General features: G+C 32.0%; 7 protein-coding genes, 1 long non-coding RNA gene and 1 other non-coding gene across 12 annotated transcripts; 2 read left to right on the forward strand and 7 right to left on the reverse strand.

Moving 5' to 3' along the window:
- Positions 1-4,389: 4,389 nt before the first annotated feature.
- On the reverse strand, positions 4,390-5,792 carry LOC112698962 (uncharacterized). The gene has a single exon (XM_025751674.2). It carries the CDS (start codon positions 5,419-5,421, stop codon positions 4,531-4,533), a length of 891 nt encoding a protein of 296 aa, XP_025607459.1. The 5' UTR covers positions 5,422-5,792; the 3' UTR covers positions 4,390-4,530.
- A 44-nt stretch (positions 5,793-5,836) lies between these two features.
- On the reverse strand, positions 5,837-8,914 carry LOC112698978 (uncharacterized). The gene is made up of 2 exons (XR_011864355.1): positions 8,218-8,914; positions 5,837-6,181 (listed from the first exon to the last, which is right to left on the reverse strand). It is a non-coding gene; the product is annotated as an uncharacterized protein (transcript).
- Positions 8,915-10,235: 1,321 nt separating this feature from the next.
- LOC112699024 (RING-H2 finger protein ATL13) lies at positions 10,236-12,131 on the reverse strand. The gene has a single exon (XM_025751679.3). It carries the CDS (start codon positions 11,948-11,950, stop codon positions 10,403-10,405), a length of 1,548 nt encoding a protein of 515 aa, XP_025607464.1. The 5' UTR covers positions 11,951-12,131; the 3' UTR covers positions 10,236-10,402.
- A 4,608-nt stretch (positions 12,132-16,739) lies between these two features.
- Positions 16,740-21,265, forward strand: LOC112699040 (E3 ubiquitin-protein ligase XBAT32). 3 transcript variants are annotated; one of them, XM_025751680.3, is made up of 12 exons: positions 16,740-17,264; positions 17,430-17,629; positions 17,736-18,005; positions 18,095-18,154; positions 18,264-18,335; positions 18,450-18,619; positions 18,711-18,871; positions 19,147-19,205; positions 19,334-19,380; positions 19,881-20,021; positions 20,211-20,299; positions 20,458-21,265. In XM_025751680.3, the coding sequence occupies exons 3-12, from the start codon at positions 17,811-17,813 to the stop codon at positions 21,027-21,029; spliced, it is 1,566 nt and encodes a 521-aa protein (XP_025607465.1). In that variant the 5' UTR covers positions 16,740-17,264; positions 17,430-17,629; positions 17,736-17,810; the 3' UTR covers positions 21,030-21,265. The 3 variants fall into 3 exon arrangements, with proteins under 3 accessions (XP_025607465.1, XP_029143270.1, XP_029143271.1); XM_029287437.2 differs by having other exon boundaries at positions 16,892-17,211; XM_029287438.2 differs by lacking the exon at positions 17,430-17,629 and having other exon boundaries at positions 17,139-17,264.
- A 12,542-nt stretch (positions 21,266-33,807) lies between these two features.
- LOC112777613 (uncharacterized) lies at positions 33,808-34,281 on the reverse strand. The gene is made up of 3 exons (XR_003190530.2): positions 34,205-34,281; positions 34,023-34,121; positions 33,808-33,897 (listed from the first exon to the last, which is right to left on the reverse strand). It is a non-coding gene; the product is annotated as an uncharacterized lncRNA (long non-coding RNA).
- An 8,951-nt stretch (positions 34,282-43,232) lies between these two features.
- LOC112699093 (GCN5-related N-acetyltransferase 7, chloroplastic) lies at positions 43,233-45,131 on the forward strand. The gene is made up of 5 exons (XM_025751684.2): positions 43,233-43,621; positions 43,770-43,931; positions 44,174-44,269; positions 44,359-44,479; positions 44,777-45,131. The coding sequence occupies exons 1-5, from the start codon at positions 43,307-43,309 to the stop codon at positions 44,938-44,940; spliced, it is 858 nt and encodes a 285-aa protein (XP_025607469.1). The 5' UTR covers positions 43,233-43,306; the 3' UTR covers positions 44,941-45,131.
- On the reverse strand, positions 45,091-48,312 carry LOC112699067 (mannosyltransferase APTG1). 2 transcript variants are annotated; one of them, XM_025751682.3, is made up of 9 exons: positions 48,006-48,312; positions 47,796-47,913; positions 47,304-47,408; positions 46,885-47,168; positions 46,373-46,654; positions 46,079-46,280; positions 45,825-45,976; positions 45,572-45,734; positions 45,091-45,469 (listed from the first exon to the last, which is right to left on the reverse strand). In XM_025751682.3, exons 1-9 carry the CDS (start codon positions 48,089-48,091, stop codon positions 45,386-45,388), a joined length of 1,476 nt encoding a protein of 491 aa, XP_025607467.1. In that variant the 5' UTR covers positions 48,092-48,312; the 3' UTR covers positions 45,091-45,385. The 2 variants fall into 2 exon arrangements, with proteins under 2 accessions (XP_025607467.1, XP_025607468.1); XM_025751683.3 differs by having other exon boundaries at positions 47,836-47,913; positions 48,006-48,304.
- Positions 48,313-49,624: 1,312 nt separating this feature from the next.
- LOC112699109 (uncharacterized) lies at positions 49,625-52,358 on the reverse strand. Its single transcript, XM_025751686.3, has 8 exons — positions 52,022-52,358; positions 51,852-51,926; positions 51,702-51,770; positions 50,943-51,339; positions 50,348-50,533; positions 50,216-50,265; positions 49,930-49,978; positions 49,625-49,842 (listed from the first exon to the last, which is right to left on the reverse strand). The coding sequence occupies exons 1-8, from the start codon at positions 52,199-52,201 to the stop codon at positions 49,631-49,633; spliced, it is 1,218 nt and encodes a 405-aa protein (XP_025607471.1). The 5' UTR covers positions 52,202-52,358; the 3' UTR covers positions 49,625-49,630.
- A 16,313-nt stretch (positions 52,359-68,671) lies between these two features.
- On the reverse strand, positions 68,672-69,612 carry LOC112699125 (transcription factor IBH1-like 1). Its single transcript, XM_025751687.3, has 2 exons — positions 69,472-69,612; positions 68,672-69,396 (listed from the first exon to the last, which is right to left on the reverse strand). The coding sequence occupies exon 2, from the start codon at positions 69,393-69,395 to the stop codon at positions 68,886-68,888; it is 510 nt and encodes a 169-aa protein (XP_025607472.1). The 5' UTR covers position 69,396; positions 69,472-69,612; the 3' UTR covers positions 68,672-68,885.
- Positions 69,613-72,089: the final 2,477 nt, after the last annotated feature.

Consider the following 72,089-nt stretch of genomic DNA (forward strand, 5'->3'; position numbering starts at 1 on the left):
TTGTATCTCTTTGTTGCTCTTTATTTTAGTTATATATTCATTGATTTCTCTATATTGATGCTCTTTTTATTTGAAATATCGTGACGATTTAGAGTGTATGTTGTGACTCATGTGATATTCGTTAATTTGGTATATCTTTTTAGATGGTTTATGTTATAATGTGTTTAAAGAGTTGACTTAAAATTATAATATGATATATAAATTTATAATATAATTTATAGTATACTAAAATATTAAGACATTATCATAATAAATATTTTTTTATTTGTCCGTTAGATTCAACTATATAGGATCTTGAAAATTATGCAAGTAATCAATTATTTTTTCATATAATTATTGTATTGATCATTTACATTAGTGAGACTATTTTCAATATTAATATTTATAAATATACTATTATTTATATAATTGATTAAATCATTTTATTTGTTTAAATTTAATTCTATTAAATTAATTATTTAAGATGCCATCGCTATTTCTATTTTTAAAGACTTTTTTAATATTATTTAATAAATCTAATAACATAATAACAATTGAAAAAAGTAAGATGGTACAAAATTACAATGACGATGATAAAGTTATGTTGATAATATATACTTGGTATTACTAACAACTATGTTAGTAATTACTTAAAATAAATAACAAAATAAGTTATAGGATATTATTTTATTTAAATTATTAATAATTAAAAGAATAAAAAGTCAGTAATTATATTTAAAATAGACATTAAATTTAATTTTATGATACTAATTTATTTGAGTTGTTAATAAAATTTATAATTTTTGGATTTATATCTACTCAACTTATATATTTTATTTTATTTTACTTTAACAAAAAATTGAGACGTGTATTTTTTATTATTTATTTAGAAAGTATAGCGAAATGAGTTATATCAATTATAATTAATTATCGATAATTGATATCAATAAATTGATTGTATTAATTTATAAGATGAATAATGTGTAATAAATGTTGTGAAATTAATTATAATAAATTAATAATTAATAAATAAAAACTAAAAGGGACTTTTTTTATTACTTTTTAATGAATATACATTTTTATAATTTTACTTTTTTTTATCTCTTCCTTTCACAGTTGTTTCTTTTAATTTATTGAACTAAATCAATTATATTAATTATTTATATTAACTAATTAAGTACTTTTCAATGAGTTATTATAATTGTACTTTTAGACTATAGGTTAAAAATATTATAAAAAATCTTTTATAAAAGTTGTTGAAAAATAAATATTTTTGAAATGTGTCCTTAAGATACAAATTAACTAAATTATTTTTCAATTTAATGTGTTTGATTCATTCAATTGTATTAATTATAACTAATCAATTATGTAATTTTATTTGTTTAGGATAAATATTTCATTATTTAATATTTTATTTGATTCATTAAATTATATTAATCATAAATTAAAATATTTAATTTAATTAGAGTAAATATCAAATTATTTTAAATTTTATTTGATTCATTAAACCAAATTAATTATAACTAATTTATTATTTAATATGATCAAGATAAATATTAAATTATTTAATAAATAATATATAAAGCAATGAAATAAATGAACTCAATTAATTCAAATTATTATCTTATTATTTTATATATCCCTTTTCTCCTTCTCTATTTTATACTTCAGGTAAAATATTTGTAATTTTTTATTTTTATTTTTTTTATCTTAATTTTGTTAATATTTTTCTATGATTTTGTTTTATATTAATTCTTTTTTTATTTATTTTTATTAATAATTTTTAAGGGTATTATTATTTTATTTAAAGATAATTTATATTTTTTGTAATATTTTTATAAAAGTTGATTAATAGGTTTTTTTAATATTTTTTTTGAATTTTTTTTAATAAGATCGTATTTTGATTTTTCTCTTTCATCCTTTGTATTAATTAATTATATTAATCTTCTATTACAATACATTTTTTATCTACTCTACACATTATCTTTTTTATCTTCTTTAAATTTTTTTAATTGCTCTTTTTACTTTATTTTTAATTGTTTATTTTACTTTTACTTCTCATATATAGGTTTATTATAATTCATCACAGGTTCTTTTTTAATTTAAGTAATTTTTTAGGTTATATATTACCATTGATGCTTTTATTTTGTTTAGTGTATTTTTTTAGTCTGTATTTAATATAATAATCTGTAAATATATATTCTATTATGTAAAAATTAAATTTCTGCATTTAATGATAAAACTGTCGTAACATGTTTCTAATGTTGTTTTTCAATTTATTTCTTTTAACTCATTAAATTTACTTTATTATAATAAATTAATTATATCAACTAATTGATTTGGTTAATTATTTAAATATCATACAATTTATTATAATTTTTATCAATCAATTAATTATAATTCAAATTAAATGATTATTTTGTTACGAAATTATTATTTTCTAATCTATTTATGGGTAATACGTATATTAATTATAATCATAAATTAAGTTATTTTACATTAAATGACTTGTATAATGGTTATCTCATTTATTTTCATAAATGTTGAATTAAATAAGTCATTATTACTTTTGATTTAGAATTAAATGAGAATAAAACCAGAGATACTATTTTATTTGGTCTTTCGGGTTTAATGGGTGTCACACTCAAATATAAATAGTGACTTCCAGATTTTAGTCTCTAACACATCAAAGTCATCTCCGTAACTATTTTTCCATAAAAGGAATTTCGACTCAACTCTATCAGGGATACAAAAAGTTTTCAAAAAATAAAGGAATGGTGTGAATTTGTATGAATTCTAAATGTTCGAACTTATGATGTTTCAGTTTGTTGTTACGAGAATGACTCTAATCTATACGTGTCTAAAGACTAGAATAGATTAAATATTATTTAAGTAATTTATTTCTAATATTGGTATTTGATTAAATTAGTTTTAGAGAAATTTAAATTATTGACTCAATTTATATATTACGACTATTCTTTTTTAATATATTATTTTTACATTTTTTTAATATAAAATTTCTTTTTTTTTTCTGATTTTTAAGTTTATTTTCTTTCTTGGATATATGTATCATCTTTTTTTCTCATTTTATATATCAGATTAGTAATGTAATTATTAAGAAAAATATATTTAAAAATATTAAAATATCACTATTTAAAAAAAAAAGAAAGATACGTGAAAAAAAAATGAAAAATTAAAACATTACTATTAGAAAAAACTGTTAATATGCGTATGAATGGAGCTGGAATTGAGGAATATATATATACATATAAAAAAAATTATTGCATGATTGTAGAATAAAAAAAATCATATATATATAAAACGAAATAATTATAACAAAAAATAATTAATATATGTGATTTAAATGTTTTTAATAACCAATAACATAAAATTTAATAAAATATAATTTCCATATTTTTTTATTTATGTATATGTATAGAATAATTTATGTATATGTATATATTAAGAAAAACAACCGTAATATATATATATATATATATATATATATATATATATATATATATATAATTATTTAACAAAATTAATATATAAGGTTATGAAAAGTTCTATCCAAATTTGACAAGAACAAAACGACTTACATAGAAATGGTTCTCATGGATAATAAGGTAAGTTGATTATTTTTCATGATTCTTTCAAGTGATGTTAGGTCTATTTTATAAATATTTTTTATTCATATTTTAATGTTTAATAACCGGTAACATAGAGTTTAATAAAATATAATTCATATACTTTTTTATTTATGTATATGTATAGAATTATATATATATATATATATATATATATATATATATATATATAATTATTTAACAAAATTAATATATAAGGTTATGAAAAGTCTTATCCAAATTTGACAAGAACAAAGACGACATTTGTCATTATTCTTTCAAGTGATGCTAAGTCCAATTTATGAATATTTTTTGTTCATATTTTAATTTTATTTGATAAGTAAACTTTTGCACGCGAATCAAAGACAGTATGATTTTATAGATTTATAAGTGCTAATAGCCTTTATATTTAATTTTTTATAGTGTAATAATAACCAATATATTTATTGATAGATTTAACTATTACTATATTATTTATGATCATATTTAGTATATATGTCTAATTTATTGAAAAAAATAAATTATTAAAACTGATTAATAACTATTTTAGAGTTAATCCAATTAACACTAAATTAAAAAAAAAAAACAAATAATACATAACATGTTACTTTTTTATTAATTAAATTATTATAATTTAAATTAATTTAAAAAAATAATTTAAAATTATAATTTCAATCTTTTCACGTGCATGACACGGATAATTATATTTATTTTTTTTAATTATACTTTACATGTTAAGACACTTTCTTCTCTTAAACATAACACTAACTATTTCAAACTATCATTCCAGAAGTCAACATTATATTGGCTAATCAAAAGATAGCCATTCTTAGCCATCAATATCTTGACCACGAGAGACTTGGCCTTAATACATATGCTTAGATATACAAATAATAAGAACCAAAATTACATGAGATGAAGAGAATCAAAGGGAAACAAGTTGGAGATGTTGATCAGGATTATGATCAGGTAAGGGTTCCTTAATTGGGTGGCGTTTTCTACAGTGAGAGTAAAACGCCGTCATGATCGCATAACTCCAAATCACCACAAATGCGTACGAAACTATCACTATCGCTTTTTCCTTAATTCCCGTTTCACCCTCCGCCGCCACCGCGTCCACCTTCCACCGGATCAGCCCCGAAACCGCCACGAACATCCCCGACAGCAACCACGCACACACCCTCCTCCCCGCCATGATGCCGTGCCCAATCCGAATCGCGTCCCATCCAAATCTCTCCTCCGCCACGGACACCACCAGCCCCAGGCTCAGCACCGCCATCAGGTAAATCTGCAGGAACGAGGCCATGGCCGGCACGAGGAACGATAGGGCAGTGGAGGGGGCGGCGAGGGCGGCGAGAAAGTGAGGGAAGGGGGAGAAGAGGAAGAGGAGGGCGTAGACGACGATGGAGGTGAGGAGGGGCCGGTGGAAGGAGTGGAAGGAGGCGATGGCGGCGGAGCGGAGGGTGGGGGAGGGGAGGAGGGAGGAGTGGACGGCGAAGAGGGAGGCGAAGAGGGAGAGGAGGTAGGAGGGGAAGGAGAAGAGGAGCTTGAGGCGGAGGAGAGAGAGAGCGTTTTGGCGGGACTCCTCGAAGACGTGGCGTGCCTCGAAGCGGGTGGGCACGTGGCGCCCCAGTGACTCCAGGCGGTGGATGTGGGCGGCGAGGTCGTGTGTTGTCCTTGCTTCGTACAGCGTCAGCGCCGACAGAGGGACGCTGGTCGCTGCCATTATGGTTGCGAACACCAATTTGTTGCACCCTATTGTCTTTATTGATTCCCACACCATCTTCAATGGACACAACACCCACTCCGCTCCCATGCCTCTCACTCACTTAGATCGCCCAAGATTAGATTCCTTTCCTTTTCTCTCTTTCTACTATTTTAATGCGCCATAGATGGGATTTGGAGCTGCGTTTTTCGAAATTAATTTATTCGTTGTAAAGTCTAGGTGCCAAAGACAGACATGTTTTCTTAACTCGCTTCTTTTTACCGAATGTTTCTTGGTAAGTAAATGAGTAAATGACACTTCTCTAGATGCTAGTCAACCATAAGTCGCGAATTGTCACCAGATACAAGTTTAGATAATGACTTGTAGCCATACATCGCAAAAATAAAAAAAAACGACAATCAAGTACAACCTTTATATTTTATCAGCGAAGATAACTTACAATAAGGAATGCGACGACTTTTATTTAATGACGTATTACGTATAATATTAACAATAAGATCCAACGACGTCAAATACCTTTGATGAAATCATATGCAATAGATAGGAAGGTGCTACTCATCCCGTGTAGAGATGAATGCCAAAATACACTAATACACAAGGAATCCGAGGGCCAAAAAGTAAATTAGCAGCTTTACACTTTAAAGGGGATAATAAAGATATACATTACATGCCCCTGTGGAGTCAAGCACATCCATAAATCAGGAATATTCTGTGGGATTTTTTCTGGGGTACATCTTCACTGTTAACAACTTGGCTGTTAAGACTCAGTAGATCCATCTTAATTTAATCCCATGTTTACAAAGCTGCCAAATCAGAGACGACACTCTTACTTGAAGTAGCACCCTGCACCCTATTTGCCCCGTATTAATCATTAATTAATTAATTAATATTTTCAAGAGAAATATATTCTAAATTCATGAAATTTAACTTCCTAACACTAATCAAAATATAAACAATTGAAGAGTTTCAGTTAAACATATAACCGATGCTCAATGTAGTATCGTGTTCCTCCTTCCATAAAATAACTGAAACGTTTCAATTATGACATATAAATACTCAGTTTTCTGCCGCAAAATATTTACAAATACAAATGAAACTTCCCAGAACCCTTAATGGCTGCAGTGTAAATTGGCCACCTATGTTCGACCAAACACATCTAATAAATCAATCAAGAGAGAAATGAATTCACATATTCTTTATTTGGAAATATTTAGACTGATCCGTTACTGCCTTAAAAGATAATGAAGCAGGAAGACACTCGAACCACCTTTTCATGCCAATTAATTACTCAATATGCACCTGCCACCTTCAATTCCGCCAGAGGAGTAATACAAGGCCCATACTCGATATCGTTGCATGATCCTCGGTTGTGTTTTCCCTATGATGATAAGATTTGCCATTGTTGCCATAATCATGAACCCATCACATGCCTCATCCACTGCCCCAAAAAAAAAAAAAAAAATCTAACCAACAAAGTTTCATTAGGTGATTCCATTCCGACTTGTGACTTTTAGTGGCCAAATGATAGAAACCTCTCATCAACAAAACTCAAGTGGGCATCCATCAATACCCGTCCATGACTCAGACAATCTATCAAATTAGTAGCAGATAAGAACTAGAAGCAACAGAGCGGTTAATGCGCATAACACCAGGCAAAACTTTATAGACATTGTGCGGCAGTGAGTATGGAGAACAAGAACCATTGGGCTGTGTTTGTTTGTTGAGATATGGACACTAATAGTTAGATACGGTGGTGCACGTCTACCGTTTGTTTGTTGAGAGTTGAGACAGAGATTTGGATGGACACAGTGGCACACATATACACACAAAATACATGTATTTAGTGTTTCTCTTTAAAGCTGAGACACGGAGATACAATGCATAGGACACAAAATTTGACCTTTTTATCTCTAATTATTTTTTAAATTACCAATGCATAAGTCACAGATGGTAAAATTGACATCTGGTTTATACATGTGTCTTGTACATTATTACCAAGCACATTATGAAAATTGTGTATCTTTATGTCTATGTATCTTTGTGTATTTATGTATGTGTCTATGTGTCTCAAAGACACTAACCAAACGCAGCCTAGGAGAATGCAAACATTAAGGTTACAACATTCTTGATTGGATTGACAAACTCTACGAAGGAAAACAGGATACTTGACTTGACTCGGTTGAATTTCAGCGGGAAGACAGATTTTCAATGAATTAATTCATTGCATCTTATTTCTATTGCTCTAGTTATGTCTTATGCTAACAAGGGAGAAAGAACACAACAAATTAATCACTTGAGGAAGCTAAGAATATACCACCAAAAAACACCGGTATACTACAACTATCAATTCTTCCTAGATTTGACAACTGAATTCAGTATAACCAACCCCTGAAAGATCACAGTTCAAATATAATTCCCTTGCAAGTTAGAATCTCCGTCTTTGCAGGTTTAAAGCAATTAGAGTAAGGGCAACAGCAAATGTAGTAGCTATCTCTACATATAGTTAATTTGCAAGTTTGGTATTCCTCGTATATTGGTTTTGGTGTCAACCCTCTCAACAACCACTCCCAACAGATCAAATGGAAAAATACGGAGACTAGTCCAAGTATTGAACGACAAAACACCAGAGACTTGCACAACACATGCTGCAAATCACAGGTTCGGGGTTGTTTTTATCAGATTAAGAAGGAAATCAATTTGCCAATTTTCCATTTCACCAAACAACACAAGACGCGTAAAAGATAACACCGCCGGAATTCATATACGAATACTGTACAATATACATGAGGGAAAAAGAAAAAAATATATTAAAAAAAAAGCTAATTTAACCTTACATAGTTCCCAATAGGAGGGATGAGAAAAAGAAAAAAAAAAAGGAAAACTTACAAAACTATGAAGTGGGAAGAGCGTTGGAGTCAGCTGTAGCACAGGTCCATAATTGGCGAGCGTGATCGTCTCTTTTTACAGCGGCATTTAATCGAACAGGTGTCCGGCATGTGGGGCAAGCGGCGACCTTGACGAGCCACGTGTCGACGCACCTCCGATGAAAGACGTGGCCGCAACCGGCGAGGTTCCTGCACCACTGGCCGTTGCGGAAGCCGTCGAGGCAGACGACGCAGCGGGAATCGGGGGTGGGGTATGGGGATCCTCTGGAGACGCGGAAGTGGGGGAGCTTGCTGAGGTGGCGCGGGGATAGGACGTCGGAAGGGGAAGGGTGGAGGGAGGAGGAGGAGTCGGGGCGGGAGCGGAGGCGGTGGAGGGCGCCGCCGATGACGAAGAGGTGAAGGAGGATGAAAGCGGCGAAGCCAATGAAGAGGAAGAAGAGGGCGGTAAGGAGAAGCATGATGATTGGTTTGAGGAAGAAGGATAAGATATTAGGGTTGGGTTTGGGTAGGGAATCACGCTGAGGAGGCATGGTTGATGTTTCAATGTGAGAAGAGAAGCGAAAGAGAAGATGAATGAATGAATGAACGAACGAATGCAGAGAGAAAACAGAGTCAGAGATAAGAGAGAAAACAAAGGAGACGAAAAACTGTATTCTAAAATTCTAAATCAAGCTGCGGTAGCACATTGGTTACGCTTCTTCCTGCTCTCCCTCCTGTTTCTCTTATTCTTCCTGTTAATATGTCGGTCAAACTTTTTTTTGGGTCCAAAATTGAAATGGACTGGAGTCTGAATTTTTTTTCTTATAAAGGAAATGGGCTTCGGCTCACATAACCAAAAAGAGAATGCTTCTAGAATTTTCGTGTATTTTATTATTCAGTCCAATAGGTTTTTAATCTCTTAGTTTTTATTTAATAATTATTGAAGCTCCATATAATTATACTAATTTATAATATATTCTCCTCACATTATATTTAATCAAAAAATAAATCCGATGCTTTGGCGGCCAGTGGGCACTGTTAGTGGCACTAATATTACACGAGTAAGTACAATGTTATTTATTATATGTCCAACAGAAGCATTTGATGTGACTTGTGAGACATGGGAATGGCTGGTCCAACTCAAGTTTAATGGCGCCATCCCCCCTTCTTACTGCAAATAACGCTGCCGCACATGAATAGTACGATCAACATAAATACCCCTTTGTATAATAAGACCAAGGTTGATCAATCACATGCACCAATAGCATTACCATAGAAGCGAATTAGTTTAGATTATGATAATAGATGGAAATTTGGGAGCAAAAAAAATTATGGTGTCCATACGTGTCAATAGTATTAAAGAGAGAGGTAGATGGGTTAGGTGCATAAAATTAGAGCAGAGATAGCGGCATCCAACCGTTCCCGTGAGGTTATTAAACAGTGAACCCTTTGAGTAATGACTATGCCTTAAATGCATGCATCCACCACTCCCTCTAGCTTTCAATTTGAATTTGAATTCACATTTACAACCATTGCTAGTAAGTAGTATTATTATCATCATAACTCATATTGCATTAATTACATACAGATAAAAAGGGATACATTCATTTATCGCTTTCTTCAACTTCACATTTTCTCTACGTCTTTTTCTCATATACATCAACACACTCTTTTTACTTTTACCGCTACTACTCATACTTACTAGTACTTATTACTACCAAGACTAAATTCAATAAACTGAATTTTGATACAGTTGGCACCATGTTAAGTGGCACTTCAATGTTTGACTTTTCATTGAAAATGGTTCTCTGTCCTAACAACACAATTCATCCAAAAAAGGCATTTTTCTAAGTTTGAGTCTATTTCTTAAATTACAAAGACAACAACCAAAGGAAATCTACAAATGTTTGAAGAATTATGTGACCGTTCAACAATGAAATTAATCTATGTAGAGAATTTAAAAAAAGAATGGGACTTAAAATTGTTTTCCTCCCCCCCTTCACCACCTTATGTTGTTTGTTCAATGGTACAGAAAGAAACTTTATGCAGAAATACTATATTCAGATCTAACAACTCATTACACTTTTTCTTGGTTTGTTTCTTTTCTTTTGTTTTTTTAACCTTCAATTTCTCTTGCATCCTTCCACCACCAATGTTCTACTTTAACAAAATCTAGATTCCACAATTGTAAAAGCAAATACAAAAAGCTAGATGCTGGAATCAGAAGAAGAGTGAACAACCTTGTTCTGTCTTCCAGTGAGCCAAAGCAAAGTCCTTCTGGCAAATGAAGGAGCTCTAGCTTGAAAATCAATACTATTGCAGCTTTGGCTTTCTTCATCAAACCCATATTCACTTCCTCCATTCTCCCATTTAGCAATATCCATCTCTGAAATAGTACTACTTGTATCAAATTTCACATTCTTATTAGCCTTCATCTCTTCTGAAGAACCAACAGCGTTCTTCTGTGGTGCCGGAAACCGGAATGAAACAGCTCTTCTGGACGAATCTCCAGCTGCATTTTGCTTCTCCTCCTTCTTCCCTCTCAGCCAAATCTTTGATATAGAGAAGCTTTCTATTCTGCCCCTTCCAATTGCAGCCCCATTACAATTAGTGTTACTACTTTCAGCACCACCAAAATCCTCAATTTTAGAGGCATCAAAGCATGCAAATCTGAAATCCCTTCTGGACTCAGAGTCATATTCTGACATTGCAGGCCTGTGCCCTGGTGTCAAAGGCAAAGAACTCTTCTTTTTACTATTTGACTGTTTCTTCTTCATTGGGGTTCTTATTGGTACCTGTAGTGAAGAACTCTCATCCATAACATAAGCAAATGACCCCATTGAGAAGCACCTCCTTCCATCCACATTGTTGTTGCTGCTACTGCTTCCTTCTCCACCACCACCACCATCAACATTCCTAAACTTGCCCAGCTTCACAGTCACCACTTTCTCTACACCATTTGCATCAATATTAAGAACTTTGTTGCTGTCACCTGAAGAAGTCAACTCACCTGATTTGTTTTGAAAATCAATCCTTGTTGATGATCCAAATTCACAGGAATTCGATGTTATGACAGAGCTTGTTCTTGCAACAGCTGCAGCAGCAGTATCTCTTTCGGGAGCAATAATCTCCCTAGAACTCTCACTCCCAGATTCGAGGACAAGAACAATGGGGGAACACGTGTTGCTGGTGTTGTTAGCAGAGAAATCAGGGAGCAAGCTAGCTCTACAGAGAGGACAAGTAGAATGAGACAAAAGCCATGTGTCAATGCACTCCATGTGAAAAGCATGGCTACATTTGGGCAACAATCTAAGCTTGTCCTCCGGTTCAAACTCACACAAACAAACGGCACAGTCAAAAGGGTTCTTCAAGCCTATGATGGCTTTGTAGTGGAACACAGGGAGCGTGTCTATGAAGGACTGATCAACACCAGCATCATGGAGATGGAAGAGTTGCTGCAATTGGCCTTGAAGAGCAGTGCCATTGTCAAAATCATCAGGGTCTCTACTCTGAGGCCTCCATAGGAACCTAACAAGTAGGTGAAGCAAACCAGAAACGAAGAAAACAATGGCGAGGATGATGATGATGAGGAGTATGCTTGGACTAACCTTCAAGGCCTTATCGTTGAAGCTGAAACTGTCAGATCGAATAACAGAGGGAGTTCGAAGGGAAGGTGGTGGTGGTGGTGGGTTTGGGTGAGGAAGAAAAAAAGATGGTTCTTGTGATGGAGACAGAAAGCTGTCTCCTTTAGCCATGTTTGTTTTTGGGTCAGAGAGAAATTAGCAAAGCTTGAAACTTTTTTCCAAGTGGAAGAGAAAAGAGAGGAAAATGAAAGTGAAGAAGCTCATGTGGTGTTTTATTTTGGTTCCAAAAAGTGGCATAAGGAGCAAGGCACCATATAAGGTTATAGAACTGGTTTTTCTTGTTGATGCTGATGGGGACAAGTGTGAATTGTCTTTTTTTATTTTTTACCCTAAAAGTCAAAAAGGGTTTTTTCTTTCTACTACTCCAAGCCAATATCTTATCTAGTAATAAAGGTCAGAAGAAACAGCAAGTAATGATTTGCGAGTCTTCATAAATAATTAATGACTGATGAGGCGTTAACCTGTCATTGTGCAAAATTTAATGTGATTTGATTACACTTTTCAGCCTTCAAATCAGTCACACATTTCACTCTCTTCATAGAATGCACTTTCTTCACTTATTACTTACTCCTATCACAAAATACTTGGTTAATATTTTCAATCTAACTTTTTATCATTGGAATCTTAATATTAATCCAACAAAAATACTTTAAAGTTTCCATCCAACGTAACGAAATGCAAGTCATGGTTGTTGAGTTGACTTGAAGAAGGAGCCTATCCATGGTAGCATCAACCCCAATGCCCAATTAATATATCATCTAAATAGTGCTAATTAATTAATGAATGTCAGAAGAAAATACAGTGATCTTATAAATTTGGTCTGATTTGGTAATGTGAACAATGAATCACATACACAGATACATGTGAACCCTCCTTAATTTTTGGCATATTATTTTGCTCGTTTCCCAACAATTTAATGTACGTTTGTTAAATCATCCTGATCACATTCTCTTCGTTTCTTCTATTCCGCTTCCAATCTGAATATTAAAGCTTAGTTTGAATAAAACAAAGCATAATTGGTGTAAATAAATCACTGTTTCTTTATATATAGAGAGGCACGAGACGATCACATATAAAAATATATAGAGGAAGATTGCATAGGAAACAGTAAACTATAGGTGAACAAATTAAATCAATTACATAACTACCTATACCTCTGGATTCCATAGCCTCGTAAATCACCACCATTTTTATTACTATTTAGTATTTACTAATTGCCCTCTACTTTTCTATAAAAGAATATTTTTAAATTTACTTATTTATAAATTTTGACAATTTTTTTTAATTTTCTAATATTATATTTCATAACTCGTGTTGAGATATAATATTAAAAAATTGTCAAAATTTATAAAAAAGTAAATTTAGTTCTTCATAAAGTGAATGCAACATATATATTGTGTATGAATCTACATATTAATATTGGTATGTCCTTAGACGTACGTATAACTCTCATTGTGTTTGTGTATTATAATAATTAATATTAAAACGCAACTAATGTCATCTTGTATTGGTATGTCCTTTAGAAAGTTTATTATAAACAAATTAAAAATAAAAAGGCATAATCAACCTAATGTCAAAACTATATTATTAACAGGGCTGGTGGTCGTAGTTGTCATTAGTCAACTTTTTTTTTTTTCTTGTTGTATTAATTAATTTGAACAAGATCGTCATAAAGCGCCTTAATTGGTTTAACCAATGAATTGAATATAAATATTACTATAATATGGATCAAAATTAAAAGTGTATGGTGAATTGGTGATAGAGTGTTGAAACTTGAAAGCCACTTGGGGCGAGTGAGTGGTACGGTACTAGCTGTTTTATTCTAGGGATGGTGCATGAATGTTTGTTAGTAGAAATTAAACTTGTCATTGAACCTGCTTGAAGGTTCTTCATCAAATTTAATAAAAGTTGGAAACACCAATAAGAGAATTTAATTTGGAATTGGGTCTCGGTGAGAACTTAATAGATAGAGCTTGGCGTCAATGTCCATATCTCATATATATATGGTCCCTCTCTTTACATATATAATTAAGCTGTCTTCAATATTAACCAATTATATCAATTTTCAATTCAATTAAAACATATTACAATTAACTGCACGTATTTATATTTAGGAAAGTCAGTCTACCTAGTTGAATAAACCAAATTGATGCTTTTTTTTCTTATTGATGTATTTTATTCTATAAGATTCCAAATGAATGCTTGTATTATTAGTAGTGGCATTGTGTATGTCTTTGTTCAAAATCAAATATGAAAAAAGTGGTCTACTAATATGCTCACATAGTAATTGAAGTTAAAAATATGAAAATAAAAATTGATTTACGAGCAAAAATATTCAAAATCTTCTACTACGTGTTTGTCTCCATATATATGAATGATAATCAAATCTTATACGTACTCTTCTTAATGGGCGTTTGCAGTTTTTCTAATTTTAGCAGTGTATATATATACATCATTGATCATCCAATTTGTATTCATCTTTCACGTTATGATAACTTTACCCAAGCACCTGGTGTAGTTTATATTAATGTCCGACTAGTTTTTTGGAGTAAAGTTTGACATTTAAAGGTTGGTTTGTTTCTATGTGTTTGGAATCATCCTAACGTAAGTTCAAATAAATAAACAAAATATATATATGTTTTGTGTTTTAACGACAAACCGGCCATCGGAAACGATAAAAACATAGTTTTCAATGTTGGTCTAACAAATGAAATAACGTTGTCACTTCTGTTTAAATGTTTGACCATTCATAACAGGAAAAGCAAAATTAACAAACAACTTATACTTTTACTTTTAAATTTGAATCTATATATGCATTGATCACAGAAGCTAGATCTAAGGCTTCATAAGAAAACAGGCTTTTAACAGTGTTTTGTTAATTTGTGTATGGATCTTGAGGATGTATGTTACGTTGGCATGGAAAATATAAAACACCGTTTTTTATACTGCATCATATGTCGGATTATGGAATTAATATATCAAAGTTAAGTAGAAAAAACTTTGGAGATGCATGGTTGTTGGACACTTGGAGCAACAAACTTATAATTAACTACTTCTTTGTCCTATGTTGTAATTGTCAAATTGAAGCAGTTGTCACAGTTGGTAACAACAAAAGAAAAAAAGAAAACAAAATGTCAAAAGAAAGGAGCATGGAGAGGCACGAGCTCCAGGCATAATAATAAATTAAAAATAATGATATAAATAAAGTTATGGATCGTATGGAGAAGAAATGAGGTGGCTTAAAAAATAGGAATGCCATGCATGCGCATGTGGTGCCAGATTTGTTTATTACATGGGAAGTCAACCCCCTTTGGTGTCACACATCTCTTTAACCATTGAAAAATCATTTCAAATAAATAAGTTGAATATTTAAATGAAGACATTTTTTGTGAAAATAATTATTAGATAATTTTATAGGTTGAATTTCAATATCTTAATAATTATTTTTATATGAGTAATTATCAATAAATATGCTTGTTTTGATATTTACAGGAAATAACAAAAGCCCATAGCCCATATTGCAAAATTCAGTTTCCATGTGTGTAGGCTGGCCCATTATTTTCTCAATGAAGTGTTCCAAAATTTGGGCCTACGTCTAAAGTTACCCCTTATTGGGCCCAATTTTGAGCCGATAATTGGAAGAAGAAGCTCCTCTTTTGATATGTTGGGCCAAGTCCAAAATCAATACTACAGAAACCCCCAAATAGCCCAAAATAAACGTTGACAAAGTGCAAATCACTAAAAAGAAAAAAAATGAGTACCACTACAGTAGATTATTATATCTATGATCTATCTGAATACTGAAATCAAATACCAAAAATAGTATAAATACATATGTTATTTAATTTATTTTTAATGTATATTTTATACTAGTAACTAATTTTAATGTAGAAATAATATGTTTGTATATTTATATATGAATCTGTATTCAGATAAATTTATAATAGTTTGAATCATGCAGTTGTCCAAAACAATAAAAATCTATTTTAGAGTTGGAAAAAAGAAAGAAAAAAACATAGTGGTATGAGTTCACTATTGCTCCTGTGTCATTGTCATGGTTTAATGGTTGATTGGTTTCAATTGTTTTTTGACTTTTTTCACGCAATGGATGATAATGGAGGTCGCAATCATTTTGTTTCTTTCAAGTTCCTATCATGTGGAGGCTCTCTCTCTCAATCCCTATGCAACAAATTTACATGCTTCCCTCTAAGCTGTACTCACTAATCATTGGATGCTGTTGACCAAATGTGTCTAAACAAAATGCCCAACCGTGTTTTTCTTTTCCTAAATTAACCACCTTTGAAGTTTTCGATAAATTGAAAACAATGTTATCACTATTTTTTATTTCTTTATAATTTTAATAATTTTTAAACGAGAAAAAGAGGAGTATGCTGACATTTTGGACAACATGAAAGGGTAACGTGTTCCCTTCTTTTATTAATTTAATCTTCTATTAACCGTATATGTAAAATTAAGATAACAATATCGTTTTCCATTGACCTATGGATCTGTTTTGGTAAGATTGGGTTAGAGAGTAGAGACAAACAGAAGGCATGGCATAGCAGAGAATTAAGGACAGCCTTTTGCTTCGTTTTTCTCTCAGTTATCATTGTTGGCATGACACTATTATCATAATTCATTACACCCCTTAACAACAATGCCAATTTAATATTACTGCAATAATAATAATTATAATAAAATAAAGATAATTAATTTGAGTTAGTTAAATAGTCATTTTATTCGATTATCAAAAATTTAAATTTTATCTTGTGAATATAATAATTTATTAAATAATAACAGCTACAGACCCTTAAATAAATATTAGATCCGAATAAATCATTGCAAAGGAAGATGGGGAATGGTAGATAGTAGATAGAGGGAAGGAGAGGAGTTAGTTAGCAAGATTGGGGGGAGTGTGAGTGAGAAAAGGGAATGGAACTACACAACTACCAAGTTGACTCATTAATAATGCCCAATCATGGCGACACGCATTTTCTCTCACACCTGTCAATCCATTTGGATATTTTATTATTTTTAGCTAATTACCACTTTAAGCAAACAAAAAACTAGAAGGGAAAAAATCTCGCTCCCCATTCCCCAATTCTCGTTCAAAAATGTTGCTTTCAGTTTCTACACTTTGATGGAGGAGGTTTGATCATCATTTCTTCTGATCATTCCTCTCTCTCTCCCAATTCCCTTTCTGGGTTTTGATCCTTTAAACGAAAAGTTACCACCTTGGCCTTCTGGGATTATTTTTTTTATTCTTTTATTTTTTTATTTTTTTGCCGGGGGAGGAGGCAAGCTGCTTGCTTATTGCTCCAAATTTCATCATTCTTTAAATTCAAAGGAATATATTCCGAAACTGGTACCAGGTTCGTGAGATCGGATTGGTAAATTTCAAATAGGATAAAAATTCTTCCCAAAGGTACAAACTTGTTTTTTCCCTTTTGGGGGTTCCCTTCCAAAATAATTTTGTAATTTTTGTTGGGTTTCTCGAAGTTCACGACGTGTTGAACCAATGTATGAATAAATAACAATTGATTATTTTCTTTTAATATTCATTTGAGTCACCAATTCACTGTTTCCGCAGGCTTCACGGTTTGTGGACAAAACTACTCTGAACTGTTTTCAACTCCTCCTTTTGGTGTTGAGATTTCTGTACTTGCCAAAAAAAAAAATTCTCTCTCTCTGCCCCTCTCTTTCTCATGAATCATAGGATTGTAGGCATTGACAGTTTCAACTAATTCCTTCGGACGTTTATGAAATTTTGGCAGAGTTGTCATTTGTTTGGTAAGAACAATGAACCTTTGACACAGACAAAGAAGATCTCTTATTATATCGGATTGATTAAGGTATTGATGATTTTCATGTCCCCGGCTGTGTTTGTTTTGTGTAGGAGAGAAAATCTTTCCAAGGAAAACCCCTGCTTTCTCAAATCCGTGAAAAGTGTTGACTTTGGTTTGTGGGGGACATGAAATTTCTGAGCTTGGTGGGGAATTCTTTAGGGTGTTCTGCTTCCGGGGAGAGATTGGTTTCTGCAGCAAGAGATGGCGATGTTCAAGAGGCCAAGGCCTTGTTGGAATATAATCCCCGCCTTGCAAGGTATTCCACTTTCGGAGTTCGCAATTCCCCCTTGCATTATTCTGCAGCTCATGGCCACCATGAGGTACTTAATCTATTCTATTCATTCAATAATTATGTCTTGCAATTCTTCTTTTAGGATACTATGCACTGATTTTTTCTGCATTGATGTAGATAGTATATCTCTTGCTTGAGTCTGGAGTTGATATCAATCTTAGGAACTATCGCGGTCAGGTACATGAAAAATCACAATTCAATCTAGTGCATACTTTGTGTTATGAGTAGTATTATATTTCTTCTATTGAAAGATCAATTTCTTTTGCTCACATTATATGGTTAACAGACTGCATTGATGCAAGCTTGTCAATATGGTCACTGGGAGGTAGTTCAGACCTTGATTCTTTTTAAAGCCAATGTATGATCCTTTCTACCATCCATTTTTTTTTTCTTTTTTAATATTTGATTTACAATGAGTTAGAACTTAAGTTGAATTCAGATGTGAGAAAATGGTTATTAAATTGGACTGCAGATTCATAAAGCAGACTATCTAAACGGAGGTACCGCGCTCCACTTGGCTGCCTTGAATGGTCATACCAGATGCATTCGGCTCCTCCTCGCGGATTATATACCAAGCATCTCTGACTTTTGGAAATTATTGAAGTCAGATGATTGCAAGTTGACCTCAGAATTTGATCACAGGTACCTACCTTTTCCCCGATTCCTCTTGCAGTCATGCGTTATAAACTGTTGCACCGTGGTTGATTTTGTGTTTAAATTGTTGTATACAAAGTGGTCTTCGTGAGGTAGTTAACAGAACTTCTGATGGAGGCATCACTGCTCTGCATATGGCAGCATTGAATGGGCATGTTGAAAGTGTGCATTTACTCTTAGAATTGGGAGCTTCTGTCTCTGAGGTTACCGTGGAAGATGGAACTACGATTGACTTAATTGGTAATTTTTTAAGTTTTCTAATTAATGTGATAAAGTGATTTCAAATCTTTGCTTGGGAAAGTCAGCAACTCAGAACAGTGGATTAAATTTTCTAGTACTACTTGTTGTTGATTTTTTCTATATTCCTGCTTCACTCATCTTTGTTTCTAAAATTCAATCAGGTTATTAACCCTGATATTCCTAATTCTGCTATAGTAATGTAGCCTAAAAGATGTTTAGAAAGTTGTACGATATATTGGTTTTGCCACCATTAACTTTTGTCTCCTTACTATCAGGTTCTGGGAGCACTCCCCTCCATTATGCTGCATGTGGTGGAAATGCACAATGCTGTCAAGTGTGTTTCTGTTTCCTTTTAATTGAAAGATTTCTAGTAAAAATATGATATTTCTTTTTAACTTCATTTGTGACGTCAAATTGAAGTTCAATTGCCTTCTTAATTTGTGTATTATTTGTTTATTTCAGCTTCTGATTGCCAAAGGTGCTAATCTGAATGCTCAAAATGCAAATGGGTATTCATCAGCAAGTCTCTTGTTACTTTTGATGTTCAATGAATTTATCTTACTCCTGTCCTTTATCTTCTAACTTATTATGAAAATCATTAGGGATAACAAGTTAAATTGCTAGATCACCTTGCTTTTGACCAGAAATTTATCTTTAACTTATTATGATGTTACTGAATCCAGAGGATCAGAGTTTCTGAGTTTTCAGATGGTCTTTTTTGTAAACTTGTGCTTCAAGTAATTAGTATTAGTCTTGTCTAGCTCTGCTGTGTTGTATGGTAGTACTTGAAATATGTTCATTCCGTATATCAGTATAGTTTAAATGCAGCCATCATCAATTCATCATCATGGTGTTATCTATATGATTTGGATTTGCTAGTGCCTGCTCTTTTTTAAATTAGTGTTACACTTTGTGTCTTGTATTATCAAGAATCCTTTGATCTCTTCTGATAATTGTAATAAAAATCAGTTGAACCTGTCTCTGATTTCTTCTGCCAATTGTTTGATAGATGGACCCCCTTGATGGTTGCTCGTTCATGGAATAGAAATTGGCTTGAGGACATCTTAAAAGAACCTCCATCAGAAAACTTAGAAGTTCTTCCTTCTCCTTATCTCTCTCTTCCACTTATGAGTATTGTCAAAATTGCTAGGTATGTGTTCATAGAACTATCCTAACTAACCTTGGGAGATTCAAACATTAGTATTGAGAATACAGCAGAAGTTTAAGATTGAATTTTATCCACTTGATTGGGTTAAGCTACTTATCTATGCCTCAAACTTTGTATATTCTATGGCTTACCAATACTAATCTACCTTTCTTTGGTGTTTATGCATAACAGAGAATGTGGATGGAAGACAAATGAATTAGCACCATGTCTAGATCCATGTTCGGTTTGTCTAGAAAGGAAGTGTATGGTCGCTGTAGAAGGTATTCTCCTCTCATATTGAAATGACAAATAAAACATTTGCTTCTTTATTTAGTATAATAAATAAATAAATGCTTGAAACGTTGTAAAGCATGTAACATCAAAAGCCATAGCTATGATGTAATAGGAGAGATTCTCAAAATATGCTATGTTATGGTAGGTTGTGATCATGAGTTCTGCACACAATGTGCCTTGTATCTGTGTTCCACAAATTCAACAACTTCAACAAGCACAAATCAAGGTCCACCAGGTTCAATTGCTTGTCCCCTATGCCGGCACGGCATAGTCTCCTTCGTCAAGCTTCCAGACACCAGGCCTCTACCAAAGCAAACCATACCAAGAACAGCAAACTTGTCCTTAACATTCTGCACCTGCTCTAGCGACGTTCTTGATGATCCAACCGACATGACTACCCCATTTTGCTTACCGTCTTCATCATCTACGCCTTCCTTGTCGTCGTCATCACGGGCCTCCAAGACTTCTCCGGGAAATCTTCGCTCCCTCGGCGGCCAGAAGTTCTCCTCATTCAGCTCATTCAGATTCAACACCGGCCTCTGTCTTGGAGCGGACGTGAGCCCTTCATTGGTTCCTTGCACAACAAGCAGGGACCTGAGGAACCATTTGGGCAGGTGTTCTGGTTCTGGTTTCAGAAGATCAGCTTCTCAAAGGGAGAGAAGGAAGTCATGGTTTTGTTCACTCAACCAATCTGTTGCCACGGGCAATGGATGCTGAATTATTTTTGGTCTTTTTATATGTTTTTGTTTCCTTGTTCATCGTCACAGCAGAAAATATAAAAGGCTCTACTCTGTACTCAACAATGTACAACAATTTTATCACAATATCATCTACTCCATGAATTGCCTTGTAAATACATACGTTCACGTTTTGGCAAAATATCTCACAATGCAATTCATAGGTTCATGTTCCATTCAAATATATTATATTCAAAAGCCTCTACTTGGAATTGATATGGATCTTTCTTTCTCAATCAGGCTGACATTCTTGTTGATTTATATGTAACAATCAACAATGTTATTATTGTCCTTATTATTAGGAATAACAAGGAAATTCTAGTCCCTTCACGTTTGCTCTCTCTGATGATAATATTATGCAAAATTCATGCTTTCACTTTTTCGTGAACTACTATTAAATTAAGCAACTATCGTGGAAAAAACATGGAAGCTGAATTGAACCAAAAGGCAAGTCTTGTTCGCTTGCTTCACTTTAATTTATATATACATACCATAACAATCCTTGTGTCGGACACATTACAAGATTAAAAGCTCAGGAGGAATAGATACAGCATAAAAATATGGGAGTGGTTGACTTGATGAAAAACGAAAATTAAACTAAAAACAAACTAAAACACATTTATAATAAAAAAACAAAACAAACACGGCCTTGCAAGGTCAAGAAAAAAAATAAAAAAAAGAAAAAAAACTAATTAAGCTCAATTGGGATAGCACCACCAATTCCCTACCTCCTTATTTTCATTCTTCGCCATTTGGTGTAGTGAAAGAAAAGGAATCTAGCTGAATTAAACTCACATGATAGTAGTGGGAGAAGTTTGATTCTATTTGAGAGAGATTCTTTTGTAGCAGCATCAGTTGGTAGCAAAGGCATGTTGTTGAGAAAGAAGTGACAAGTTTTGAAGAAAAGATAAAGGGTTAGTTGATGTTAAAGCTAAGGAATGATATGCTATGATGATATGATATAAATGTGCAAGTCAAGAATGCATGTGTATAGAGCTTATATAGTGAAATCTGAAAAGAGAGGTACAAATAAAATGGAAAAAAAAATAAATTAAGGTAAGAGTTAAGTGGACACAAAAACTATGAATGAATGAAATTCCCTTTCCCATTTTTTTTTTTTGGTTTGATTCTGTTGTGTCCAGTGAAAAGTCTTTGATTAAAAATGGCGACTGATTTGAGAGAAGGGAAGAAAGGATAAAAGAGGAGTGTGACATGCAATGTGACTAAACCAAATATTTTTATCTTCCTCTTCTGTGCCCTATCTTTTATCTCCTGAGGCACGTAAATTGAAAAGCATATGCATATGCATTCATGCATGGGAATTCGGACTCAAAATTAATTTACAAAATTAAATAATCACAGTATGGGGCCTGCCCCTGCAATTAATGAATTATTATGAATGAAGAATCCCTATCAGTTCTCATCAAAACATATATGCCATGCAGTGCCAACTCTGATTGAACTATAAAAGGAAATAAGAGTACTAATGAAATGAAATAGTATTCAGTTATTCACAAAAACAAACTCATGAAAGTAAAAGGAAAACATTCAATTCATTACCTTGAAGTGAATGAAATGAAAGCTCCTCTTTGACTAGAATGTCTTTATTTCCTTAGCTTAATTCAATTCAGGAATAACTTGATCAACTAGTCATCTTATTTTATAACAGTTATAAATTGATTAAGGATCTTGTGTATTTCATTAGTGTTCATTACAAGTCTAAAATTTAAAAAATAGTTTATTCTTTTTAATTTGTCAAAAATTGTGAACAAGATTTAGCAAATAAATATCTTAAGAACACAAGCTAATGTTATTAATTACGATTTCTTTTTTTAAAGTTGCAAAATTTATTTTCTAATATGTTTATTATATATTTATTAAGATAAAAAATAAAAAATTATTATTAATTTTAACATGTATCTTAAAGGTACATAATGGCTAACCCTATGTAAAAATCTCTAACAATGGATATGGTTTTTATATAGTTTAGTTAATTTAATGAGATTATTGGGTGATAGCATTTTCAGCTAGTACACACTACACAGTTCTGGGCTACTGGCTGCAACCATATAGAATTTTCAGCCGGCAAGAGTACACTGCATGTTATTTGGACAATATAAATCTAATATCGCACATTATACATTATATATATTTTGGTAAAAGAAATTATAAAAGATAAAATATTATTTTATTTTCAAATACTTGAAGTAAGTTTTAAATTTTTCAAATATTGTGGTGATTTTGATTATAATAATTTGGTAATAAAATAATAGAAGTATTATGTTTTTAGAAAGAAAAAATAAAATAAAAGATGTAATATAAAAATAAAATTGTTTCAAATTTAAGAAAAAATAAAAATTAATTCAAAAACAAAATCATTATTTCTTATTTTTAAAATATGAAAAACAAGAAGAAATATTTGGGTATGTTTACATATTTTGTTTTTACAAAAAGCATAACAAGAACTAGAAAAAAAAAAAAAAGGGGTTGAGTAAACTAGAAAACATAATACAACTTTGCACGTAAAGCTGGTTAGTGGTCAGATGCCGTGTGGGCTTTCTCTTCTTTTCTAGTTGATTCTGCATTTCTATTTTCAGCTTTCTAACTTGGTTCTTTCCCATCCCATAATCCCACCACCACTCTCTCTTCTTTCCATTGCCCTTTTAATAATATTAATTTCTTAACTGATTAAAGATGTTAAATATATTTAATTTGTTGTGACGATGACATATCACTTTGTAAGTACTTGTTAGTAACTAATTTTAAGTGAGAATAAATGGTTTTATTTTTTGTATTGTAATACACGAAGCGTTTTTTAATAATGTAAAAACTTATGTCAGTATCATGATATTTTTGTGTAATATATTAATATGAAATATTGAGAATAAGATAAACACTTTTTTATTTTTAATATTGAATTAACAATGGTGTTTTTTTAAATTGTGATCTACTGTAATATTTTTCTAAAATGTGGGATGATTTAATGTACAGAATATAAATCGGACCGTCCGATTTTTAAGAGGTACAGAAATTGAACCGTCCGATTTCTATACTCGGACAGTCTGATTTGTGTACACAAATTTTTTTAATTTTTACATCGATTTGTGTACTCCAAACTTCTGAATTTTTTAAACACAAATCGAAAGATTCAATTTGTGTACCTCTCATAGTTTTAAAAACACAAAAATTACCACGTTAAAGTATAATACTCATTCTACCTCCATATCTAAATTTTTTAGCCTAAAAAAAACAGTGAATAACAATTAATTTTGTTCAAAAATTATAACTAATATTTTTTTAATTTTGATGGAAATTAAATAAACAAGTCATTATTGACGATATCTAAATAAAAAATATTGAATTTTATAAAAAGGTTGGTTACAATTTATAAGTGCTAATAATAATAATAATAATAATAATAATAATAATAATAATAATAATAATAATAATAATAATAGCACTTCACGATGCCTATTGCCAATCATTAATAATAATAAAAATATTAGTACAATAACAAAAATATATCATATTATTCTAAAATAAAATTGATCATATTGTATAATAATTACTAATAATAATATCTAAAATATGCTAATAATAAAAACTAAATATTATTCTAATAAAAACAAGCATATTAACATAACAATAATAATAAGAAGAACAACAAAAATAACGCTTTTGATTTTTTATATGGAGAAAAGAAGGTAGTAATACAACAATGTGAAAAAGAGAGATATTTTATATATATATGGTGTTAGCACAAAACGGACCCTCTGTTTTCAGTTTGAAAAAAATAAAAAAAGTTAAAATTACAATACGGACGGTCCGATTTGTAATTTCAAAAATAAAAAAAAATTTAATGTTGAAATCGGACCGTCCGATTTTCATTTTAACAAATTAACAAAAATAAAAAATACAAATCGGACCCTCCGATTTCGTGTTTATTTTGTTCTTTTTTTTATCAAACAAATCGGACCGTTCGATTTGAATAAAACACCATATAAAAAAAAAACACTTAATTTTTCCATAACAATGTATTACATCTATATTTAGCCAATATAAAAAAAAATTAGCCCAAAAATAACGCCACTTAAAATATTTTTTAATAATAATAATAATAATAACATTGTCATCACACCCAACAACAACAATAATAACAAAACATTAATAATAATAAGGATACTGTCACACCCATAAATAAAACAATAATAATTCTCCCTCTCCTTCACCGTTATAACAATAATGTTAGATGAATATTGAATTCAATATTTGAATACCTAGCTGTGTAGTGATGGGACAGGACAAACACTATGGTCAATCCATCAGTCTCTTCATTGAAGTCTCTCTCACTCTATTTTCCATTTTATTTTTATCTTTTTTTACGTAAGATGGATCAATGCATATGCACATGTATGTGTGACCTAGCTTCAATGCTTCACTCTTATTATTTGATTTGATGATGAGGAAAGGAATCAAGAGAGGAGCAGCATATAGGGAGTAGGTAGGAAGGACAAAAGGGTGATACATGCATAGACTCATCGTAATTAATTTGTTGCATGGTAGAATATCGGTTAGTTGGGTTGTTGCACTGAAGTAAACGATCGATACTGTTGGTTATCTTCTGTTCACTACACTTTGCTATATTCGCAAGCCACCTCTATTGGATCCTACTTCTACCAATACCATTATATTTTATTTTATTTTTTGCATCTTACTGTTTATGTTATTCTAATCGATCAATAATTCTGTCGGCGATGGATTTTTCAAGCGTTGTAATTCGGCCTTAACCTCAAAAAGATTTTTTTACACAAAATTTTACGGTAAAAAATATCAACAAATTTTTGACGGATTTTTTGTTGATAAAAAAAAACAGAAAACTTTCTCAAAATTTTATTGACAAATTTTAAGATTTTTCAATAATTTTGGCGATAAAATTGGAATTTTAATTTCAGACTATCACCTACAGAAAATTAACCTGTAATTGTTTAGTAAATATGTTATAAATTTAAATTAGGACTAACTTATTATTTACACAAATACAAACTCGACTGTTTAAACAAAATTCGCTCTTTCTTGCGCAACAATTAATTATTAAAAGATTAATTTGTGTGTTTGTTCAGATATTTTTTATCCATTTTTTTTGTGTTTGGAGTTTAGGTTAATGCAATTCTTTAATTGTTTTTGTAAACTTAATTGATTTCTAGAGATAGATGTTGTATGGTAGATAAAATATTATTTGTATTCTGTTGTTACTTATAATGCATTGAAAGAGTAATGTTACGTAGCTAAAATATTATAGATAATAAATAAAAATATATGATTAATAATATTTGTGTTTATAAGAGAGTGTGAATCACTCTCCTAATTTAATTGATACAATTAATTTTTTTTATAATTAATTATCTTTCCTCATTTAATTATACTAAAAATTAATTCTAAATTTAATGTGAATCAAATTCCAAAAATTTCTCTCTCATTATTACTATATGCATTTATAATTCTATAATTTTTTCTCCCAAATAAAATTCTCAAATTCTTATATTTTTAATTTTTAAAAAATCTCAAATCACCTCAACACATTTAAAAAAAATAAAAACATCTTAAATTTGATCGGTTTATATTTATTGAAAATTATAAACGTCCAAAATTGTTGGTTTATGACCTATAAAATAAAATAATAAATAATAATAAATTAGCACCAATTTATTGGTTATAAATATCATGTATATAAAATATAAATATTATACGTATAAAAATATAGATATTAAATTAGAAAATTTAACAACTTTTGTTATACAACTCATATTTTACATATAGATTATTATAAATAAAAAATAAAAAATAAAATATAAACAAAAATTAAGAAATAAAAATTTAAAAATATTTATTAACTCATCATATTAAAATCAATAAATAAGAATACGTATAAATAGTAAATAAAAAATATTAAAATTATGACTCTTTATTAATTATGAATGTTATGAGTATGAAATTATGGATGTTATTAATAAAAAATTTTAGATGTTATTAATATGAAATTTTGAATGTTATGTGTATGAACTTATGGATGTTATGAAATTATGAGTAAATTTGCTAATTGAATAAATTAATTTAAATATTTGATATTCTTTTTTCAAATCTAATTATAATAAAATTTGAAAATATATGTAAATCAAAATAAATAATTTCACTTTGAAAAATGTGAAACAAATTTTTAAATTATCAATGATTTAAAAAAAAGTATACGTTAATTTAAATGTATAATATCTTAAAAAAATTAAAACATGAATCATAATTTATTAATGCATATATGAAATAATTTTAAATATATAATAAAATATAGTTTAGAATTACATAATATTAATTGTAAAAATATATTAATTATAAAAATTATGTGTATAAATATATAAATGTTACCTAATAAATAAAAAATATACTTTTGTTATTATAATATAAATTAAAAACCATAAATATAAATTATGTATATTCATTTAATAAGAATATAAATTGATAAAGTATGTAATTATAATATTTTATTTAATATATATAATTAATATTTTTATATACAATAAATATTACAATAAAAACAGTAGGCGCGTGAAAAAATACTAATTAAATTTAGTTTATCTAATTAAATAAATTTAAAAGTAAAAAGTTTTGGTTGATTTTGGTTTCTAAGTTTGCTTACTAAATTTTTTCTGCATTTAAAAATATTGATATGGTTAAATATTAATAGAGTGTTGTTTAATAGATGAAATATTACTTGTATTGGATAATTTATAAGTACTAAAAATATTAAATTTATAAGAAATATCTTGACATAATAAAAAATTGATGTGGATGATAAATTGAATCTAACAAGAAAAGATATTAAATCGAGTTTTATGACAATACTAAGCATCTCATGATAACACTATATGTTATGTTCTTATATATATTCAATAAAAAATACGGAAAAGCTCTGCATACAAGTTCTTAGGGCTTGTATGCTTTACAAGTTTATTAAACAATAAAATCAAAATACGCGCTACTCCACGTACGTTGATTACATGCGCTATATAACATCCCGCGTATATCTAACTTTCAAATTTAAAATATTTGTTTCCTTCTTCGTTTTTGTTATTTTGAGATTTGGTTGTTCTTCTTCTCGCGCGTCTTCCCTCATTCTTCTCCATCGATCTTTTCCTCTCCTTTTCTCACTGGTATGTTCTTCGTTTACGTTACCTTTTTCTCTCTCTGCAACTCGAGCTTCGTTTTCTCTTTTGATTTGTTGTTTTCTGAAATCAAAGTTTGAACTCGTTTTGAAGATAATGGATCATTCAAGCTCAGATTGTCTGCTGAATCCAGGTGAAGTAGATTATGAATTTGAATCTAACGAAGTTCCTGAGGTTTGATTTACAGTAATTTGTATAGCATTGTGTAGTTTAAAAATTGCTGGACATTGATTAATTACCTGGAATTTATAGCAGACGCTCGGGTATAGATCAATTCTTCTTTGGGTGTATTTTAGCTAGAAGTGTGGGTGTATATACACTTTACTGGTTTTTTGTTATTTTTAATTGAGTTGTTGTTGTTCAAGTGTATTATATCAGACATGATTGGGTGTGTTTTTAGTTTTTGACATGGTGTATTCTGCAGCCTGTGTATTGACAGTTTATGGCTTTAAAGGTCATTCTGTAGTTGAGTTGTTGCAGTTCGGGTGTATCATATTAGACATGATTGGGTGTATTTGAATCATATCTATGGGTGTATTTACAGTTCTGACATGGTGTATTGTGCAGCCTCTCTCGGTTGTTGATGACGAGCTTGTTCCAAAGGTCGGAATGACCTTTACCACCCTTGAAGATGCCGGAAAATTTTACAGAAACTATGCCAAGGCTGCAGGTTTCTCTACAAGAGTTCGGTGCACAAATAGGAAGGGAAACGAGATTAAGAATCAACTGATTACATGTAGCAGAGAGGGAAAATGGAAATCTAAAATATCTCCAACCGAGAAGACCAATCCGACAGCTGGTTTAAACTGTCCTGCAAGAATTTATATACACACATTGAAGGATGTCGGTGCTTGGATCATTTCAAAGGTTGTGCTGGATCATTCACACCCCTGCTGTCCAAGCAAAGCAGAGATGCTCAAACAGTACAGGGAACTAAGCATGTCCATTCGTCGTACGATAGAGAATAACGATGAGGCCGGTATCAGACCAAGCAAAACCTACCAATCATTTGTTGCGGCTGCCGGGGGTCACCGCGAGTTAAATTTTATCGAAAAGGACGTGAGGAATTACATTACCAGGGAAGTGCGGAATGTTTCCGAACAAGAAGATGCAAAGGAATTCGGGAAATATTTCTTAAGAATGAAAGAGAAGAATCCGAATTTCTTTTTTGAGCTCGAACTCGAGGAGGATCAATCGATTAAGCTGGCTTTTTGGGCCGATGCAAGAAGCAGAGCCGCCTTTGAGTATTTCGGAGACGTCATTTCATTCGACACCACCTACAATACAAACAGGTAACAAACTGTCCCTGTTTATGATGCTAAATTAATTTATTTTTACGAATCCGCGGCAGAGGTGTATATTGGCTGTTTCATTGGGTGTATTAGAAGCATTTGTTGGGGTGTACCTAATGATTTTGCATTCTGGACCATGGTAATTTGTTTCAGGTATAATTTGGTCTGTGGTTCTTTTGTCGGGGTGAATCACCACGGTCAGTCAACACTTCTCGGATGCTCTTTGATGAAGAACGAAGAAATTGAATCATTCAAATGGTTATTTCAATGCTGGCTTCGTTGCATGGGAGGAAACGCTCCGAAAGGGTTTCTCACCGATCAGTGCGCATCAATGAAAAGGGCTTTAGAGGCCTGTATGCCAACAACAGTTCACCGCTGGTGTATTTGGCACATCATGAAGAAGATTCCAAGCAAATTAAACGGGTACAAGGGACATGCCAATATCGAACAAGAAATGAGCCATGTTGTTTGGAACTCTCATAGCAAAGACTCATTCGATAGGAATTGGAACGATTTTCTGCTGAATTTTGGTCTTGCGGACAACAAGTGGCTTTCAGGTAATGTGTTTTTAAAATCTGCAGCAGAGGTGTAAATTGTAGGATCTCTCGGGTGTATTTTACAGTTTGTGTTTGGGTGTATTATGCAGATCTGTACGAAGACCGTCACATATGGGTTCCTATCTATCTGGATCACCACTTCTGGGCAGGGATGAGAAGCACACAAAGGAGCGAGAGCATGCATTCATTTTTTAACAAGTACATCACCCGGAACAGCTCGCTTATTCAGTTCGTCAAATAGTACGATAATTGCCTCGGAAGCAGGGAGCAAGCAGAGAGAGAATTAGATGCTGCAGATTTTCATACGGTCATACCGTGTGCAACCAAATCCTCCATTGAAGCTCAGTTTCAAGATGCATACACTCACGCAAAGTTTAGGGAAGTCCAAGCGCAATTCAGAGGAAAGGCGAATTGCATCACCAGATTAAAGAATTCTGCTCTAGGCTATTTAGTATACGAAGTCGTGGAACAAGTTTCCAGCTCAATATTCAACAATTTTTCGGTTACCTACGACTCAGTTGCAGCCGAGGTAAAATGCCAATGCTTATTATTCGAGTCGAGAGGGATACTGTGCCGTCACGCACTAAGCGTGTTAAGCTTCGAACAAGTAAGCCAAGTGTCCCCTAGATATATACTGGAACGATGGAGCAAGAAGGTAAAGAGGCGACACACACACATCAAGAGCAGCCACGACGAGCCACTAATGGAGCCAAGAAGCAAGAGGTTCGACCAATTGGTTTTTCGTTCGCAAAATATTTGCGAATTTGCCTCCGAATCGGAGGAGCTGACTGCAATTCTGCACTGTGCGTACGATAACGTCATGGCCGAGATGGAAGCATTAAAAGCCAAAAGGAAGGGGACATCTTCTTTATCCCACGAAGACGCCAACTTGGAATCCGTTAACGAGCTTCAAAGCCCGCCAAGGATTCGAACAAGAGGACGTCCAAAAAACAGGCTAGGTTCAAAGCTGGAGAAACAGATTGCAAATGCCACAAAGAAGAAGAAGACAAAAGTTTTAAGCGAGGTAAATGTAATGTTCTTTAAATTTGTGGTGATTGAGTTTATTTTTCTCGTTAATAGTTTAGCTAATGTGTGAGTGTTATATTCAGATAAACCTGTTTGATGCTGCATCAGCGGCGCATTCAAATTGCAGCCAATATCAAGGACACGTTATAAATTATCAGTTCAGGGTACCAGCAGCAGGGGATAACTCTTTGGGTGTATAGTTATAGAGAATATGAGTGTAAAAGCACTGTTCTTTTTGGATGTATTTTTATAATTCACAATTAATATATAGACACATATATAGATACATATAGAACAAAAGCTGTAAAAATTCATAGGTTATGGGCGTATATTTCATTTGATGTTTTTCTTCATATTTTAGTACATGTAATTCATTCATTTTGAATACAGCACAGACAGTTGGGTGTATATTTTATTCAATCTTGGGTGTATTATTAGACTTGCGTTGGGTGTAACAGTTATATAGATACATATAGAACAAAAGCTGTAAAAATTCGCAGGTTATGGGCGTATATTTCATTTGATGTTTTTCTTCATATTTTAGTACATGTAATTCATACATTTTGAATATAGCACAGACAGTTGGGTGTATATTTTATTTAATCTCGGGTGTATTATTAGACTTGCGTTGGGTGTAACAGTTTATAATTTACCACCTGTAATACAGCTTTTGAATACATCACAGACAGTTTACCAGCACAGATAGTTTAACTAAGGGAAAAAATATACATGGAATAGAAGTTGTTGATAAATGGCAAATATTTACATCATTTGTTCAATTTACAAACTACCCAGCAGTTGGATTACCCAGTTTCTATATCAGCAGAATTAATCTGACAAAACGGACTCAATAATACAGAGGATGGCTTCGACAGCCTTATAGCACTACTCTCTCTAATTGCCCGATCTCTCTGTTTATTCATCTCACTGAATAGTATCCGGGAAGCATATTCCACTCTATAGTGGTCCACCTCCTCCTACAATTAAAAAGTATGTTATGTTTAAACAGAAATATTAATTCAGTAAAGTAATACAGAGTTATATAGTTCTAAAGACAGTTACCTGTGGCCAATTATCCCATTCATACTTCCCCTTTTTAATGTTTTTCGGCTCAATTAACTCAAGCCACTTCATTACGTAGATAGCGCAGTCATAGCTGAAAACGAAGAAAATAAATTACAAATCTCATTTAGGAAAGTTTAATGTTCAGAGTCACAAATTTATACCTTGTTTTTTGGCCTGATATTTTAACATATGATGCTTTAATTTCCTTCTCCTTCTCGCCTTTCTCCAGAGGTTTCCCACCGGCATATGTTATCAATCTTGAAAATACATATCCCTTAAATACCAAAACAAATCAGTAATACACCCGAATGAATGGACAAGATAAACCCAACTGAATATGGAATATACACCCAACACAACCTTCGAAATAGACCTATCTATTAAAGTAAAGAAGACAGAGGCAACTTACAGTGAATTTATTAATGTCCTTTCTCTCATCACTTGGAGCTTTTTTGTGTAGCGGGTCAAGTATTTGACATTTCCGCTTTGTTGTATTTATCAGCCATAACCACCAATGTCCTGAGTGGCAAACAGGAGCAAAAATCTGAAGGATTGCCACATTTCAACAGTGTGTTATTTTATTTGGCATATAAGTAAATAAGCGTACTAACAAATTTAGCAAACGAAAACTTACATATGGATGCGAACTTAATTTTTTTTTATCTATGAAGTGAATGAAACTCGGGTAGGCTTCCACCCTGAATTCCTTTTTCGTTTTCGGGGATATGAATTCCCCCTTGGGTGATCCGAAAGTGCCATGCTCTGCAAGAATTGCGAAACAAGAAATGAAATACTGAAAATACACAACTTACACCCAATCTAACCTAAAAAATACACCCAAATCAATGCAGAAAATACACCCAAAGTTCGTAGAAGTAACACTTACCACAATATCGGGGGGGAGACAGTATATTTGTTCCTGAAACCTCTTTTCATTTTTCTGGTTTAGGATGAGGCAGATGGCAGATACAATCTAGAAATATATGCCGAAATCAATTTTAAATTAATAAACATTGCAGTTGACTTTGGTGTAAAAACATTAATGTTAGTCTAAAATTACCTGAGATTCTATATCACTTTTTGCCTGGAGGGATGCAAGGTGCATTCTCATCAAAATGTATTCTCCTTGGCCAATCAGAGTGCATATCTCCTCATACTCGTTAGTATCGCCATTTGCGTCTTCCTTCGGTCTCGTCCCCCAGATGTAGCACTTTTGTTTCATATCATCCGGAATTTGATTTATTCCCCCAGGAGTTTCAAACTTTGCAGAACTTTCTCTCCCAGTCTCCCTCTGAATTTGTGGACTTTCGTCTTTTCCCTTTGCCGCACTGCTTGCTAATTTTTGGACCAAACTGTCTAATTGTTCTAGCATACTTGCAGTTTCTGGAGATTTTTCCCTTTTTGTCTCCTGCGTTGACGCCCCCTCCTGGCTTGAATCTGTCAATCCAAGGCTGAATGATGCCATCCCTGGATCTGTTTTAGGAACATAGGTTGCTGTCCGTACCATCATCAACAGGGCAGCAGCGTCTTCTGCGGCTGGATGACTGCGTCATGATGTATAAGAATAAGAGTAAGAATAAGAATATACGGATGATAAGCAAAGATTGATTTTAGTCTGATGAACTTACATTTTAGTTGGAGCTGGGGGAAGCATGGGTGTGGTTTCTTGAAGTTGTTTGGGGGTTTCAGGAGTGCTGCACAGTTACACAAAATTAATCATGGCGTAAAAAAAAATTGATCAGGAACAATATACACCCAAACTGTTAGCAAATATACACCCAAACCCTAAATAAATATACACCCAATACTATTTTCTTACGTTTCTCTAGTCCCTTCAATCTGTAGCATAGGGGTTGGTTCGAAATCTGTGTCAGTGGTTGTTTGTTGGGATGCCGGCACAAAAACCTGGATCGGGACTCTAAACAAGAATAAAAATGAAAGGTTAACAACGTATTTGAAAATAATAAGGTTATAAGGTTGAAATATTCTTGGAAAACTCACATTGCAAGCGCTTCCGACGGTGTTTGTTCCCTAACAACCATCATATTCGAATCAGTCGGAGTCAACCTAAAATACACCCAAAGAAGGTCAAAAAATACACCCGAACAATTCAAAAAGAAGACGGGCTTTGTTTTTTGAGAACTTACATACTTGCAGTTTTTGCTTTTTTTGCTGCCTTTTTTTTCTTGAATAAAATAATAAAGGGCTTTTTTTTCTAAAAAAAATATATACAGAATTAGAAATAGAAGGTATTAGAAGAACAAAAGTAACGGTTATTTGAAAGAGAAATTACATGCTCTGTGACGGCTGGTTTACACTACTCTGTTCTGTGCGTCTTTGAGAGGAAGGATCATCACTTCCCAAGTTCACAGCCGGTAGTCTAAACAGATTTCATGTTATTCAAACGAAATATACATCCAACTTAGTAAACAATATACACCCAACTTGATCCACAAAATACACCCAAATTGTTTCACAGAATACATCCAAATCATGATCACAAGATTTTATTAAATAATAAAGCTTCTTACATTTCAGAGGACACATAGCGACCTTCTGTCGATCGCAGGTCAGCTTGGTTCTCCCTGCGAAACAAGATACAATTATTAGCAAACAAAAGACACCAAAATCTCAAATACACAGCCCAGCAATACATACCCCTCTGCAGCAGATTTATCAACATTTTCCCTTAGTCATTCATCGAGTTCGTCACTTGATATTTCATATCTCTCACTACATTCATAAAATAAGACGTTAACAAAAATAATTACGATGATAGACCGTAGTATAGCTTACGAGGTACTGTACCCGTCAAAGTATTGATCTTCTTCAGGAGGTGAATCCTCCACAACAACTTTTTTCTTTTTTTGTTGTGTTCTGGGTGGAAAAAAAAAACAGTACCAATCAGAAATAAAAAATTAATTTTATCACAGAATTTTATCCAAAGAATTGCTTACTTTTTTGGAGTTGTTTTTGTTTTTTTCTTTTTCTTCTCCTTCTCCGCAGGTGATGATTCTTCACTCCTATAAGTTAATAATAGACACTTCAGTTAATACACGAAATCTTTATAATGAAGCCAAAAGAAAGGAGTATTAATTTCAGGACATTACTCATCACTTGGTTCAGATTCAGATTCTGAATCAGAATCTGACTCCTCTTACCTCTGCTTTCTTTTTCTTGAGTCCATTCTGGAAGGCAAACAATTGTCATTTAGAACATACTAAAAATACACCCAAATGAATTCACGAGATACACCCAACTAAATATACAATATACACCCAACGTAGCAAACGAAACACACCCTGCTTAATAAGCTACATACACCCAACGTGGACAAACAAAATACACCCAAATCGAAAAAGAAATTACACCCAAGTATGGTACTTACTTTTTTCCCTTTTTGCCGGGGTGTTTTCTTCCCGAATCCTCTGAGTCTTCTTGAGCCTCAGACTCAGAGGTAGAAGTGTCACTTTCAGTAGTTTCTGTCTGCGAAGACGATGTTGGGCTCGCCTTCCTTTTTTTTGTTTTTTTTATTTCTTGTTTTTTTTCTTTTTTTTCATTTTTTCTCTTGTCTCTGCCATCTTCACAATCCCCTGAAACATGAGATATTTTAGTTAGCACCATTCGGGTAAATAAAATACACCCAACTTATTATGTTTACTTACCAAAATTTCCTCTCTTTCTGCAGTCATTCTTTCCACCAACTGCTCCTTAGTCCAGTTGGCAATCCAGGGCTTTGGTGGTCTTTCAGTCCTGTTCTTGCCTTTGTTTTTTGAAAGATGAAAGTAGATTATCATCAGGGCGAAGAGGCAGCCATTAATTGCCTTCTTCTTCTTCTCCTGGTAGTCTGTGATGCCCTTGACCATAAAGGTCAAAACATGCCCCCCAGTTTCTCTCTGATATGCCGTCCATCTTAAAAATTGGGGCCAGGTGCACGGGCGATATTTTGTTTATCGTCATTGGCAAAAGGAACGCCATCTGTATGTAGAGGATGAATATCCTCTTGAACATCAGGCGTTCCTCTTCGTTGCCAACGCCGATTTCCATCATTTCATCGGTAAGACTTTTGAGGGTCTTACCCTGGAATCTTCTATAAATTATTTTGTCATCATCAGAAAGTTTCTTATACTCAACTTTCTCAGGAAATAGATCTCCTACAAAAAGGAAGACAACAAAGCATCCAAGTCGGTTCAAATACACCCAAGCATCAACTTAATATACACCCAAGCAACAACTTAATATACACCTATAATTTTGAGCTAATTACCTGTTGCATTGATGCCAAGCGCATCACCTATTTTTTTGGGGTTATTTGGAAAGAACCATATCCTGTCTTCAGTCTGTTCTCCCCAAGTTTGAAGTTGTTTGCCAGCTCCCTTAAGAGTTGGTGATCCACCCTTAGTGGTGGGATGTGCATCAACCCACCGAATCCAAGATCCCTCACAATCGCCTTCTTCTCCTCAGTCATGTTTCTGAACTTATCATTCAGGAGATGTGTGGCACATTTAAGGTCTTTTGTTTGGTTTCTTGCTGCCATTTTCTCTGAAACTAAAAATACACCCAAAGATATCAGTAATATACACCCATATATATATGACTCAGATACACCCATTAATAACAATAAGATACACCCATTGATAACAGTAAGATACACCCATATATATGAGTCAGATACACCCAAAGATATCAACAAGATACACCCATTGATAACAGTAAGATACACCCATATATATGAGTCAGATACACCCAAAGATATCAACAAGATACACCTATTGATTACAGTGAGATACACCCATAGATATTATTCAGATACATCCATATAGATATCAGTCAGATATCACTCAACCATGCTTCAATATCAAGCCACATTACAAGGTTAATCAGTTTACACCCCCGAATCTACGGAATAAACCCCCAAAAATCAACAAAAATAGCAGGAAAACTTAGAACAACAACGTAGAACGACGTAGAACTTAGAACAGTGTAACAAAGAAGCAAGAATAATAGTAATCCCTAGAAGAACGACGTAGAAGAAAAGTAAAATATACAGGAATCTTAATGGACTTACGTTGAGTATTGTTGCTTTGTTTTTTCTTCAGATTCTTCACGGAGAGTTTGATGGTGTTTTGATGGAGTTTTCGAACAATGATTTCTATATTTTGAACTTTGATTTTCGCTCGAAAATGGGAGGGTTTCCTTGTTTTCAAAGCGCCTTGAGAAATGGAAGAAGTGGAAGAAGTAGAAGAGTCTGCCATACGTAACCGTTCGAGTGTTGAGCGCGTGATTTTGACGCGCCATGTTATCTATCTTCAAGCGCGTGAGTTCTCTTTGGGCTGGACCAACTTGTATACTTGTAGACTTGTATGTGTAGCAGACCCGTAAAAAATATTTTCAATTGGTTCTAAATTATCTATTTTTAAATTAATTTTTCGCTAATTTCATAATCATTCACCTTTTTATAGAACCCGCTCAAGTCTAAAACCAATTTTTCTATTATTTTCTATTTACCTTTTCTAACACTATATTAGAGATGGGAGATTCTTTTGAATATGAAAAACATGCCATGATGAAAAATTATTTGTAGGCTAATTTTCTTTGTATATACATATTTGTTGTTAAATAGTGCATTATATTATTTGGAGCTTGATTTATATAATTAATATAATTATCATGTAATAAAAAAAATATAAAAAATTAGCAGAAGTCTAAGTCGAATGTGTCAAGATTCAAGCTCAGAGTATTGACCTACCACCAATTGATAAGGGCTTGATTTATGAGAGAGTATGTGGTGGCTTAAGGAAAATTTGAGTTTATGTAAAAGGGGTATTTTTCTTTAATTCTATTAAGTCTATAATTACTTTCGTTTATTTTATATCTAAAAGATCACCATCTAAAAATTATACTCTCATTCTTAATTTATAGAAACAGATTTATAATCTCAATAAAAAAAATTTATTGCGTGTTACTCAACATATAGATAAATGTATTAGTAAGTTATTAGATACATAATTGACTTTTTTAAAAAAGACTCACATGAAGTTAAGATAGACAGTTGGAGAGACTAAAAAGACAAAGCTAAAACAAAAAAAATGAAATAAGACTTATGTTAGTTATTACAAGAAGGTTAGAGTGTCCATCACTTTTAATATCTTTGAATGAGTACTATGATGATGAAGAGGATAAAAATGACACTAAGAATTATAACTTATGTTTTTAATATAGTTGAACATTATGTATCAATAAATTTGTGTTTAAATGTTAAATTGACTTACTTATTTTTAGTACTTTATTCCTAATTTAATAATATGATAAATTTATTTATCTTTTAAAATATTATAAATGTTTTAATACAAGTTTGATTTTAATTGAAAATTAGATAAAAAATTATTTTGATTAAATTTATATTTATTTTATATGAAAATAAGTTTATTTTGTGATAGAAAAATAAAGAAAAAACCTGCTTTACTTCATTAACGAATAAAAAGAATTATAAATGCTTTTTTATACTATAATTACCGATAAAAAAAAATTTTGTACACTTTTAGTGAAATAAACGAGATGAATCAGGTGATTATCGAAAAAAATCTGTCGATAACAAAAAAAATCTTTTTTGATCCATTTGATTTTTGGTTTTTGAATCCAGAATCTTTCCTCCTAGTCCAAGATTAGCTCTAACTGCCATTGCAAAGCTCTCTCCAGATTGTCTAGTTTCTTGTTTCTTCCTTAAGAGGCACACTTTTGTATTTCCTCAATTACAATCATAGGTTGTCTTTTTCTTTTAAAGATATCCGAGAAACCTCTTTTCTCCAAATTCAATGTTATTATTCTTTAGCCGTTGCACCTTCTAAACATAATTATTATGCCCCTCCCAACTTTCATCTTAAAATATTATCAGAGTTGTTAGTAATTGAGAATTAAGTTAGTAATAACTAATAGTTAGTAGATATATATTTATAAGATTAGTTAATAATATCCTTATAAAATAAAGTGACTCTTGTATCATGTAGCAACTTTAATACAATAACTTTATATCTAATATTATCTTCTTATTATACTCTTTTTCTAGAATTTTAATATGATATTAGAGTCATGATATCCTCCTTAAGAAGGATAAATTATTAGTTTTTTGGTGAAAAATTACCATACTTCTTTTTCAAACCCAAATAATTAATCCCAATGTCTTCTTTCTCTCTAATTTTCTTTCTAATGGTAAAATTATCTTCTAACATAGCACAAGATCTCAATAGTCCTTTTTATATTCATCCTACTGAAAATTCAACCTTTGTCCTTGTCACTCTTATGCTTAGTGACAATACCTATCACTCTTGTGTTGATCCTTTTCTATAGACATTATCCTAAAACAAATATGGCTTTCTTATTGGCTCTATTCCTTCTGCTTTAAACTAATAATCCTCTATTTTCAATATGAGAGCTCACAGATGAGATTTTGCGCCGATTTAGAATCTCTCAAAACAAGAATCACTTCTTCAGTAGCATAGTCTAAACTGACAATTAAATCCCATAAATCAAAGTTTAAATTCAAATAAAAATAATCGAGAGTATTTAAACCTCGAGTCATTCTTCTTAGGAACTAGTGACCACAAGCGCACAATTTTGGTTGTGAGAATCAATGGTTGTTTTCAAAAACGAGGCGAACAATTAAAAGAAATAAAGAATAATCAAAATTGCAATTAATAAACTAATAAAGGAATTAAATAACTATCTATGTAATATGGACAAGTAAATCATTAAAATAATAAAATGTAGTTCAAAACATAAATGGAACCTTGATTTGGGATGAGTTATAGAATTTCTTCCATGCCATAACCACAACTATGATAATTATGATGGATTAATCCCACCTAATCATTCCTTAACATCGAAGAGCAAGTCAAGTGAGTATAATTGTTATTAATCCATAAATTCTAACTAACTTACTAATTACCTTGGTAAAAAACTAGCGTTAGTGGAAACAATAACAACTAACAACCTAAGAATTATCACTAAATGTCGAACATTATGACTCTAGTATTCTATATATTCATTTCCCCAAGTCAAGGAGTGAAATTCTATTCCATAATCAAAATTGACATTTCATCAAACACATGGTAGGCATAATCATAAAATATGGCAAAATTGAGAAAATGATAAAAATTATGAATCACAAATGATTAAAATCAACACCAGTAACTCAAACAAACATATAATAACAAAAAATCATGAAGTCCATCAACTAGAATTCAAAATTGCAAAAAGCATATATGTATTGATAAAGGAAATTAAAATAGGAGAAAGTGTAGAACATGTAGTGTAATAAAAGAGAAAATTAAAGAAATACTTACGATAAAAATAGCTAAAATCCAAGACCAAAATTGGAGAATGTAAACTTGTAACATAAACCATAATTAAACCTAAGATAAATGGAGAGAAAACCTAAGCTAAACTAACCTAAAAACTATCTAAGTGTATTATATGGAGTATGTTATGAGTTGGTATCTTGTATGGTTGCTAGTCCTTCCTTTATAAGCTTCAAATCTTTCAGAAATGGGCTAAAAAGCCTCCCAAAACGCAAGCCACATGACTTTTAATGAAGTCACGCGTTGGTACTTGTGCGTACGCACACTTGCTGATTTTCTCTTGTGCGTACGCACATGTACTTGACTGTGTGCTTCTCCTTTATTTTCTTCATTTTTTTTCCCAATTGCATGCTTCTCTTCCACTTTTATCAAGCCATTACAACCTATTACACCTAAAATTACTCATCAAAAACATCAAGGCATCGAATGGAATGAAAGTATAATAAAATTGATCAAATTAAGCATAAAATAGCATGTTCTCACAATTGAACATAATTTAGAGAGAAAACACAAAATCATGCTATTTAGATGAATAAATGTGGGTTTATATGATGAAATCTACTCAATTCAATCCAAAATTTATCGTCAAATATGAATTCATCAAGAGCGTTGCAATAACCTGATGTTGTCTTGGCTATTTCATTCCCTCTCTCCCTCTGTTTCCCAATTATGGTCATTGAGAGGTGAAACGCGCCTCTCAAAGTTTGTTGTCACCATCACTTCTTTTTCTCTTCTCTTCTTTTTCGTTCCTTTTTCTGCTTCTTCCTCTGTCAAGAACCACCCCATGTCTGCACCTTTTCTCCCTCTCTTTATCTATCCATTCAGCTCGCTGTCGGTCACCTTATGCCATCGCGGCGTCCTCGACGTCTTATTTCTTCTCTCTTCTTTTTCTTCCTGCTCCTCCCTGATTACCTCACTCCTGTCTCATTCTCAAACACATAACCAGGGCAGTAGTTTTGTTTCTCCTTTCCGTCATAATCAGAATCGCTGGCCTGTGATACACGCGACTTCCTTCTTCCTCTGCGTCACCGCGCCACATGCGTCTTCTTCCTCTGCGTCACCGCATGCCGCTCACGTCTTCCCCTAACTAGAGCAGAAGTCTTGTTCCTCCTTTTCGTCATGACAGGCCTACGTCACACCTCTCTCTTCCTTTGTCTTTCTTTGCGTCGTGCTACACGCCTCTTCTTCTGTGTTACCGCGCTGCATGCCTCTTCCTCAACCATCTCATCAAAACTGATCAACGTTGGGATTATTGACATCTTCCATCCACCAGTTTGTGAAGACCTATTAAAATATTATTAGAACTGTTATTAGTTGGGAGTTAAGTTAGTAGTAGTTAATAGATTGATATTTATGAGATTAGTTGGTAATATCCCTATAAATAAAATAACTTTTGTATCATGTAACAACTTCAATACAACAACTTCATATACAATATTATCTTCTTATTCTGCTCTTCTACCAGAAATTTAACACGTCCATCACTCGATCAAAATTATCATGCATCATTCAGAAGGACTCAAATATACAGGGCGTGTTCACCAAATCCCTCATGTCTGCGATTTGCATTACACAATCCTTTATCTAATCTTTCGAAAATCCTGTCTCTGCCTTCTTTCTAAACTCCACGCTAGGTAAATCCAGAGCTCTTGATTTCCAATTCAACTATATTACAATGAGATATCCAATTCGCAAACTCCAAGCATTTTTTAGGATTTGTTGGAATCCCCTCTTTCTTCTCAGACGAAGCAGTAATCTTATTGAAATCACTAATAATAAACCAAGCTCCATGCACGCCCCTTACTAGATTCAAGATCATCTGCCATGCCTCTTTTTTCTCTTCTTGTCTAGGACTTACATAGACTATGGTTAGACTCCGAGGTCTCTACCATCTTCTTCTACTTCCACATTTTTAAGAGCTTGTTTAGAAAGTTAAGAATCAAAATTCATTCAAGAATTAAATTCTTTTCCATATTTTAGAACAAACAAAAGTTAATAATTTTAGAGCAATGCTACGTATATACAAAAATCAGCTATTAAAGTCAGTCACCAGTATAAAATACATGTTAGAATATAAATATACATTGAAAATAAATTAAACCACACATGTATTTATATACAAATACATTAGTGTCTAATTTTAGTGACTGATTTTAGTGTATAAATAATATTTTTGATAATTTTAATTCCAATTAGAATTTTAATTCTTTCATTTACTCTATTTATAAATTAGATTATTTTTTGGCTAATTTTTAATTTCATTCTCATGGTTATAGTTTTAAAATTAAAAAATCCAAAATATCTTACAAAAATATTTAATCTTTTTTTAGTTAAAGACAAATTAGTAAAAATCAAAATCAATAAAAATTTAATTTTATCAAAGTTATGTGTCATTTTAAATTATAAATTTAAAATAAAAATAAAATTAAATTAATTTTTAATAGAATTAGAATTTTTCTCTTAAGAAGAAAAACTTTCCAAACACACTCTCATGTGTGTGTAAGCATCCATTGAGTTTCCACCTTTTTACCTCTCTTTTAAATTGAAAGGAAGTTGGGCTTGAGCAAGAAGAGCATGAAATTTGTTTGTTGTTGAACCCAAAATTTTGGTAATGCTAGAGAGACTAGTCCATAAAAAAAATGAAAAAGCCCAAAGTGAACAGAGAGATACAGAATGTGTGAGAGGCTGAGGGCAGGGGAAGATCAATAAAGAAAATAGTTTTGGATAATTCAGAAAAAGAATAGCAATGACTCCTCTTTCTTCTTCTTCTTCTTCTTCCTCTCTTCCCTTTCCAATTCCAATTCACCCTCATTCTTCTTCTTCTTCTTCTTCTTCTCCTCCTTCTTCTTCTTCTTTCATATACTATTTCCCTGTTTTCTCTAACGTCAGGACACAAATCCAATGCTCTGCTTCAACCACCGACGTCTGTACTCAATCTCCAAAAATCGACACCTCCCTACTCACCATCGCCGAGTCCTTCTACGAGGATGAGCTTTGGGCCGCCGCCTCCCTCCGCGTCCGTTCCTTCAACCGCTTCCACCCTGACACCTTTGGCCTCCAAGTGAGCCCTTCCCCCCTTTTCTTTTCTTTGCTTATTAAAATGAAGTGATTCTAGCTTCAAGTACTGCTTTTGGTTACCAATTTGCAAAAGGGTGTTCTGCTTTTAGATAAAAGAGTGAACTTTTCAGCTAGTTGTTAACTTCTGTTAGGATCACAGAAAGTACTTGGCTGAGCGCGAGTTCGAAGCACTTAAGGAGCGTGTTTCTGGGAAAAGACTCGGCTTTAGGAGAGTCTCTTGCATCAATGCTTCCCTTCCCATGTCTCATATATTGAGCCTCTCCCTCTCCGATGATTTTTGCTCTTTATGTAAGGTTTGTTTATTCCCTGAATTCATTCATTTTATTGGACCTTTTCTTCACATATGCCGCTTTTTTTCATTATTATAATTATAGTTAAGTGTATGTATAGATGCGCCAACCTCAGTCAGACCAAGTAAATTGCCACATGCCTGCATGTGAAAATATCTCTTCATTTATGTCCTTGTAGATCTGTTTATTGGTTTTATGCAACTTGTTTCATGATAAAATCAGTGATGTTTTAGTTGAATTTGTAGTTTTCTGATGGTGGAGAAGACCGGGTTGTGGTTGGCACTCTTGACCTTAATCAGTGCTTGAGCCTTCCAGATGAAATTTCAGGGACAAAGCCAGAGGTATTTATTGCTTCTCCTAGATTTATAAATCAATGTATACGCATGTTTTTCTTTGTGTTAGCTTGACTTGGATGCTGCGTCATTGTCAGTTAAATGAACCAGATATCACAAGGGCATACCTTAGCAATGTATGTGTTGCAGAAGAGTTGCACAGAAATGGATTGGGGTATGCACTTCTTGAAAAATCAAAGTTAGTTGCCTATGATTGGGGTAAGATATAACAGCAATTTTCACCACTTCATGAGCAAAATTAATTTACTGTGATTACTAGCTGTGCTTAATCTGTGTTCAAGTGTTAACCGGGTTTTTCGTATTCTTGATTGTGGTCTATTGCTTTCTCGATTGTAGCAATGTATGTTGGCATATTCTTCTAGTTACACTATTTTCCTCTCTATGTTTTCATTCGAGTGTGGATGACCTTATGCTATATTGGGCATTCGCTAGTAGACCAAAAAGGTATGATACCTGAGGTTATTAGAAGTTAATTTCTTTCTGTCTTTGTTTCAGGCATAACAGATTTGTACGTCCATGTTGCTGTTGACAATGAACCAGCAAAGAAACTGTATACCAAGAGTGGTTTTGTCTATGAAAGTGATGAACCTGCATGGCAGGCCAGGTTTCTAGACCGACCCCGGAGGCTGCTTCTATGGAAAGGCCTGGCAATCAGCTAGTTTGACATGTTTCCTGTATATTATGTCTCTGTAAGAGAGCATTCACTGTGTTTTTATCCAACTTGTTCAGAATATGTACACCTTAGTTCATATTATTTCTTTTTCTTTTCATTATGAACCTCAAAGTGTAAAGCATTTTGCCATTTGATATGGTTAGAAATATTCCAAGGAAAATTTGTTGATGATGGATAGATCACTACTCTTGATAGCAAACTAGTCATTTTGATACATCCTCATTACACTCCTTTGAAAAACAAAACTGTAGATCATCTCTAACTGTGTTAGGGAGGAATTTACAAACTATCCAGTGAAAATTTCGGAGGCAAGAAATACACTATTGTACAAAAATTTCAAATCACAAATATCAAAATTTTCAAGAGAAATCTGAAGAAATGACACCTTCAAGTGTATAGCGAGTCCAAAACTATGCATGCCGGATAATTATTCACCGCCCTATATGGACGTATACAACGATCGATGCTTGAAGTTCGCGATCCACCTTGAAGTGAGCATTAAAAAATCTTCTTTGCTGTTGTTAAAATACCAATATAAGCAAATGATTACAAATTACCTCAATAAATAACAAGAGAAAACTAAGCAGCAAATTTATTTACAATATTCTTATTATTACCTCTCTATAACCATATGAATTTAATAAGTTGTTCAATTTTTGTTCTTCCGAATCAAATAAAACAATGTGGCTTGGCAGGGACATATTTTTCGCATATTCCAATAGAAATGGAACAGGATCCATCAGAAAACGGTCAGATTCATCAATAACTCCTCTCTCTTCGCTGCAAAGCACAATAAAATAAATAAGAATTATTATCTTATTTCAGTCCCAATGAAGATTACAAGCCACTCCAGGATCTTGAATTCCAAACCTTGGTGTGCAGTCCAGGAATCGCATTGGCAGGTCGTGATGCAGCAAGGAGTAGTACGGGGTGGCGTGGCAAGGAGTTAGGAATAGGATGTTTTTCACTTTCCCATCACGAGCTTCTCTGGCAAGGTGGTTCATAACATCCTCAGGTCCCCTCTGTTTCGAAAGTAAAGAATATATAAAGTATTTTTCATAGATGTTCACATCAGATCGTTAAAATAACCCCTCAATTGTAAGAATGAAGAATAGTGATAATACCTGATGAACCAAACTCATATACAGGGCCATTGGAATATTGGTAGCAAGCAAAAATATGACGGCAAGTATCAACTTCAGAGAACGTTTGGTACGCTTCTTTGGAGATTCTTTTCCTTTATAACCGGGCAAGCCAGGATCTTCTATCACAGCCAAACAATAACCAGAGAAGATCAGAGCTATGGGAAGAACGGGCAACACAAACCTGTACCTCATAGTAATTATTATCATAAACCAGTTAAAACCAACAGACCAGGTATACATTTATATATGCATGAATAATTTTAATCGAAGTACCTGAACTCCTTGTGACCTAGTACACTGTATAAACCCATAACCCAAGCAAGAAGACATGCATATCTCCACTGTTTTGAATAAATGATACCAGCTGAGCAAAATGGTAAGAAAGAGAAGATCATCACTGGAAATCCCTGAGTGAAGTACCAGTGCCACTTGTGAGTTCCATAATAGTCTCCACCCGAAGAAAGAAAATTGAATTTTAGAAAATTAAGTGGTACTAGAATCCATGTGCCATACATGATACGATCTAATAAGCAGGTAAGTCCGAGCACCAGCATCCTGATACAAAGTAATAAAAATAATTCGCCCTAAATCAGACATCTGTCATTGACATTTGAGAGCTGAAATGTTAGATTAATGTGACTGCAGCCAATACAACCAAATTAAGTTCCCTGGAATATATTGCTGGAATAAGAGTTCTGATAATCCAACTCAACTTGGTATTTGGATAGATATGGACGATAACACGTTATGAAATGAGAAACTCCCCCATTCGCAAGTAAACATACCCAATGGGTGCGACCTCCAAAAAAAGGAGTTTCAATTTGTTGCGCGCCTTTGAAAATTCAAGTAGGCCAACATACAGCCATATGATTGCGCTTGTTGGTCGGATCGCACAAGCTAATGCTGCCAAAACTAAACCCCACTTCCTTGAAACAGTGGAACTTCTACTAGAAGATCTCATGCAGGGCCAAAAGTATAGAGATACAACTGTAAGAACAGTCTCCAAGCTGTTTGATAGCGTGCGAACAGAACAATAGAACATAAACCAATTGGCCAACTGGGAGAAGAGCTGTACCAGAGTTAAGTTCTCTTATATAACGAGGGGAGAAAGTGTTTTCAAAGTGTTCCTATATTATAATGGCCGCATGCATTTTTAATATAAAACAGATTAATCTAGCCGTAAATATATAAAAGAAAAGGATACAGCCCATTTTGCAACATTGTCACCAAAGAGAACTGCAGAAAGTTTGTATGAGTACAAATCACCAACTGCAGCAAACACAGACTGCAGCAGCCGTGGAGCCTTCATCTAAGAAGCAAGGAACAGAGAATATAATTAGTGAAACCATATCCATAAAACGAGACAAGGAAGATACTCAAGTTTCATGAATCTTATTACAGTTAAAAAGGGGACCTATCATAGAAAACATATCAAGTTTTATGAAGTGAAGCAGAATACACGAACCACTTCATTAGCTTTTAGAACTACCACTGATTGAAAGGAATACAAAATCTCAATTATAGCAACTGCATTTTGCGTGTCAAAAGAATACAGAACCGACATAAAAACATAAAGTATGTCTCAGTTCATGTGATAGATATTTGTTAAAGATAACATCGCAAGCTTCTAAGCTAGCCTTCAATATCCAAGTGGTTTAACAAGAACATAAAAAGGATTAGAAAAAAACAAGTTTACCATAATCAAAGCGGTATCAAGATTCAGAAAGGCAAGAAACCTATAGAGCGGAACGAAGAGCACCGGGTGTAAGTAGCTTCTGATGCCCCTTTTCCATTCCCACGTTAAATGGCCGTACCTGGAATAAACCATCTCCGATCAGCACTTACGATTGGAACTGAAGAAGAAAGATGAGAAATTCAGCTCAAGAATATAAAATAAGGTACGCACCCAAACGCAATGCGATGCGCAACCTCGGGTCCCTGCCAATGTTCATCTGGATTGAAGTATGTCTGCACCAAAAGAGAGTTCAGCATTCGAAACACCAAACAAAAGAAGAACACTCGTTTCTCTGAAGAGAAGAACGACGCCTAATAATCTGATTCAGATTTGCGAGAATCTCTAGATTCGTGTTTTTGTTTATCTACGTCATTCTTGTGTCTTCGTCTCATTGCTTTGTGAATGCGAATGGTGATTCTGTTACTCTCCTTCTATTTTCTTCTCTGTTGCGTTGCAGAGAGAGAGAGAGTAGAATGACGAAGAAGAACGAGATGGGCTTATGGATCTAACCCACCCGATACAAATTGGGCCGAACATTTCTTTCAATTATGGGCTTATCACTTGAGAGGCCCGTTTGTTTTGGGCCGAACATATTTAGTTTGCATTAACATTATCTATTTAGCTAATAGAAGATTATACTACGTATTCACTATACAATATACATATTGAAATATAAATAAACGTAAAAATAAATTAAATTACATATACATAAATACATAAATACATTGATAACTAATTTTAGTAGCTAATTTTAATGTACGAATGCCATTTTTTATAAAATGATATGCTTGATATGTATGATTCATTACTTGTCCTTTAATCTTTGTCTAATGGAATCAAGTGTTTTTAAAAGCGAAAAAAAAAAGAGAAATTAAAAAACAAAAAAGAAGTGAATGAGGTTTATTCCTTTCTCTTATCATTTTTGTTTTCTTCCTCCTGCCGTGTTCCTAACGTATCAGTTATGGGAATTGTAAGTGGGTTCTTAAGTTCTTTGGCAAGTATTCAAATTTGAGTAATAAATATCTTATATTTTAACTTTGATCCTTGTTCCTGTCCCTAAATAGGCGTCGGCAAACACATGATGAATATTTGTTTAACTTTTAATAAGGCAGTGTCCGTTTTGCTTAATAGTTAATACAGTATATTATGTTAAATATTGAGGGATAACAATCAATCAAAATTACTAAACAAACTAATATGAAGGGAGGAAGGGCATTCTCTCCTTGTAACATTTCTCAAAATCTAAGCATTTAAATAAACCTATACAAAACATATACAAATAAGAAAAAGAAAGTTTATAATTTAACAGTAGGGTCGATATTATTGAAATAGTTACAACTTACAAATACATAAGAGTACAAACATGCATAAACATGGGGAGATTAATTTTTATATAGAATGGAAATGTGTTTTTTTAATGAAATTCTGGAGTCTAAAAAAATTTGACTTGAATATGGAGTATCATGAAATTGTGAAAAGCAATTTTTAAAAAGGTATTGAAATTGCTATCGACCTGTTTCAAAAAAGAGGTACAAAAACAGCCACTAACAATTTTGAGAAAAAGTAGTAAAATCACCGTTAGCAATTTCGTGATATTCCATATGTAGACAAATTTTTTAAAACTCCAGAATTAGATAAAAGTAACATCTCCAGTCCACTAAAAAAAAAAAAATTAAACACCCGGAAATATTTATATGGATACAAAAAAAAGTTAAGTACGTGGGGATAATAATAATAATAATAATAATAATAATAATAATAATAATAATAATAATAATAATAAGATGTAATTGGATTCAGTAATATTGGAGGTCATGTTTATGATGAGCGGAGATCTTGAGCATCCGGTTGATGGTGGTGGCCCATGTCTTGTAACGACGGAAATCAGTGGCCATGTCTAGCTTGAATAATGCCCCTCCTCTTGTTGTCAGAGCTATCAGATAACACGTGTCACCATCTGCTTCTTCTGAACCTTTGTACACCTCGGCATGCATATTCACCACAATACCTAAATAAAACCCAATTATATATGCTTACTCTCCCTAAACACACCAATAAACCAAATTAGTAACAAAGGAAAAAGAAAGGTACTTACTCTCTTTCTTGCTTTTAAATAGATTATGCTTCCTCATGATAAGTACAACCTGTGGTGACCATCATAAAACACAACTATTATTAAGCTCAAGTTCAATTATTAAAGTTGGAATTTGAGGTCCAATCGACTTCACGTGAAGTTGATACTCGAGAGCGTTAGATGATTTGACTGATTTGACTAAATTTTCATCTAACGGTTCTCAGACATCAACTTCACGTTAAACCAATTTCACTTTAGCCTTTACCTTATTAAAAACCCTAAAAATTTAGTTTATTTAAGTAAGTACCTTGGCTCTACCGTCTAGAATCACAGAAACTGATCTGGGCATGTACTTCCCTGTTTAGAGAAAATAGTAAATCAGAATTTAGGTGATTTACATTTACATTTAATTAGGTATGTTAAGTATTAATTAATGTACCTTGTGGTGACTCCACATATAGCTCAGCACCCTGCGCAAGAATATATCTGCCCTTGTCGAAATCAAAATTGAAGTCGTCGTGGTTGTTGTTGTTGTCTTCAATAGGCAAGACTGGGGCTCCCCCACTAGGTCTGTTATTATTGTTGCATCCTGTTCTTGCTTTTAGTGTTGCTGCTCCTTTTAGTGCTGTCAAACACTTTAATGTTTTAGTGATGGATATACTGTAAGTACATAGCATATGGCCACCAAACGCTATCAGACATATACATATATATCACATATGAAAAGGAAGTAACGTTTTTCATTTTCGCCTCATTCATCTGTTTCCTTTTTGTTGGGATCAAGCGGTACCATTGTCCTACAAATAGACCTAAAAAGTCACCTCACCTTCCACACATACTAAGTACTACCACATCTTTTTTCTTTTGCTCCACCAATTTTTTACATCTTTGTTTGCGCTCCAATTAAATAATCAAATATTTGTATGCCACATATAAAAATTTAATATTATAGATCTACTTTATTCCATATAAATTTATTCATCTATGCAGTTATTTTCATGTGAAGTTAATACTGAGAGAAAAGAGATAGATACATGTAGCGGCAGCAGCAGTGAAAGTAAGGATATCAGTGGTGGAAGTGGCAGTGATGGCAGAGGTAATGACATTGGAGAGTTGTTGTTTGTTAGCACCCATGGCCTCAGCTACTTTTGCACACTGCGATGCCACCAATGCAGCCGCAGATGCTATGGCTGCTTCCCTCTCTTCCTTATTGACTTTGGACTCATCATCATCATCATCTTTATTTTCCTTCTTATTATTGTTGTCAGCTGCAATGGCAGCAAGAGCGGCGGCAACACCTGCGATGGATACTGCTGCATGCACCTCTGCCCTTTGTAACCTCTGCTCCTCTTTCCTCTTCTGCTTTATCTCCTTAAACCATTTCTTTATTGACACACTCTTCAAAGGCGCCACCATTTCCTTCCATGGCATCTGCATATATATACAACTTAATTATTAGTATATATTACCGGAAGAATTTTAAGTGTATTAAGTATAAGTATACTGCAGTTCCAATAATTTTAATCATTAATCTAAATTATACCAGTTAAGATTACTGAAATGTAGGTATTTTAGATAAATTAAATATATATTATTAAAAAAATATTTAAAAATTATCAAAATTTATTATTTTTTTGTTATTATTTAATTATTAATTTAATTTTTTAGTTTAATTTTTTAAATATAATAATCTAATAACATACATTTAAACATTATTAATAATTAGTTGATAATCAAAAACAATAAATTTTAATGATTCTCTAGCATTGTTCATATTGATATTAGATACATACCCATTTCTTGCGGAAACAAGTGTCGTAGTTCAGTTCAGGATGCATGGCTTGCTGCATCCGTAACCATGACTGACAAAACCAAAATTAAACATGTTATTAATCACATATATGAGTATGATGAATACGATAGAAATGAGTGATAGTTGTTACCTTGACATCATTATTGGAGTTCCATGGTGGAAGAGACATGAAATCTGGACCATCCATCTTAGCACAATTTTCCATCTAACAAGTTGAATTTTACAAACATTATTATTATTATTATTAAGCTAATTAATCTGGAATGTTGAAAAATAAGAATAATTAAGTAGTAAAGTGACCTTGTTGGGGGAAGGTAGATCGAGAGGAAGAGGATCCAATTGAAGGTGAGGGGGAGGAGGGGCAAGAGCTTGTACGGCAAAGTTGCACCATGCAAGTGAAAGGAAATCCATTGTCTCAGGATGTGCATCTGAAACTGATAAACTCAAATCCGAATTACCACTACTCATTCTCATGCTCATAACTTCTGATCTCTGATGAATATCACAGTATTCAACAGAAGAAGAAGAAGAAAAAAAAGAGTAAACTTGAGATTCGTGGTCTCAATTCAGAATATAGGGCATGCATGCATATGCTTCTATATTTATACACCACCCATTTCACTTATGAATGAATAAATAATTAAATCATTATTTCCCTGTAATCATTTCAAGCCACACTGTTTCTTCCCAAAAAAATAATAAACAAGTAAAAAAGCATCGAAAGTGACGCACTTGTTTTTTCTGCCTATTTTTGAAAATGATTTTTTTAATTAAAATATTAATATATATTATGATGAATTATTTAATTATTTTCACGTGAATATTATTTTAGATATATTATTGCAAATAATTAGACGACAAAAAATCTTTTATGTACAAAAGTTTACAATTGGAGAAAAGTACATTCAACTTCATCTGAAGTTGATAATTTTAGATGAAAAATTAGTCAAATCAATTAAATCATCTAACGATTTTCAGTTATCAACTCTACGTGAAGCAACTGCACCTTAAGTTTTCACCTTAAAAATTATACATCTAAACATTATAATTGTTGATTATTATTGTTAAAGAATATTTGAAAAATAATAATATTCGTTAATTATCGTTTATTTTATTTTATATTTTTAATTATTGTTGAAATAATTAAATAATATTAAATATAATAATAAATATATAATTATAAATATTATATACATAAAATTATGAATATTAAATTAAATAAGATAATTTTATGATATTATTTCTCTAGTATATAACCGAGTATTATTTCTCTAATTTTATGTTTATTCAAGCATAACGCATTTAGTGATCTTATTACATCCAACTGTGCACAATAAATTTTAGAGTGCTTTATACGTAATGAAGAATTGAAGATACATATATAGCGAAAGAGGACATAAAGAAAACGTTATTATTTGCTTGATTTTCAATGATCCCCTGAGTGCTGACCCACTATGAGGAAATTTCGAATCAGAACAACCAAAGGGTGGTTCAGATATTTTAGATCAACCCACCATGCATCAACAAATAACAAAAACTATGCATATAAATATCCAACCAAGTGGGAAAATAGAACTATTTCAATAATATTATTATTTCTTGATGATATATATTTTAAATATATCTTTATTATTTAATTAACTATTTTCTTCATATATAGCTAATTAAATAGTTAATAGATTTCTCTTAAAAAAAAGCTACAATTTTTTGGATTCTGCTAGGAAGACAATTAATAGACTATTTATACAATGTGTATAATAGACTGTTGAGTTACAAAATGAACATCCTCCATACTATCTAGAATAATCATCCGAGTACTAGAGATAATAAACATCTTCCCAAAAGATTAAACTGATTTTGGGGTTCACCAAAGATTAAACTTTTGACCTTTCAGATCTAACGCTCTAATACCATGTCATGATATCATCCATCCCAAAAGTTTCGGTTAATGAAAAAATGTAACACTAATAGTTATATCTCTAATACTTCATAAACCTCCATTATACACATTGTACAAGTATTTTATTGGTTCCTTGTACTTTTCCTATCTTTATGAAAAAAACTAATCAAAAGAAACAAGACATAAATAAGTTAAAATGTCAATAAATCCTTTCACTTTGAGGAAACAATAACACATGTAACAGTGAAAAGTTTGTGAGAAGAGTACGATAGATATTATTAGTATATTACATGGAGAAAGGGCTTTACACTTTTTGATGATTGTATATATATGTTTAGTATATGTTAAGTTGATAAACCCAAGGGGCCTAACAAAATTAGGTTTTAAGAGACAAGGCCGCAAGATTCGACTAACATGCACACATGCATAGCCATAATAGAACAATGTGGATGGCATACCCTTTTTCTTTTGGGATCTTTAAACGAAAGCCAAATATCAGAGACTACAGCTATCTACTTAAGGCTATGCATGATGCATTTTTCATATGATAACAACTAAAAGCAACTTGCCAGAGGACCAAATGCTTTTCACAAGGTCCACCACATTAACACGCATTCTGAATAACAAAATAGAATGCATTATATACCTACCATGCTTAGCTTATGGGCCAATTAAGTATTGTTGTGATCATGGAAAGGAGCTAGACATGCATGATTATTATTCACATTAATTAATGCAACTTGATAAGCTAAGCATCATTGTGTTTAAACCCTTTTATTTCTCATTACATTAATGAAGCGTTTGATTATTAGCATCCATGCGTAGCTTTCTAAATTTATTAAATAAGTAAATAAAACCGATGAACATACATTAGCTTTTTATGTTCTCTTATTAGAAAGCTAAGATTATATAAAGCTAGTAATCTTATTTATTCTATGGCAATTATTATGGCATATATAAGACCTTTCATAGGGATGCATGCTGATTAGGTTCATGTCACTAGCAAACACGCTTGTACATCGTATTAGATGCTATGAACCAGTTTTTTTTTCATACAAATATTACAAGAATATAAATCTTTTAAAATTATGTGATTTTATTCTAATATTATAGAATTATGATAAAAAAATTTATAAAAAGATTATCAAAAACAAAAGTCTTTATCGACTAATAAAAAAATTAAGATTTATGTAGATTAAAAAATAATAAAATTTTTAATTATTATTTTTAGAATTTATTGTTTTGATAATAATTTATTTTAACATTTATTATCTAAAATTTAAAAGAATTTAATTTATATATATTTATATTTGATCAGATATTAAATTTGTTACACAAATAAAAATAATTAATATTCATGTTTATTATTTAAAAATAATATATATTTTTCTATATATAAAAGTATAATTAGATATTAGTATAAAAAATTTATAGTGATAGTTATAGAAATAATATTTTGAAAGAGTAAAGTATCATTTTTATCCTCAACGTTTGGGGTAAGTTTTAAATTTATCCCTAACGTTTCAATCGTCCTAAATAGTAAATTAATTTTTTGAAAGAGTAAAGTATCGTTTTTGAAACGTTAGGGACTTAAATAGGACGATTGAAAGGTTAGGGGACAACTTTGGGACTTACCCCAAACGTTGGAGACAAAAATAATACTTTACTCTTTTTGAAATAATTGAATCTTGATTCTAATTATTAATCATAACATAATATTTTCTCCAAATTATATGTAATAAATATTAAAAAAAATAAAAAGATAAATTAAAAAAGATAAATGGTGAAAGTTTAAAACTAAGTAAAAAAGACTAAAAAAATATGAATATAATATATTCTTATTGTTGTTGTCGTCGTCTATATAACCTTCGATGTACGGCTTGTATGCAGGCTAGCCCGCCCTACTCCTCAAAAAATCCGATAGTTGGCGGGCTACTCTGACCTGATTCATCTGCTAAAGTGATCTCGAATTTCTACTCCATCCTACTTAATAACTGATTGGCGGTCCGGCCATTAAACCCACTAATTTTTTTTCTTTTTACATATAATTTTGCAAACATTTTACTAAATTGATCATTTCTAAGTTCATAAATAATAAAATATTTATAATTTTAAATTTTTAATAAAAATAATTATAACTAAATATTTTGTAATAAAATAATTCAATAAATATTGACTAAAATATTTAATTAAATATTATTTAAATTTTTAAGCAATTAAACAGTGTTCAAATTGTATCTTAAAATAAAATGAACAAACATTTTAAAACCAAGCATAAAAATGAGAGTGTTTCTGCGTAGGAAGATAAAAAAAATTGTATTATTAAGACTATTTATATTATTAAGAGGACACACAAAAATTGTCTGACCATCCATCAATAAAAATTAGCTGGAGAGACTAAAAAAGAATATATTTGATCGACCTATAAAAAGTAACTAATTTCGCTATTTAGTGTCTTTAAGGATATTATGAATATTTTTTCTTTTATAAAAAGTATGCAGTGATATAGCTAAATTCAAAAGTACGAATTCATGGAATGGACAAGTGTGTAGGAAAACTACACCATGCACCTCGTCGGGCCATGAAATGTGGAAGTTGAAGGATTCCAATTTCCTCCCACTCTCCCAAAGCATTTACAGAAAACAAACAACCACATGCCCAACTTGGCAACCTTCGCTTGCATCTATATTTTTTTTCTTCTTTATTTTCGTGCACAATACTACTTTTGGAAACAAAAAAAAAACACGCTCCTATCAGGGACGGTTCTATTTGTATTTGTGTAGCCGTTAGAGCACTACAATTTAATATTTAAATTTGATTTTACCATAATTTTTTACTCAATTTTATTTTAATATTTAATAATTAATTTGAGAATTTTATATTAAATGTTCGTTATAATGATTAATTCTCAAAATTAAATATTTTTTAAATTGACGCAAAAAAATATTATTTATCTATTCGTAGCTTTTCTTTTAAAATTAGTTTTTTTCGTAATATGCATTAATTAAATAAATTTTTTTAATTATTGATATATCATTAAGAGTTAAATATATGTGAGAAAAAGTTTTAAATAAGTGTTTAGTGACCTATAAAAGGAGATATTTTTTTATTGTATTATCAAAAAAATATTATTCAATAATCTTTTAAAAATATAAACCTAAAAAATTAGAATTATATGTTATTATTTAAATTATTATTTTAGTATTTTAATTTGTTAATTAAATATTTTAAAATTAATCATATTTTATAATAATAAAATATAATTATAATATACAATAATTATGTTACATATACATAAAAAATAATTATCTATATAAAATATATATTAAAAATAAGTTAAATAATATAAGGTTAAGTACTGAAATTGTCTCTAAGGTCTGGGGTAAAAATCAAAATCGTCCCGACCTTTTTTTATTATTAAAATCATTTTCAACGTTACAAAACGTTATAAAATCATCATTTTTACTAATTTTATTTTTTTATTACTAAATTATCCTTCATTAAAAAATTATAAAATAAAAAAAGAAAGGCTGAGGGAGAAAGAGAATCGGGGGAAGGGGGGAGAAGGGAAAAGAGGAAGGGCGAGGGGGCAGGGGAGAAGGGAAAAGGGAGAGGGGAAGGGGAAGGGGAAAGGGAAGGGGAAAGGGGGGACGGCGCCGGCAAAGGGGGAAAGGGGAAAGGACGCGGGGTGGGGGTGGGGTGGGGGGAAGGGGTGTGGGGGAGGAGGAGTGGGAAGGGGAAAGGGGAGAGGGGATTGCCGCCGTTAGAGGAGCCGCGTCCTGTCGCCGCCATTGCGCCAGTCACCGCCGCATTACTCAGGATCGTCGCCTTGTTATAGCCACCGTCCATCGCGCCGCACCACGCCACATTGCCGTCAGGAACAGAGTGCGCACAGGGGAGGGAGACCGTCGCGCTTTCGTCGCCGTTCCTCGCCGCCTCGCTGCCTCCGCCTCCGCCTCGCAACCTCGCCGCCTCTGCCATCTGCATCTGCTTTCTTGCTTTCTTGCTTTTTTGTTTTCTGTTTATGCTTTTTTATTTGGTGTTGTTTTGTGTTGTTGTTGTTGTTTGGGGTTCTTGGTGTTGGTGTTGGTTGGTGTTGGTGGTGGTGTTTGTGTTGGTGGTGGTGGTGGTGGTGGTGGTGGTTGTGGTGGTATGGTGTTGTTGCTGTTGTTTGATGTTCTTGGTGTTGGTGTTGGTGGTGGTGTTAGTGGTGGTTTTGGTGTTAGTGGTGGTGTTGGTGGTAATGTTGGCCGGTGGCAGTGGAGGTGGTGGGGTGAGAAAGGTGAAGAGAAGAATGATGATTATGAGGGCATTTTGGTCTAAGAATTCGGGGAAGGATGATTTTAAAGAGTTTTTGAATGTTGAGGATGATTTTAATAACGAAAAAAGGTCAGGGATGATTTTGATTTTGACCCAAAACATTAGGGACGAAAACAATACTTAACCCAATAATATATATTTATACATAAATATATAATAAATAATTTAATACTTAATTTTTTATATACACATAATATTTTTAAAAAAAATTATTAACATGTTATATATTTTGTTCTGACTATTAAAATTTTTTGTATTCTTCATTATTTTCCATAATCAATATGAGACCATATATATGGTTTAATTAGTTTTATAATGTGTGTAATTATTTTGTTTTTAAGTTGAAAGAGAAATTCAAATTCAAAATCTCATAAAAAGATTATATTATTTGAATTATAGTTGGTTGATTTTATAAGATGTGTACCTATTTATATGAATAACTACTTGTGTATTTAGTGTGTATATGATAAATGTGCTATATTAATTTATCCAATAACATCTGCCGTGTCACTAACTTTGAGGTAAGAGGGATAAATTAATAAACACAATAATATGTATTGGAATTTTATATTTTATATGTTATTTAATTTGTTAATATATGTTTCCGCTATAATTAGGATTACTTGGTATCATTTATATTTATATAGTATATTAGTGTATTTATTATAAAATTTTATACTTTTATTATTTTGATTTTTTAGTACATATATATATATTTTTACATTGTATTTTTTAATAACAATCTAAATAATATACTTTTCAAATTATTCTCTTATTTCTAATATGGTATCAATAGCATATGTTCTTTTTTTTCATGAATATTTGTTCATAACCTCTTGATTTTATCTTTCGGCAATATTCTTTGGTCTCGTTTTTTGATCATTTTTCGATGCTTTGATTTGTCACCATCGTTATCACCGTTTTTGTCTTGTCACCGCGAGTTCAACAAGCCCAGCCCCGTTGCCAGCAACAGCCAGATGCGTCGCTGCAAGATCGCTGCCCGCTTCCACCGTTTTTCTTCTCCAGACGTCTCTAGCACCGTTTGATCTTCAGCAATGATCAACTACGGTCTAGAGTGTGTCACATGTCGCAGAAGCAGCGCCTCCTAGTGACCCGCAAGCCAAACCGTCCTTAACCTGACCTGGACCGCTTCGTGCCCCGCGTTCCACCCTCGCGGACTCAGTGTTAACGTGGCTACCTTCTCCACTCAACTGTTGCCATGGGTCGACCCTCCCACCCAACTCGGACCGCTTCGTGACCCGCGTGCCACCCTCGTTGACTCAGCGTTGATGTGGCTCCCTTCTCCACTTAACTGTCGCCACGTGTTGACCTTTCCTGCTGATGTAGCAGACAGTGGGACCCTCCCTAAGGTTTTTTGAGAGCTCTTCCGATTCTGCCGCTATTTTCTCATTTTCGGTCACGAATTTGTAGTTTTCTTTCTTCTCTTTAATTTTTGTATCTCTATTATGAAAAAATCAGATATTTTTGCTGCCACAGATAGAAAGAGTAAATTCTGTTGAAACTGTAACCGTTTTGGGCACCTCTTCTCAGACTGTCCTTCTGTTGAATGTCGCAAATACCAACAGAAAAGTCACACTGGCTACAATTGTCCACAACTGTTCTTCCATTACTGCAAGCTCTCGAGATATTTTATTACTACATGTCCTACTCGCCCACCACGTCCTGATCACCTTAAGTGTCATTCTCATCCCAACTTCTCCAAGAATGTGTCTGCTTCTGCTGTTGCTGCTACTACTGAATTTACCACCTCTGTTCCTCTCAACCCGTCTCCTGTCTCTCTATCTGATATTGCGTCTCTTCTTAAGCATATTCTTCTCTCCTTTTCTGGTAATACTCCTGCTGCTTTTTTAACTCCTCCAAGTAATTTTAAATGGTATTTTGACTCTAGTTGCTTTAATCACATGTCTCCTTTGCGTCATCTTTTCTCGTTTTTGTCTACTACTAAAAAATGCACCAAATGTCAATACTGCTAATGGTTCCCTTTTGCACGCGACACACAAGGGTTTTATTTCCCGATCAACTCTTAATCTTTCTAATACTTATTATATTCCCAAATTGAACTTCAATCTTATTTATGTTGGTCAACTTCTCGATCGCGCTTTTATTGTCAATTTTTTTATTTCTGGCTGTCGTGTACAAGATCATTGGACGGGACAAATCATCGGGACTGGATGTAAGGTTGGAAGGTTGTTTGAACTTGAGAATCCTCATATTCCTCTTATGCCAACTCTCTGTGCTGCTTCTTCTCCATCTACCCTTCACTTTTGGTATCACTACCGTCTTTCCCACAGCTCCTTTGGAAATATGCATTCTCTTGTGTCTCAAGGTATTTTGGGTCAGGTTAATAATAAGTCTTTTTATTGCATTTTTTTCAAATTGCAAAACAACCTGCTTTATCTTTTCACAATAATTCATCTCTTGCTTGCTCTTCTTTTGATCTTATCCACTCTAATGTTTGGGGCCCACTCCCACCGCTTCTATGGGAGGAGCTTGATACGTTTTCATTTTTATCGATAATTATTCACGCTTTACTTGGGTTTATTTGTTGACTAATCGCCATGAGCTACCTCAAATTTATATGAACTTTTTCACTATGACTAAAACTCAGTTTTCCAAGGTCTTTAAGATTTTTCGACACGATAATGCTATGAAATACCATAATTATAAACTTTTAACCTTTCTTGCAAAAGGATACTTTGTCTGAGTTTTCTTGCCATAGTACGTCTCAACAAAATGGACGAGCTGAATGCAAACACCGTCACATTCTTAACTCTGTTCATGCAATGATTCTTTCTTCTTCGTGTCTTGAGTGTACTTGTGGTGAAGCTGTTCTTACTATTGTTCATGTTATCGATAGACTTTCTTCTTTTGTTCTTAGTAACACTACTCCCTTTGAGCGTCTTTATCATACCTCTCCAGATTACAATTCTCTTCAAGTTTTTGGTTGTGTATGTTTTGTTCTTCTTCAGCCTCATGAACATAGTAAACTTGAATCTCAAGCTTGCATGTGTTGTTTCCTTCGTTATGACACTAAACACAAGGATTATTATTGTTGGGATTCTCTCTCTAGACGTATTCGTATATCTCGTCATATTGTATTCTTGGAGCATCACATGTTTTTTCAGTTCTCCTTATTTGAGTCTATTCCTCTTACTCAGTCACCCTAACTCAGTCACCCTATTTCACTAACCGCATGTTAATCTTTTTCCTAATGATAATTCTATAGGTTCTGCTCGAGTCAACCTATATAGCCTTCTACTTTTTTGCATTCTCCATTTTTCGATGATTCCAGACCAGATGATGATCCTGCTCCTGTTGTTATGTCTCCTCCTTCCATTCGTTCTTCTAAGGTAAGAAATCCACCTCCTCATCTTCTTTATTATCATTATTTTTCTACTACTATCCATTAACATGAACTTAAGTTATTCAGAGAAGCCTCCACAAATTCAAATTGACAGCAAGCAATACATAAAGAAATTCAAGTACTTGAAAAAGTACACACTTAGAATTTAGTTGATCCTCCTTCTGATCAGAAAGTTATGGATGGTAGATGGGTATACAAGATCAAGACTTGCTCTGATAGTTCTATTGACCGTTATAAGGTACGATTAGTTGCTTAATCTTATACGCAAGAGTATGGAATTTACTATGAAGAGACTTTTGCTCCTGTTGCTCATCTCACATATGTTCGAGCTCTCCTTGCCATTGTTACGATAAAAAAATGGTCTCTCAGTCATATGGACGTGAAGAATACTTTTTTAATAGGAATTTGAAAAAGAAGGTCTGTATGAAACCACCTTTGGGTTATCCTTGTCCTCTAGCAAAGTCTGTCTCTTATGCAAGGCACTTTATGGTCTTAAGCAAGCTTCTCGTGAATGGTTTGACAAGTTCAGCACTACTATATGCAATCTCGGTTTCACTTGCAACCCACATGAGAATGCTCTCTTTATTCATAAAAGTGAACGTGAAGTTGTTCTTTTACTTTTGTATGTTGATGACATGATCATTACTGGAGATGACGTTGATGGTATCTCTGATCTCAAAGCCTCCTTTCACCATACTTTTGAGATGAAAGATCTTGGTTCTCTCAATTATTTTCTTAGTCTTGAGGTCATATCCACAGATGATGGTATCTATCTCTCTCAAGTTAAGTATGCTTCAGATCTTCTTGCTCGTGTCAGGATTACAGATAGTCGCACCGAGTCTGCTCCCTGTAGCCTAAGTTTGATTTACCCCTATGGATAGCACTGTTTTGGATAATTCTACTCTTTATCGACAATTAATTGGAGGCCTCATCTACTTGACTATCACACGCCCAGACATCGCCTATCCAGTTCATGTTCTTAGTCAGTTCTTGTCAGCTCCTTGTACTACTCACCATGCAGCCATTCTTCGCATTCTTCGCTATATCAAAGGCACTATATTTCATGGACTTCATTTTTTCTACTCATTCATCTTTATCCCTTCAGGCGTACTCAGATGTTGATTGGGCCGGTGATCTCACTGATTGTCATTCTACTACTGGTTATTGTTTGTTTTTTGGTGACTCTCTCATTTCCTGGCAAGCAAAGAAGCAAACGTTCACTACTTGCTCAAGCACAGAAGCTGAATACCATGTTCTCGCTGACACCACTATTGAGATTGTCTCGATTCGTTGACTTTTCGAAGACTTGAGTGCTCCTCGGTCGTCCCCAGCTGATGTTTTTTGTGACAACCACAGTGATATTCAAATTTTTTATAATGATATTTTTCATGAACGCACTAAACATATTGAGATTGATTGTCACTTTGTTCGTCAATATCTACTTATTGATGTTGTTCGTCTCATATATAGCTGTTGGAACTCTAGATCAGACTGCAGATATCTTCATGAAGGCTTATCATCCTACTCGTTTTCGAACTCTAATATCCAAACTCAAGATAGTATATTGAGCTCCCACTTGAGTTTGCGGGGGGTGTTAGGGTATAATTAGGATCCGTTAGTATCACTTATATTTATGTAGCATATCTGTATATTTATTGTAGAATTTTGTATTTTTATTGCTTTGATTCTTCTAGCATCTATATATACTCTTGTATATTGTACCTTTAACAACAATCTAAATAATACACTCTTCAGATTACCCTCTTGTTTTTAACAATATAAAAATTAATTTATTATGTATTAGTATTTAAAAAATATAAAGAATTAATTTTTAGTTAATTAATATTAATTAATATTTGTTTTTTAAATCTTTTTCTTAACATTTATAATTTAAAATTTATAATTTATATTTTAAAATTTATTATTTAGGATTTAAAATAAATAATTTTTTTTTTAAAAAATAGCAAAATTGGTTCCGAAACATTTATCTAATATTAACTATTGAATAACGTAACTTTCTTTTAGTCAATTATAAAATGGTAAATAAATCTTTAAGAATTTATATTTAGGATAAATTAATCTATAAAAAATATATTAAAAAAATTCTCAAACACATTATTTTTAAATTAGATCCTGTAATTAGAGTAAAAGATTTTAATTTAAACTACTTTATTTATGTTTATTATCCTATAGGACTTTATTAGTATTTTTGTTAAGAATTAATTTATCTAAAATATAAATTTTTAGGGATTTATTTGTCACCTTATTAGTATATTGATAGTTAATAAGAATCAATTAATTAATTTATTTTCTGATAAAGAAAGTATAATAAGACTTTAATTTAATTTGATGAATTTGCAAGTCACTCTATAAAAAACAGTGATTCCATCTTCATTATAATGTAGTAGAGTACACGAAAAGCAGGATGAGTAGTAGTATATATGTGTGCTCCATTTATATATATTCGTATGGATCGGAGGAGAACACGTCTTTGGCGAAACTGTATTTTGTGAAATCCGAATAAGTTGTGGAAATTCCTGGGCTTAAGAACAATGACCCCCACAGACAAGGCAGCGACTAAATCCAGCAGGTAGGAAGAAAGAAAAATTAATAATAGATATGAGAAATAGTTCCATGTGATAGGGATATCATAATACGACAATAATAATGTTTGCAAGTTAATCAGATACGGAAAAAGTGAAAGTTAATGTATATAGAAACTTTTTTATTTGAGGTAATATATGTACACATAAGGTCTTTGTCAAACAAGATTTTCAGCCTGTATATGTTCGACGTGACTCTTAGGAGAACAGTGTAGCGCTCAACTAGGTGTCGGTACTAATAGGAGGATATTTGTATATGCAAAACAATAAAATAAAATCTCTCACATGAACCACATTATTAATTAGAAGCATCACGGTGCTTCGACTCAGTTTTGTTCAAATCATATCCCGCCAAAAACAAATTAAATAATCAACTAGCTAATCATATTATGACTTTGTTTGAGGTGCACCACACATATATGTTCCTTGCGAAAACACTCAAAAATCCGGAATCTTTGGTGGTCTTAGTGGAATGCACCCGCTTTTGTCTGCTATATTAAAATTAATTATTAAAACTAATCACTAATATATTTATATATAAATATATATAATTTAATTTATTTTTAATATATATTTATATTTTAATATATATTTTATACTAATAATTAATTTTAATAACTGATTTTAATATACATATAAAATAAAAATTTATCCCCTTATCTCTGTTTCTTTGAATAGATGCAGAAAATGGAAAGCAGTGGTCCCTTGGAATAATAGGATCAGAGGGCCCAAGACCTAGCCTAAAGCGCTTTTTGTTGGGCCATGTTTTGGGCCATTAAAGTTACTGTGTCATGCTTTAGAGGGTCACTCTCCGCCCTTTTTGTTGACACATCATGGGCTAACCGAACAGGCTTGCAAATTGCGACAGTGTTATTCATCCTAAATCCTCAGTAGCGTTTTGTTTTATTGCTACAGGGGTTAGGTAGTATATAAATGTTGTTAGCTGGGTATTAATTTCTTACTTTGGTTCACTCTGATTAAACAAGTGTCGGGGATTCAAAATTCGCTTTGTGTATGTAGCAATTCATGGGTCAGCGACAAATCCTTAAATGAAATTCTGATTCGCGACGGATTAGTTGTTGCCCTGTGGGATTAAGGAATACCGTAGGTAACTAAAAAAAAAATTCTTACCCTTGGTCATGGGTGGGGATTAATTTGAAAGCAGGGAAGGGTGGGTTTTTGTTTTTTGGTGTGGGTAAGTTCCTCCGGCCCAATAGAAGACCCAAAAAAAATACTGAAATGGCATACCAAAAAAAATACTGAAATGGCATACCAGACCCTACTTCTTTGTTTCGTAGATTTGCAAGCAAGGATAAATGGATAATCGTTTCTGTTAAGCAATAAGCATATCATTTTTTCACGGATAATGGAGGAGAAAAGTCTATGAAGCACCAAGAGTTTAGTTAGATAGAGTGGGGTCGAGTCAAGGGTTTTGGCTGGTTCACATTATCACCTTATTGCAGTTGAAGACAAAAGGTTCCCTTTCGTTTTCGCATTTACATTTAATTATTTTATTACGAAAAATTCTTAAATGTTTCCAAAGTGCAAGAGAATTGTAAAAATATCATTTTTATCCTTAGTTATAAGCATACCAATAGTATTTTTCACTAAAAATAAAAAAATATATATCAATATGCTGCTCCTTTACTATCACAAAAATTACTTATAACGACCAATTTTTAGTGGTAATAATATAATAACCATTATATGTTTTATATAACTTGTATTTTTGTGACAATTATATAGTTATTATTATTATTATTATATATTATGACAGTCTTTTTACAGCTATTAAAAAAAATATTTAATGGTAGTTGTATTAAAACTTTTTAGCAATAAAATATAAGAAGATTAATATTTAATTGTTGTTAAATATATAATTATTAAAAATAAATAAATAATTGCTAAAAGTGATTTGTATAGTAGTACTTGAATATATAAGAAGGGATTTAGATCCTCTAAAGTTTGAATTTCACTTTAGAGAGTAAAGTGTGATCTCTCATCATTGATTTTATAGGTGGGACCAATAATAAATATGAAAGAAAAACTATTCAAGGGTAGAAGATCGTACTTTACTCTCTAAAGTGAAATTTAAACTTTAGAGGATCCAAATCCTATAAGAAGTACTTCTCTTTTTAAAATAAGTTTAAATACTCTTCGATCCTTATAATTTCACTAAATTTTTAATTACGTCTTTATATATATATATATATATATATATATATATATATATATATATATATATATATATATATTAAATTGGATCTCTATACCATATTAGATTTTGTAACTAAGTTTATACCATGATAAAAATGTTAAAATTATTGGAATATTTTATTAAATTATATAAATTTTCAATCAAATGTTAAGTATATTCTTTTTGTTTAATGAAATATGTTCATTCTAATGTTTTTATCATGACAGAAATTTAGTTATAAAATTTAATATAATATAAGAATTTAATTAAAAAATAAAATATAAAAATTTAATTAAAAATTTAATAAAATTATAGATATTAGTAGAATAGTTAAACCTTTAAAATATGTATATCCCTTACTTTTGATATATATCGTACCTATATATGACTCAACGAAATTGACTAAGTAGGATAAGTTATATGTAAAATGGGACATGCAATATGAAGCATATATGGTCAATGTGCAAGTAAAATGTATAAGTTGATTATATCTATCAAAGATAATTCATATATAAAACATTAAAATTACATACTAAAATTATCTACTAAAATTAATTATTAGTATAAAATATATGTTAAAATATAATATATATAAATAAATTTATACATGTAGCTAATTTTAATATATTGGTATATGTTTTATAAAACATATATACTTCTTACATCTCATATTTGTTTAATATGAAGTAAACTGTAATTATATACTGATGGGAAGTTTACAAATTACAAGTATTTGAATGAATAATGGCTATAAGTGAAGATTAAAAAGGTAGTTGTAATGGTTTATATTATTTTTAAAAGTTATTGTGGTGAGAAAACTTATTTAGTTATTTATAATCAAACAAGTAGTAGTACTAAATTACACTTCAACTTTTATACCTTAACTAGTTTAATTTAAAATTGATCATCCAACCTATAACACTTCAATCCTCTTATGAGCTGCGGGTAACCCTAAATAAGGCATGCATACACATCTGATCTCTAATAACTAGTGAAGTGCAGTCAAGTCCGTAGTTCATAGATATTATGCATAGGTTAATTTGTATGCACAACTACTCCACCAAACTTTATTTACTCTTTTTTTTTTTTTTCAAAGAACTAGTACCGGAGATTTCGCCACCTCATGCATGAAAGACTATATGTGTATATATAAGTCTTCAAGCACGTAGAGAAAGTCCTAAGAAGAACATCCATGAGGTGGTCAAATGAGATCTACATATAAACGGTTTCTCTGTAGACATGATACATGACAGAACACAATAACATTGTATAATTTATGTAACCGATCCCACCTAGTGAGATAAGGCTTTGTTGTTGTATAAGTCTTCAATCACTAACCCATTCGTGATTATTTTCAGTAAGCTTTAATTAGTAAATACTTTTTAGATGTTTCTAACAAATCAAACACCACCACCCCCACCCACCGGCGCCGGAAAAAAAACTTTATTATTATTATTATTATTGTTGTTGTTACTACTTTCGATGTATTCAAGTTCAATCCAATGTTAAAACAACGTTAGCTTGATGAATCATAATCACTAGAATGTTACTGGCAATTAAAAGAGCTGATAACACGTTTTATCACGCGTACAACATTAAGAAATTAAGGTGTTCCGTTATTAATTACTTAAGGCGCATTCTTGTAAAGTAAAAAGTGAGGAATAATTATTAGAAGCCTTTATCATCTCATTGCATTTCAATTGAAAAAGGACCGGTGATGATGATTGTTGAGCCTTTGTCTGGGCTATTTAATGGATTCATAAGCTGATGCTCCATATCAAGGTTCACATGGTCAGAAAATACTTCTATATATATCTCGATCAAAAAGTATATGTTGTCAATAAATTTCATTTATATTACAAATTCCTCATTTTAATATAGCTTAAAGTACATTACTAGTGAATGTATAGAAAGATTAATTGGTCACATAAATTTGCCTATAATTAAGCTGGAAATTATTTTCTACTTCAAGTTGAAAACTTCACCCAATTGTTATAAATAAATTCCAGTGACAATATATCCTAGATCTTTACTTTTAGGTATGCTGCTATTGTGAGTATATATATAGATAATTTTTCGAAAAGTATGTAATGCATAAATACACATGTATAGTATTTAAGAGCAGGCCTAATCTGAGAGTAAACAACAAAAAGAAATCATGTAGAGTTTTTTGTTAATTAGTCCTTGTCATAATGCAATTTGGTCTTGCGTTAGTTAAACATATGCATGTTATTAACATCCTCTTCTCTTATATTTGCCTCAATAATGCAAATCTTCATCCGTTTCTTCGCTAAAATCAGCTATCACAGCCTGGACAATTAATACTCCACATGGCATAATAAGATACTGATTTATCACTACAAATTCTTTTTGGATCATAACACTACGCATATCAAACATCTGATCTTAACGAGATAAATATAAAATACACATAGCACACATGCATAAATTAAACCTTTTGGATTTAACGCATACATTATTGCTCGCTTTAGTTTCATGAAATATATATACATATCATGAAAAAAAGAAAGAAAAGAGAAGAAGCTTAATTCAATTGACTTACATAGCATATGATATGATATTTATATATGTTTTCCTCTGTACAGTGCTTTAATGTATATATGGGAGCGCCTCTTTTTCTCTTTGGCCTCTAGCTTGCAAAGAGAAATAATAATGAAGTATGAAGAAGCGAGAAATAAAAAAATTAAAAATAATAAAAACAGGATATAAATAATAAAGGCATTAATGGAGGATAATAATCAAGGATATGGATTTATGATGAGTTGAGATGCAGTGACAAGGTATCTCATAACTTCAATTTGAGCTCTGAGGGATTCTATGTAATCTAGGGTTTCTTCAACCAAACATCCCTCATCAATCGATTCTCCACCTGGCAACAGATTCTTCAGCTTTCTTGTTCTCTTCTCCACCAACCTCTTGGCGATGCAACTCGCTGACATCTCCTTCTTCGCGCTCTTCACCTTCGGCCTTCTCCTTCTCATCATCAACATCTTCTTTCTGCTTCTGCTGCTATTGTTCTTTGAGGATCCTGTTAACGTGTCTCCGGAACTGGAAGCGTTGGCAATAAGAGCCTGGCTCCAGCGTGTGGTTTTGTCCCTGGTGGAAGCCATGGCTATATCTGCAGAGAGCTTTATGGCTTTCTTTCTCTCCAAGAAGCTCATGTTCTTCTTCTCATCACAGCTGTATCTTCTAAGACCTGTTATCCATTTCCGCAGGAATTCTTGCTTCACCGACCTTTGATTACGCATTCTGAAAATCAAATTAAACAATTAATTAATTTGGATCCAGCTAGGTTGAACAATAATCTAAGATTATAGTACGTACCTTAAGTTTTGGTGAAATTGTAGAATTGAAGATGAGAGAAGAGAGAATGTGAAGGGAAGGGGAATTTATGTGCGTGGTAGTGGTGGGCCTTTGAGAGAAAGACAGAGCACATGGTGGCACATGGAGTGCATGGCCCACTACCCAAACCCTAACAACAGAATTATATAAAAGAAAGCATTTAATTTGGATTAGTGGTAAACAAGAATAAAGGTGCATCGCCCCCTAAGTCTTAATGTTAATGCAAACCTAACCTAACCTCAGTATCTTTGTTTTCAATACAAACAAAAATCCCTCACTAAATACGCCTCACTCCCAAACAACCTCCTTATGGCCCGCCCCTGCCACTCCGTGACCCCATGATTTATCATCAACTTCCATCTATTCTTTCTAATTTTAATTCATTTTTCTCTCTTCATCACACCCACACACATATATATAAATAAACTTTAATTTCAACCAAAGGTCATGTATTATGTCACATTCTCCTATATCAGATTGCTTAAAATATTATATATTAATCCTGTTAAGTATATATTAAAATATATAATAATTAATTTTAATATACAAATAATATTTTTTTATATATATAGTTGTTTTCATGCCGTCATTCAGTTATGTATATATAATATAATATAATTGAAGGTACGGTTGTGTTAAAATACATAAATAATAATGTATTTTGTTTAAATGTTGTTATGATATTAAGGTACCAAAATTCAATTTTATTTTATTAATCTGAGTTAGTATAGAAATTAGTTTATTATTTTATTTAAATAAGTTTTAAAAGTTTAAATTATATCTTATATATAATAATTTATTGGTTAATAAAATTTTAAATTATAATAAATTAATTTTTGATCTGTCAAATTAAAAGATAGCATAAAAAAAATCAACCTCATTGAACTGATTATGAAACATTTGATATACATATGCACGTCATTATCGTAGAAAGTTTGTTTATTGTTTGCAAATTATAATAATTAATCTTAATGGCTCCAAGATAGATAGATATTTACTTTCATTCTATTCGCAATCTAGTATTTAGGAAGAAGAGATTGAGAAAATCCTGTGATCTCTCTCTTCTTTATCTTTTCCCCCTTCAAAATTTGATTGCAGTAAAGAACTACATCAAAGCATATATAGAAGTTGGCATAAAATGCACATTTATGACTTGGGATTGGTTAACATACATGCACAGTATAGTGTTTGGCTGCCATACACAATTCTAATGCATCATGTGGCATGTTCTCAACTCCTAATTAAATAATGAAAAATATTTGATAACCAATGAAAGTTAGGCAAAATCTATCTAAATTTTCTATTTTTTATTTTATTAATGGTGATTCATTTATAGGATATTTTATAAGATTTATCTATTTTGTGTTTTAAGAGTATATATTATAAATTAAAAAAATATTAAAAGTATCACAAATGTTAATTTTTAATATATTTATTTTATGTTTATTTAAAAAAATTAAATATTTTTTTAATAATAATCTTATCCTATGCTTTTAGGACATAAATTAGTTAAATTCTGTGTTATAATTATAATAAAAACATCCTATGAAGAATGCAAATTAACTAACATCCTTTAAATATAAAAGCTTATTAGTAATACATTTACTTTTTAAGTTCTAACACCCCAAAAGAAAAGAGCACATGCCATGAAATTGAATTCATCATCAAAATTTTTGTAAGTGTTCAATTTTTATTCATGATATAATAATTTTTTTTAAGCATTGTGTTTATTTTTTTATTTATTGGTTGTTATTTTTTTTAATCTTTGTCCTTTTATTATTTATTTACAGTCCCTTTCAAATATCAATCATTTCATTGTTTTCTTCTATATTTTATTTTCTATTTTTTATTTTATAACGATCAGTAAGTAAAAATATAAGTTGTATAGTAGAATTTGTGAGAATATTATTAACTTAACATTTATAACTTTACATACATAAGATTCATAATTTCATACTCTTAATTTCATATTCATAAAAAAAATACATTATAAATTTTTTACCTGATGAGTTAATAATTAATTTAATTACTCTATTAATTCTTATAATTTCACTAAATTTGTAATTAGATTCTTATATTTTTAATTGATTTTTACATTACTTTTAATTTTATAATTATGTCCTTTTTATGTAAAAATATTAAAATTAACAAATATTTTTTTCAAAAAATATATGGTCAAAAATCTAATTAGGTATTTCATTATGGATAATTCAATTTGTGAAAAATATTTAAATAAATCTGACATTTTTTACATTAAAAATGACCTAATTATAAAATTAAAAATAGTGTATCGTAGGGACCTAATTGAAAAAAAATAGAGACCTAATTGCAAATTTGATGAAACTATAAGAATTAACAAAGTGATTAAACTATAATAATTACAATTAAAAATCTCTTTCATAATTTTCTTTCATATTTTATTTTCATTTTTTATTTTATAATATATATTCTATATATAAAAATGAGTCGTATAGTATAAGTTGTTAAGATATCTCTAATTTAACATCCATAATTTTATATGTATAACATTTATAATTTTAAACATATAACATCCATAATCAATGAATTAAAATTGATTTATTATTATTTATTTATTTATT

Source organism: Arachis hypogaea, chromosome 1 (genome assembly GCF_003086295.3).
Source record: "Arachis hypogaea cultivar Tifrunner chromosome 1, arahy.Tifrunner.gnm2.J5K5, whole genome shotgun sequence".
Classification (NCBI taxonomy): Eukaryota; Viridiplantae; Streptophyta; class Magnoliopsida; order Fabales; family Fabaceae; genus Arachis; species Arachis hypogaea.

Bases quoted from the DNA above. Each gene is read 5' to 3' on its own strand.
- LOC112698962 (XM_025751674.2), bottom strand. From the start codon at position 5,421: ATGGGAGCGGAGTGGGTGTTGTGTCCATTGAAGATGGTGTGGGAATCA.
- LOC112699125 (XM_025751687.3), bottom strand. From the start codon at position 69,395: ATGCGTAATCAAAGGTCGGTGAAGCAAGAATTCCTGCGGAAATGGATA.
- LOC112699040 (XM_025751680.3), top strand. From the start codon at position 17,811: ATGAAATTTCTGAGCTTGGTGGGGAATTCTTTAGGGTGTTCTGCTTCC. The intron at 19,381-19,880 runs GTATTCATCAGC...ATTGTTTGATAG, and splicing joins AATGCTCAAAATGCAAATGG to ATGGACCCCCTTGATGGTTG. The intron at 20,022-20,210 runs GTATGTGTTCAT...TATGCATAACAG, and splicing joins AGTATTGTCAAAATTGCTAG to AGAATGTGGATGGAAGACAA.
- LOC112699024 (XM_025751679.3), bottom strand. From the start codon at position 11,950: ATGGCTAAAGGAGACAGCTTTCTGTCTCCATCACAAGAACCATCTTTT.
- LOC112699093 (XM_025751684.2), top strand. From the start codon at position 43,307: ATGACTCCTCTTTCTTCTTCTTCTTCTTCTTCCTCTCTTCCCTTTCCA. The intron at 44,270-44,358 runs GTATTTATTGCT...CGTCATTGTCAG, and splicing joins TTTCAGGGACAAAGCCAGAG to TTAAATGAACCAGATATCAC. The intron at 44,480-44,776 runs GTAAGATATAAC...TCTTTGTTTCAG, and splicing joins GTTAGTTGCCTATGATTGGG to GCATAACAGATTTGTACGTC.
- LOC112699067 (XM_025751682.3), bottom strand. From the start codon at position 48,091: ATGCTGAACTCTCTTTTGGTGCAGACATACTTCAATCCAGATGAACAT. The intron at 47,409-47,795 runs GTAAACTTGTTT...CTTGCTTCTTAG, and splicing joins TTGATACCGCTTTGATTATG to ATGAAGGCTCCACGGCTGCT. The intron at 46,655-46,884 runs GTATGTTTACTT...ACTTTGTATCAG, and splicing joins TTGGAGGTCGCACCCATTGG to GATGCTGGTGCTCGGACTTA.
- LOC112699109 (XM_025751686.3), bottom strand. From the start codon at position 52,201: ATGAGCATGAGAATGAGTAGTGGTAATTCGGATTTGAGTTTATCAGTT. The intron at 50,534-50,942 runs GTATCTATCTCT...AGTGTTTGACAG, and splicing joins CACTGCTGCTGCCGCTACAT to CACTAAAAGGAGCAGCAACA. The intron at 49,979-50,215 runs GTACTTACTTAA...TGGTCACCACAG, and splicing joins TTCTAGACGGTAGAGCCAAG to GTTGTACTTATCATGAGGAA.